The following is a 72,089-nucleotide window of genomic DNA, read 5'->3' on the forward strand; positions in this document are numbered from 1 at the left end:
GTAGGGACAAGGAGTAAATGAAGGGAGTAGTAAAATTGTCTCCTCGTCCCACGAGCCACCACGCGCGTGAGCAAGGGAGCGGGCGTAGGCATAGTAAGCAAGCTTCTCCTCGTCCTGCGACTCTATGAGCCACCGCGCCCGTGGGCAGGGGAGACGGCGTACTAAGCAAGCTTCTCCTTGTTCTGTGACTTGATGGGACACATCAAAATTAATACGTATAGAGAATGTCCAGTGTATAGATCCTTGCCTCTAAGGTAGGCCCCACATGGTTTGCCTCTTATCAAATGAAAAATCCACAATGTATAGAGACTCTAAGTAGCCTCTAAGATGGTTCCTAGGAGAAATTTAAAAAGTATGGATTAGCAATACATTTGTCCAATCAGTACTATTTCTCTGTACTCCTACTTTCTTATGCTTCCTAAGGCTGACAATTGGGACCATATGGATTGTTACATTGTTAGAGGTAGCCTCTAAGGTTAGACGCGATGCTAGCCAATTTTTTGTTAGAGGCAGTTCATGCAATATAGACCGTCCGATCTATATCTGACAGATAGAAAGTAAACTATGACAATTTTACAAAACATACCCGCACCTCTCTCCACATTTACAGATAAGGCCTTGCCTCGCTCATCCTTATCTCCCACAACCTCATTGCTGATCAATTAAAAAAGGAAGTCTCTGGAACAATCTGGCATGGTGGCTGTCGGTGTCAGAACCGGAGGATCTCGGGTAGGGGGTCCCGAACTGTGCGTCTAAGGCGGATGGTAACAGGAGGCAGGGGACACGATGTTTTACCCAGGTTCGGGCCCTCTTGATGGAGGTAAAACCCTACGTCCTGCTCGATTTATTCTTGATGATATGGGTATTACAAGAGTTGATCTACCACGAGATCGGAGAGGCTAAACCCTAGAAGCTAGCCTATGGTATGATTGTATGTTGTCCTACAGACTAAAACCCTCCGGTTTATATAGACACCGGAGGGGGCTAGGGTTACACAAGATCGCTTACAAATGAGGAGATATACATATCCGTATTGCCTAGCTTTCCTTCTACGCCAAGTAGAGTCCCATCCGGACACGGGACGAAGTCTTCAATCTTGTATCTTCATAGTCCAATAGTCTGGTCAAAGGATATAGTCCAACTGTCCGGAGACCCCCTAATCCAGGACTCCCTCAGTAGCCCCTGAACCAGGCTTCAATGCTGATGAGTCCAGCGTGTAGTGTTGTCTTCGGCATTGCAAGGCGGGTTCCTCCTCCGGATACACCATAGAAGAGTTCGAATAAAAGGATAGTGTCCGACCCTGCAAAATAAGTTCCACATACCACCATAGAGAGAATAATATTTCCAGAAATCTAATCTGCTGACACGTTTTGGCAACATGACATCATGCCATGGCGCGGTGATCATTCGAACCGTTTTTCTTTAACTAGCCCCGCACATAACGCGAGGCAGTTTCTTGACACGTCTTGTCAAAGCAAAGATCGTGTCCCCCTTATTACGGGATTCTCAACAATACGGGTGTGGGTAACCCAACCGTGCCATCAATTACGGCGCTTGGAGGATAAGCGAGTTTTACCAGGCTAGTGGGGGCGCATAGTTTCGACCGCCCTTATAAAGGGATAAGGTTTATCCTTTTTCTACCCACGCCTTCTTCCTCCTTGCTCATCCATTCTCGCGCACTTGAGCTCAACGCCCAAGTCCACATCCTTCTCAACCTTCTCCAAACATGTCTGGAGCGGGAGGCAAGTGGATGGCTTCCTCCATCACGGAGGCACACATCAAAAAGCTACGCGGAGCCGGAAACTTATCCGCGAATATCGTGCATCGGCTGCCCGCTGCGGGGCAGATCGTCCCCACCCCGGAACCTCACGAGAGGGTAGTCTTCCTCCACCACTTCCTCCGCGGACTGGGTTTTCCCCTCCATCCATTCGTCTGTGGTCTTATGTTCTACTACGGGCTGGACTTTCATAATCTAGCCCCGAACTTCATCCTCAACATTTCGGCATTCATCGTCGTGTGTGAGGCTTTCTTCCGCATCCGGCCCCACTTCGGCCTATGGCTGAAGACCTTCAATATTAAGCCGAAGGTGGTGGGAGGCCAACAAGCAGAATGCGGTGGAGCCATGGTGGGCAAGATGCCCAATGTTATATGGCTTGAAGGCTCCTTCGTGGAGACCATAAAGGGGTGACAATCGGCGTGGTTCTACATCACCGAGCCGTGCGACACCAACTGGGTGGTGGCCCTCGAGTTTCGATCCGGAATCCCCACGCGGCTCACCTCCTGGAAAGAGAAGGGCCTATCCTGGGGTTCATTGGTAGAGCTGGAAGGACTCTAGAAATGTATCCGTAATATGGCAAGCAAGAAGCTCAAGCTTGTCAACATAGTCCAGGTCATGCTCTTCCGCCGGATCCTCCTGTGTCAACAATGGGATTTCAACTTGTGGGAGTTCGACCCGGCCCAGCACCACACTCTGAGCGAGCTCTTCGACACGACGCACAAGGACGTCTGGACGGTGCTGTTCAAGGGCGCCGAGGTCCCTCCCTCTCTCACCGAGGACCACAGGCTAAGCGCGAAGCGCCCTGCAAATCCGGTAAGTTTTGTACATCTGGTAGGATTTTTTACTTCCCATAGCTTAACCACGCACGGGGTCTAAGCTCCCATGCCTTTGACAGGACTGGGTGGGGGCATCGGAGAAGATCAACTGTCCGGCCCCTCTGCCCGAAGACACTGTGGACGCTCTCCTGACGGAGATGCTGACTCCGGCTCCTTACAAGGTGCCGGAGAAGACCAATAAGAAGGCCAAGGGAACCCGAAAGAGTTCCCGGCGCCAGGTGATATCGGACTCATCGTCCGATAACTCCACGATGCACTCCTCCCCGAAGACGAGGAGGAAGATGAAGATGCTCCCCCTTCAGTTGGGGGAGACAAGAAAAGGAAGGCCGCCCCGGCCGGGGGGGCCGAAGGATCCAAGAAGGGGAGAACCCTCCTTCCGGACTACTCCACCACCGCGGCCGAAGGCGAAGACGAGTGGCTGCTCAGGGCCAAGCCCCTGGCGAAGTCATAAGTATTCGGATACCAGAGTAACTCATAGCATACCTTTGTCGCACTGCTTCTCCTAACGCCGAATATGATTATGCAGACTGCCCCAAGCCCGTATCGACGTATCTTCGTCGGGCGACTCCTTGGACTCGTCGGATATGGATAGCGATCCAGTTCTGACCGCCACCTCCCCTTGCCCTACGGACAATGCCGAGGTATTGTCTCAAGAGGCACCGGGTCGAGGGGACACAATCTCGGAGGCGCCTCAAGGCGACCTTCCGGACTCCGGGAGTAGAGGGAGTAAGGCTCCCGAGGGCTCCGAGTTCGGCCCTCAGCCGGACACCACGCCGGAACCTCCAGTGGTTCCGGACTCAGGCAGGCGGCCTCCTTCCAAAAGGGGTGTCGGTGTCAAAACCGGCGGATCTCGGGTAGGGGGTCCCGAACTGTGCGTCTAGGCCGGATGGTAACAGGAGGCAGGGGACACGATGTTTTACCCAGGTTCGGGCCCTCTTGATGGAGGTAAAACCCTACGTCCTTCTTGATTGATATTGATGATATGGGTAGTACAAGAGTAGATCTACCACGAGATCAGAGAGGCTAAACCCTAGATGCTAGCCTATGGTATGATTGTATGTTATGGTTGTTGTTCTACTGACTAAAACCCTTTGGTTTATATAGACACCGGAGAGGGTTAGGGTTACACAAGGTCGGTTATAAAGGAGGAGATATCCATATCTGTATTGCCTAGCTTGCCTTCCACGCCAAGTAGAGTCCCATCCGGACACGAGACAAAGTCTTCAATCTTGTATCTTCATAGTCTGACAGTCCGGCCAAAGGAGATAGTCCGGCTGTCCGGAGACCCCCTAATCCAGGACTCCCTCAGTAGCCCCTGAACCAGGCTTCAATGACGATGAGTCCGGCGCGCAGTATTGTCTTCGGCATTGCAAGGCGAGTTCCTTCTCCGAATACATCACAGAAGAATTTGAAAATGAGGATAGTGTCCGACCCTGCAAAATAAGTTCCACATTCCACCGTAGAGATAATAACATTTTCGCAGATCTAATTTGCTGGCTTGTTTTGATAGCACGACGTTATGTCATGGCCCGGTGATTATTCGAATCATTTCTTTTAACCAGCTCCACACATAACGTGAGGCGGTTTCTTGACACGTCTTGTCGAAGCGGAGATCGTGTTCCCCCAATTACGGGATTCTCATTAATGCGGTCGCGGGTAACCCAACCGTGTCTAGGACTCCTAGATTATAGGCAAGTCCTAAACGGCTACGGAGAGGATGCTTGATATTCACCCTCTTTATAAAGGGACAAGGTTTTCGCTTTTTCCCTCTCGTGCTCAATCGAACCCTTCCCCCGCCTCGAGTTCTAACACCCAAAGCCCAGGTTAGGTGCTCCGGATCTTTAGTCATGTCCGGATCCAGCCTTCAAGGCCGATGGATGCCCTCCTCCGTTATGGAAGAGGACATTAAGAAGTTGAGGGAGGCCAGATACCTGACCGCCGAGGTTTCGCATCGGCTGCCTGCTCGAGGGCAGATCGTCCCTACTCCTGAATCCAACGAGAACGTCATATTCGTATCCCACTTCCTCTGGGGTCTAGGCCTCACTCTGGATCCCTTCGTCGGGGGTTTGATGTTCTATTACGGGCTAGATTTCCATGATCTAGCTCCGGACTCCTTTCTCCGCATCTCGACATTTATTATCATGTGTGAGGCCTTCCTCCACGTTACCCTTCACTTCGGCCTCTGGCTCAAGACCTTTGAAGTAAAGCCGAAGATGATCGAGGGGAAACATGCAGCGTGCGGAGGTGCATCAATAGGCAAGATGGCAGGAGCTCCATGGCCGAAATGTTCCTTTCCAGAGGTGTTCGAATTATGGCAACAGGAGTGGTTTTACGTCACGGCTCCCAGAAGTGCCAAGTGGGCGGCTGCCCCCGCTTTCCGCTCGGGCCCCCCACCACAACTGATGTCATGGATTAGCAGAGGTCTGAGCTGGGGTCCAGCCAAGGACGTGCCTATACTGCAAAGCCGCATCCGAGATCTCTTCGAGGGAGATTTTAATTTGGTTGTGGTAATACAAGTTATGCTGGTTTGTCAAGTCCAGCCTTGCAAACGCCGGCCCCTTCGCTTGTGGGAGTTCAACCCAGAGGGACCGCGTGCCATTCAAAGTTTCCTCGGCCTGATGCACGAGGAGATGTACAAGTCATTCTTCGGACCTCAAGTAGAGTGTCCGGATATTACCGAGGACATGGGCCTGAGCAGTAACCGCGCCGCCGAACAAGTAAGAAATCCTCTGGCTGAACACACTGTCTTTTATTCGTCACGAAGTTATTTCTGAGAGTTCGCTTTTTGACCAGGACTGGCTAACAAAGGCGAAGATGATTCGGTGTTTGGCCCCCCTCCCCGAGGGTTTGGAAAATCCGGTATTGGAAAAGATGCTCGAGGTCGCACCTTGCCCGGAGCCCTCGAAGGAAGATACAAGGGGGATAATATGGGCGGACGCGGGCCCCCATCGCTGCCCGTTCCAACCCAGGGAATGAGCGTCTCCATGTAGGAGGATAACCGGGGGAGGAAAAGGACTGCTTCCGAGGATCCGGAAGCCGAAGCCTCCAAACGGGAGAAGTCTCCCACAAAGGGTCCTGCCTTGGGGGGTGCTTTTGCCGCACAAAGTCCGCGAGGGGATCAGCCCTCCAACGAGTCGTAGGTGATCCAAAATACTTCAATAGTAAAGGTATGCTATCTTTTTTCTGAGAAAATAACCACCGCATATATCTTGCAGTTCGGGCCTTAGCCCCTCTCAGTTGAGCTCGTCTTCGGGAGATCTTCTTCCAGAGATGATGGAGAGCGAAACGCCTCCCTCGGACTCCTCCGCTCAAGAAGTGGGCGACCCCGAAGTGTCGTCACGGAGGGCCTCTCCAGATCCGGTGAGGCCAGAAGATAATCCCATAGACCCCCGAAGTCCCCAGCGTCCGGCTCCCGAAGAGAGCAGACAAAAGAGTCTGACACCGTCTGGTGTGCGGTCGGACGTTCTGAGGGAGTTGGTGGGGAGAGCGGCCATCTCAGAAGAACACCGTACGCTGATGGGTACGGTGATGGAGAGAATTTCTTCCTCCGAAAGCGGATTACGTGAAGCCTTTATGAGTCTACTGACACGCTTTGAGGTACGCGAGACAATATGTGATAGTACTGCACATGTTAGGTGTGTCCTGTGTAGATAGTAGCCCCTGAGACTCTGGTTGTCGTCGAGAACGACGGTGAACAGAGGATCACATTCCTAGGCAATAACCAGACTGCCCCTATGTGCAGGTGGTGGAAGCTCTGGTGGCTAGCCAGACTAGTGAGTTTGCCAAATTAAAACGGCAACTGGATGCGGCAGACGCCGACATCGAGCTTGTTAACAAGAGGCTTGACGAGGCACAGGGTAAGTGTTATTATCTGGTGAATGCCACATAGTAAGAGAAGCATGATGCCAGTATCTTTAATATGTTGTGACTGCAGATGGAGCTGCCACCGTGGAAACCTTGCGGACAGAACTTGCCCAAGCCAAGGAACAAGCGAGGATTAGTAATGCAACTGCTTTGAAGGCGGCGGAAGAGTTGAAGGCCGAGAAGGCCGCACATTGCGAGAGCCAAGAGAAGATGGCCAAGATGGCCGTAGAATTAAAAGACGCTGCCGACCGTTGCCGGGTCCTTGAAAAGGAAAACCGAGCGAAGGCAGCGGACCTTGAGAAGGCCACGATGGCGGACAAAGACACCCGTTCTGCTATGAGAGCGAAGAAGGAGGAGCTGCGGGAAGCCGAGGATAGTGCGGCTGGGAAACCCTTCATGTTACGAAGGAAGTTCGGAGATCCACGGTATGCCCCTCTGGATCAGCTGCAGAGTTCGGCAGATGCATATATGGATTTGGCGGCGAGCACTGCCAATGCGGCCAAGTACTTCCAAGGTCAGACAGATCATGAAGTGGACAAGCTGTTCTGGTCGCAATTCAACGTTCCAGAGCGTCCGCTTTCATTGACTGACCAGCTAGCCGAGTGGGCCTAACTGAATAGGTTGTTCGGACTCGCCATGAGGTCTGTTGTGGATCAGCTATGGCCGGAAAAGCCAAAGCCGAACAGCTATTTCAGCTTAGTGTAGCAGTTCCTTGGTCCGGTGCCGCGCATTAATGCGATGAAAGAGGTCGGCGTGCATAGAAGGCTCGCGGATGGCCCTTGCCCGTGTTAAAGCATACTGGGCAGAGATGGACGCTACCACTATTGAGGCGCAAGGTTTGGCCATAGGCCGAGTGGCTGCCGAGCATTATTTCGAGGAGGTTCTCGAGGGTGCTCGTTTGATAGAGGCCCAGTGCTCGAAGAATATTATGTTTGAGTGATATGTATTCTCATTGTAAACACAATGCTTTTATGAAGTTTTATAAGGCTATGTTTATACTTTTGCCTGAAAGTAGTATGATGCCTCCTGTGCGGCCATTTATGTATACATGTGTATAACCTGAAAGATTGCAACCGTCGGCTTCAACCCCCACGCATATAATGCGGAGGTGCTCGTGAAAAACGCATGTTCACACTTAGCCCAACATCTTGGTCCTATTAAGGAGGCGATAGCGTAGCGAACGAGGCAACCGGACTATAATGCTTTAACACTTTCACTTAGCCATAGGAGTTTGACAGTGGGGCTACTAGATAGCCCCTGGTGGCTCCGCACTCTCCCGATCGCGCGGTGCGTACATGCCTGGCCGGAAAACGGCCCTTCGTTAAGGCGGAGGAATTCTAACATTTCGATAGGTCATCGAGTGGTTGACCAGTCTCACGCTATATCATGACAGTCAGTTTTTGGCTTTCTCTACTGAGGTGCTCGTCCGGATGAACCAGGGCACAATCGCAGTAGTTCTCCTGGTGCTACCTTAGCCGATAAAGCGGAACGTAAGGCACCAAAACACAGGAGCCGGGCAAACCCAACATTTGACCAAAGACAATGATTCAGAGCTGATGCATATAAGGCCAAACTCGCGACGCCGAACACTCCCTAAGCTATTCGGTCTTTATGGTATAAACCGGGCCTAAATAGTGCCCTTTGTAAGAAGCCCCTTGTGTCCAGGTACGTGCCTTATTCTGACGTGGCCACATGCCGAGACGTCAGCATCCTTCTCAACTATGCTGAGAATTCGGAGGATGTGTATCAACAAGAGACAGTAAAAAAAGGTTTACGCAGGGTCTTAATCTAAAAAGAATCCTTGGAGCGGGTCCCTGCTGCACGTCTACGCCTGTGTCTCCGTTGTGTCGTATCCTGGACGGGTGTAGCACGATGATCATCTGTAAAAGAGAGGAACTTAGGTGAAAAAGTTGTCGTGCAAAAAGATAGTTTTTAAAGAAACCATGTATAATTAAAGATGAGTAAAAATTGCCACTTGTCTGCGCGCGTTGAGCCCCTTGTATTTGTAATAGGGGTGTGACCATTGATCCGGTATGAATGACATATAGCTGCGCCGGACTCGTCTAACCGTGTCCGAGGTCTTGACGACCTGTTAAATGCTTTAGTTGGTGAGGCATTTTTTAGTGTGCGGCTGCCAAGGCAGCCACACTCTCTTCGGCGCGCAAAGATCGCTTAATACTTCCGTTCACTGTAATGATGCCACGTGGGCCGGGCATCTTGAGTGTGAGGGAAGCGTAGTGCGGTATTGCATTAAAGCGGGCGAAAGCTTCGCGTCCGAGTAGTGCTTGATAGCCACTTTGGAACGGAGCGATGTGGAAGGTTAAATGTTCGCTACGGAAGTTATCGAGGAAGCCGAATATAACCTTTAGTAGCAGGGAGCCCGTGCAATGAGCCCCTAGGCCTGGCGTTACTCCTTTAAAGGTAGTATTGCTATGGCAAATTTTTGTTGGGTCTATCCCCATTTCGTGGATTGTATCCTCGTATATCAGGTTTAGACTGCTGCCACCGTCCATCAGGACTCGTGTGAAGTGGTATCCGTCAATTATTGGGTCTAATACCAGGGCAGCCCATCCTGCACGCCGGATACTTGCTGAGTAATCACGATGGTCGAAAGTGATCGGTTGAGACGACCAGTGGCAGGACTGCGCGGTGATAGGCCCTTGGGCATATTTTTCTGGGAGTGCCATTTTTTTTCTTCCCTTGATCACATGTAACACGTTTACTGTTTTGACTTCTGGTGGAAATTTCTTCTGTTCCCCAGTGTCTTGCTTGAGAGGCTCATCCTCGTCTTCGCTTGGTGTATCCTCCCCCTTGTGTATGGCGTTGAGCTTGCCGGACTGCTTGAAGACCCAACATTCTCTGTGGGTATGATTAGCGGGTTTACCAGGGGTGCTATTGTTTAGGTGTCACTTGGGAGCCTCCGTCAAGATTGTGGAGTTGAACCAAGAAGTTTATACGAGCAAGGAGATCGCCTACTTCGTGAAGATCTACCCTAGTGAGGCAAGTCCTTCGTGGGTGATGGCCATGGTGGGATAGACAAGGTTGCTTCTTCGTGGACCCTTCATGGGTGGGGCCCTTCGTGGACTCGCGCAACCATTACCCTTCGTCGGTTGAAGTCTCCATCAACATGGACGTACGATAGCACCACCTATCGGAACCACGCCAAAAATCTCCGTGTCTACATTGCGTTTGCTCCCTCCAAACTCCTCCATTTACCTTCATGTGCAATGTTTTACATTCCGCTGCTATACTCTTAGACATGCATGTGTAGGTTGATTGCTTGACTAGTGCTAAGTTGCTAAAATCTGCCAAGACATAAAATTGGGAAAAGGCTAGATTTTTATTTGGTCAAGTAGTCTAATCACACCCCCCCCTCTAGGCATACTTTCGATCCCACACTGTCAGAATGTGTGCGACTATGGTTGGATGGCGTCATTTGCGGGTTGTCGGTTGGTCTGCGGCCGGCTCGGGCAGCATGGTGGGACAAAAAAAAGCACAACTCATGCGAGCTCGTCTCCAACGCGTGCGCTGGAGGATGCATGAGCACTCGAGCTCTTCGTCGTTTATTGGTGGCAAAGGCATGGGTGGACAAAAGGGTCGCCAATATTTTGGCTACCCTAGGCAAGATCTAAACAGCCCCTCCCAGCCCCACCCCTCCCAGCACATTCAAATCCCTCATTCGCCGTGAAATTTTGCCATGTGTTGTTTTCATGGACTAGCAAGATGCCCATGCATTGCATGGAACATCAAGATACATTTTTTTTACAAAGCACCTGTTGAGATTGAGCCATGCAGGAATAATCCCATGTGTAAAAACTAATGATATCTCAAGAATTTTATCGAAAAATGGTATCTCGAGAATTTCATCGAAAAAATGATATCTCGAGAAAGATGAGAGATAAGGTGAGGAGTGGGGCGTGGTGGTAACTGGTGGTCAGACTAGGCGGAGGCATGGGGATGGAAGGCGCAGACAGGCGGTAGCGGCCAGTGAGGGAGTCCTGGATTAGGGCGTCTCCGGACAGCCGGACTATATCCTTGGACCGGACTATTGGACTATGAAGATACAAGATTGAAGACTTCGTCCCGTCTCCGGATGGGACTCTACTTGGCGTGGAAGGCAAGCTAGGCAATACGGATGTGTATATCTCCTCCTTTGTAACCGACCTTGTGTAACCCTAGCCCCCTCCGATGTCTATATAAACCGGAGGGTTTTAGTCCGTAGGACAACATACAATCATACCATAGGCTAGCTTCTAGGGCTTAGCCTCTCCGATCTCGTGGTAGATCAACTCTTGTAATACCCATATCATCAAGAATAAATCGAGCAGGACGTAGGGTTTTACCTTCATCCAGAGGGCCCGAACCTGGGTAAAACATCGTGTCCCCTACCTCCTGTTACCATCCGCCTTAGACGCACAGTTTGGGACCCCCTACCCGAGATCCGCCGGTTTTGACACCGACATTGGTGCTTTCATTGAGAGTTCCTCTGTGTCGTTGCTGTTAGGCTTGATGGCTCCTACTATCATCGATAGCGATGCAGTCTAGGGTGGGACTTTTCTCCCCGGACAGATCTTTGTGTTCGGCGGCTTCGCACTGCGGGCCAATTTGCTTGGCCATCTGGAGCAGATCGAAAGTTACGCCCTTGGCCACCAAGTCAGGTTTGGAAGGTTAAACTACACGTCCGATATCCGCGGAGACTTGATCTTCGACAGATTCGAGCCCCTGCCTTGTGTGCCACGCGGTCACGATGAGTACGATTTAGCTCTACCATCGGACAGTGTTCAAGAAATCGCACCGGCAGCCGCTCTGACCCTTAATTCGGAGCCAGTTGTGCCATCCATGGACGGGTGGAAAGACTCCGCCACGGAGGACGTATCCTCAGCGGCGATCGAGCCCAATATCGACCTTACCCTTCATGAGAGCCGTGTTGCCAAACTGCCGGATCCTTCTCTGGCCATGGACTCCGAACCGCCTGCGCCCGTTCCTGTCGAATCCGATTGGGCGCCGATCATGGAGTTTACCTCTGCGGATATTTTTCAGCACTCGCCCTTCGGCGACATACTGAACTCATTAAGGTCTCTCTCCTTGTCAGGAGGGTCCTGGCCGAACTATGTCCGGTAGGATTGGGATGCGGATGACGAAGAAATTCGCCGCCCACCCACCACCCACTTAGTAGCCACTGTCAATGACTTAACCGACATGCTCGACTTCGACTTCGAAGACATCGACGGTATGGACGACGATGCGGGAGGCGAAGAGGAACCACTGCCCACAGGGCACTGGACAGCCACCTCATCATATGACATATACATGGTGGACACACCCAAAGAAGGCAATAGCGACGGGACAACGGAGGATGACCCCTCCAAGAAGCAACCCAAGCGCCGGCGTCAGCGGCGCCACTCTAAGTCTCGCCAAGTCAAAAGAGGTGATATCGGCACCGGAGATAATAGCACTCCGGACAACGCCGAAGACAACAACAATCCCCTCCAGCAAGATTTAGAGCAAGAGGTTGGAGAAGCCAGCCCTCCTGAGAGAGCGGCAGATGGAGAGGCAGAGGAAGATAATTACATGCCTGCCTCTGAAGATGAGGCAAGCCTCGACGATGACGAATTCGTCATGCCAGAGGATCCCGTCGAACAAGAGTGCTTCAAGCGCCGGCTTATAGCCACGGCAAATACCCTTAAGAAAAAGCAGCAGCAGATTCAAGTTGATCAAGATTTGCTAGCTGACAGATGGACTAAAGTCCTGGCGGCCGAGGAATATAAACTCGAGCGCCCCTCCAAGAGTTACCCAAAGTGCAGGTTGCTACCCCGACTGGAGGAGGAAGCACCGAAACCTACATCCCCGGCGTACGACGCGGCTGATCGGCCACCTCGTGGCCGAGACAGAGAGGCATTCCAGCCAAAAGCTCAACCCGCACCCCGAATCCATTCAAATAAAAAGGCATGGGGAAATATGCCAGACCTTCGAGACGTATTGGAGGACAAAGCAAAGCATGCAAGATCGATCTACGGATCACGAGGGCACGCCACTACGCGAGACGATAATCGTCACGCCAGATACAGTAAAAGTAAGTCCGGCCGGGCCGAACACAGCAGGAAAAACTCATTTGAGCTGCGTCGCGATATAGCCCAGTACAGAGGCGCCGTGCACCCATTATGCTTCATAGACGAAGTAATGGATCATCAAATCCCAGAGGGTTTCAAACCCGTAAATATAGAATCATACGACGGCACAACAGATCATGCAGTATGTATCGAGGATTTCCTCCTGCACATCCACATGGCCCGCGGTGATGACCAACACGCCATCAAATACCTCCCACTCAAACTCAAAGGACCAGCTCGGCATTGGCTCAACAGCTTGCCAGCAGAGTCCATGGGCTGTTGGGAAGATCTGGAAGCCGCATTCCTCGACAACTTTCAGGGTACTTATGTGCGACCACCAGATGCCGATAAATTGAGCCACATAATTCAGTAGCCAGAGGAATCGGCCAGGCAATTCGGGACACGGTTCCTAACAAAGAAAAATCAAATCGTCGACTGTCCGGATGCAGAGGCCCTAGCAGCTTTTAATCACAACATCCGCGACGAATGGCTCGCCCGGCACCTTGGCCAGGAAAAGCCGAAATCTATTGCATCCCTCACGACACTCATGACCCGCTTTTGTGCGGGAGATGATAGCTGGTTGGCTCGCAGCAATAACAAATCAAAGAACCATGGTACTTCGGATACCAAGGACGGCAACGGCAGGTCACGTCGCAACAAACATATGCGCCGCATTAACAGCGACAATACCGAGGATACGGCAGTCAATGCCGGATTCAAAGGCTCTAAACCTGGTCAGCGGAAAAAGCCATTCAAAAGAAGCACTCCGGGCCCGTCCAGTTTGGACCGTATACTCGATCACTCGTGCCAAATACACGGCACCCCCGACAAGCCAGCCAACCACACCAACAGGGATTGTTGGGTGTTCAAGCAGGCCGGCAAGTTAAATGCCGAAAACAAAGATAAGGGGTCACATAGCCATGGCGAGGAGGAGCCCCGGCAGCCGAACACCGGAGGACAGAAGAGGTCCCCCCCACAAGTGCGGACGGTGAACATGATATACGCAACCCACATCCCCAAGAGGGAGCGGAAGCGTGCGCTCAGGGACGTATATGCGTTGGAGCCAGTCGCCCCAAAGTTCTACCCATGGTCCTCCTGTGCGATCACCTTCGACCGCAGGGACCACCCCACTAGTATCCGTCATGGCGGATTCGCCGCATTAGTCCTAGACCCAATCATTGACGGATTTCACCTCACTTGAGTCCTTATGGATGGCAGCAGCAGCCTGGACCTGCTTTATCAGCACACAGTGCGCAAAATGGGTATAGACCCTCAAGGATCAAACCCACCAGAACGACCTTTAAAGGCGTCATACCAGGTGTAGAGGTCCATTGCATAACTTCTGAAGCGAAGAGTTAATCCTCGACATAGTCTCGTTCTGCAGTGGCTACCATGCAGTGCTCGGGCGAACCGCATTTGCGAGATTCAATGCGGTACCACATTATGCATATCTCAAGCTCAAGATGCCAGGACCTCGGGGGGTCATCACAGTCAATGGAAACACATAGCGCTCTCTCCATACGGAGAAGCACACTGCGGCCCTCGCAGCAGAAGCACAAAGCAGCCTCTTAAGGCAATCCACTAGTTCGGCGATTAAGGACCCGGACACCTTCAAACGCGCCCGGAGTAATCGGCAACAGGACCACCTGGCACGTTCCGAGCTCGCATAGCAATGTGGCCCCCACCCCGGTCCCAGCCAAACGGCGAAGTTCGTGCCACGCGTACATAATTATGCATTAAAAATACCATGGGCATAGGTGGGAAGGGGGAGACGACTACGGCATGCTCCAAGATGCGGCTTAAACCGCACTAGGGGCTTCCCGCTTTGTTATTTTTCTCTTTCAGGACGTTAATCTCTGGAAACCCTGTCCGGCAGCATGATTGCCGAACACATGATGCGGCAACCAAGGAGGCAGAAAGCTACGTCACACCATGGAACTCCCAGGTGGATTACGATAACGAGTGAAATACTTGCTTTAATACCATTCCTCATCTTGCCCTTGGAAGGGACATGTCAAATAGTCCTACCTTTTGCTTATCGCACTACTTGTATCATTCTGCTCTAACGCACCTTTTTGAATAAAACAATGCATAGCATTAAGACTATTATTGCATTCTTCCTTTTTATATATATGTTCATTCATGACATCTAGCACCCGTACACTCTGGTACGGCTAATACGCTAGGGGCTTAAGTATACCCCATAATACGGCGTGAGAAGTCCGAACACTTTCGGCAGTGCGACACCCCGAACTTATAGCATTATATGCATCAGCTCCGAATCATGTCTTGGGTCAATAGTTTGGTTTGCCCGGCTCCCATGTTTTGGTACCTAACGTTCCGCTATATCGGCTAAGGTAGCACTGGGAGAACTACTGCAATTGTGCCCCAGTTCTGCTGGGCTAAGCACCTCAGTAGAGAAACCTAAAACTGACTGTCATGATAAGGCGAGAGACTGGTCGCTGTTCGAGAGGTCTCAAGTCCCTAAAGACTTATGCCGCTTAGAGCGAGGAGTCGGCCCTGTCTGGCTTAAGGCGTGTTTAGTGCCCCGAATTCGGCCTTCCGAATACTAGGGGCTTCGCCGAAATTTAAAATTATAGAATTCTATGGCTAAGTGAGAGTGATAACGCATTATAGTCCGATTGCCTTGTTCGTTGTGCTGAGCACCTCCCTCGAAGGACCCAAAAATGGGAACTAGAGTGCTCAGGTTTTATCCCGAACACCCCAGCACTTGTGGCGTGGGGCAAAAGCTGACGACTAGCCATCTCGCAGATTCGATAAACAGCCGAACAGAAGGCAATATTTTAAATTCAAACAAGCGTTCCATAGCGCATATGAACAAGTTTTCATAATACAGGATTACACAAGAAAGTTTATTCAAATGTTACATCTTTCGCACACTCGTCCGCTACAAGACGGGCACCCTTCAGGACACCCTCATAGTACATCTTGGGGTGGCGATGCTCCTTGCCCTGCGGCGACCCTTCCTTCACCAGCTTCACGACGTCCATCTTGGCCCAGTGCACCTTCGCACGGGCGAAAGCCCGGCGTGCACCTTCGATGTAGATGGACCACTTAAGCCGTGGGCAGGCATCCACAAGCCGCCTCACCAGGCCGAAGTAGCTGTTGGGAAGGGCGTCGCAAGGCCACATCCGGACTATAAGGCCCTTCATGGCATGTTCGGCCGCCTTGTGCAGCTCGACCAGTTGCTTCAACTGGTCGCTCAGAGGCATCGGGTGTTCGGTCCCAGTATACTGAGACCAGAACAGCTTCTCTGTTGAGCTTCCCTCCTCGGCCTGGTAAAATTGTGCGGCATCCAACACGCTGCGGGGCAAATCTGCGAATGCTCCTGGAGAGCTCCGGACTCGGGTAAGTAACAAGTAATTTACTTTGACATGCTTGCTTTTCATATTGAATGCGTTACCCGCCGCTATCTTCTTCATCGCATCAATCTCCTGGAGGGCCTTTTGGGCTTCAGCCTTGGCACTCTTTGCACTCTCAAGGGCCGCGGCAAGCTCGGACTCTTGCGTCTTCAAGTCAAGCTCCAACGCCTCGTGCTTCGTCACGAGAGCATGGAGCTCTTGCTGCAGCTCGCCCACCCGTGCCTCTTGTTTTTCCCGCTCGGTGCGCTCCTGGGCCGTTTTGTTTTCGGCCTCGGATAGCGCTTGCTTCAGGGTTGCCACCTCGGTCGTGGCCCCTGGCAAATTAAAGATGATCCTGTCATTTTGCAATCACATCCTTTTGTATATATACACATCTATAGACTAGGTATTACTTACCTTTGTTCTCCTCGAGCTGCCTCTTGGCAAGGCCAAGCTCTTTCTTGGACCCTTCGAGGTCCTGCTTCAGTACGGCGACCTCCGCGGTCAGTGCGGCAGAGGTCAGCAGCGAAGCCTGCATACGCATATAGACATACTTATATTAGACTCCTGGAGATATTAGTTGATCCTCTATTCGGCTTTTCTTTTTGAACACCAAACAGAGCATCAGGGGATACTGTCTATGCAGTAATATTTTTCCTATATTTCAAATACTTACCTCAAAGCCTGTTAGAAGGCTGGCACAGGCTTCAGTCAGTCCGCTCTTGGCGGACTGAACCTTCTGGATCACTGCACTCATAATAGTGCGGTGCTCTTCATCAATGGAAGCGCTGCGAAGCGCTCCCAGCAGATTGTCCGGTGCCTCTGGATGGACAGAGGTCACCGGCACAGGCGCCTTGCCCCTTGAGGGAGTCCTAGATTAGGGGGTCTCCGGACAGCCGGACTATCTCCATTGGCCGGACTGTTAGACTATGAAGATACAAGATTGAAGACTTCGTCTCGTGTCCGGATGGGACTCTACTTGGCGTGGAAGGCAAGCTAGGCAATACGGATATGGATATCTCCTCCTTTGTAACCGACCTTGTGTAACCCTAACCCTCCCCGGTGTCTATATAAACCGAAGGGTTTTAGTCCGCAGAACAACAACCATAACATACAATCATACCATAGGCTAGCTTCTAGGGTTTAGTCTCTCTGATCTCGTGGTAGATCTACTCTTGTACTGCCCATATCATCAATATCAATCAAGCAGGATGTAGGGTTTTACCTCCATCAAGAGGGCCCGAACCTGGGTAAAACATCGTGTCCCCTGCCTCCTATTACCATCCGACCTAGACACACAGTTCGGGACCCCCTACCCGAGATCCGCCGGTTTTGACACTGACATTGGTGCTCTCGTTGAGAGTTCCTCTGTGTCATCGCCGTTAGGCTTGATGGATCCTACTATCATCGATAGCGATGCGGTCCAGGGTGAGACTTTTCTCCCCGGACAGATCTTCGTATTCGGCGGCTTTGCACTGCGGGCTAATTCGCTTGGCCATCTGGAGCAGATTGAAAGCTACGCCCCTGGCCATCAGGTCAGATTTGGAAGTTTGAACTACATGGCCGACATCCGCGGAGACTTGATCTTCGACAGATTCGAGCCACAGCCGGGCGCGCCGCACTGTCACGATGGGTATGACCTAGCTCTGTCGCCGAATAGTACCCCAGAGGCCGCGCCCGCATCAGCTCCGACCCTTAGCTCGGAGCCAACTGCGCTAATCGAGGACGGGTGGTTAGACACCGCCTTAGGGGTTGCAGTCTCAATGATGACCGAGCCGAACACTAGCCTAATCCTCTACGCAGCCCGTGACCCCAAGGTGTCGGACTCTTTTTCTGACTCCGGACCGCCCGCCCCGGCCAATCGAATCCGATTGGGCGCTGATCATGGAATTCACCGCCGCGGATATCTTTCAGCACTCGCCCTTCGACGACATTCTGAATTTACTAAGGTCTCTCTCTTTGTCAGGAGAGCCCTGGCCGGATTATGGCCAACAGGATTGGGATGCAGACGACGAAGAAATTCGATGCCCACCCACCACCCACTTAATAGCCACTGTCGATGACTCAACCAACATGCTCGACTTCGACTCCAAATACATCGACGGTATGGATGACGATGCGGGAGGCGAAGAGGAACCACCGCCCACAGGGCGCTGGACGTCCACCTCATCATATAACGTATACATGGTGGACACACCAAAATAAGACAACGAGGAGGAACAGAAGGACGCTTGTTCCCTCGAGATGCATTCAAAGCGGCGGCGCAAGCGCCGCCCCAAATCCCGCCTCGGCAGAAATAACGATCATACAGACCCTGCATTGGAGCAGGGCGAACCACCGCCAGACCACGGCAATGCGGAGAATCAAACCGGACAAACCAATTATGTCAAAGATGATAGTCCGACATAACACCGGACAAGCACCTGGAGCAGCAGAATGCCCGCCAAAGGCTTGTTGCCACCGTGAGGAGTCTGAAAAAGCAGAAGCAAAGGCTTAAGGCTGCGCAGGACACACTCCAAATCACATGGAGTAAAGTACTCAACACAACACCGAAGTACGGCGGCAATCGCCCCACCAAGAGCTACCCAAAGCAGAAATTGCTACCTGAATTCGATGAGGAGGCCTCAGACCCCCCACAACCAAGAATGAAAATAGCCATCTGGCCGGATAGACGACCTCACAGCCAACATAAAGCGGCAAGCAACGCCGCACATAAGCCAATACGCGGTCTACGCGAGGGCTCCCATCAAAAGGAGGGCGAAACCAGATCCATCTATGGACCACACAAGCGTGCTCCAGCATACGATGCAACACAACAAACATCCGAACAACGTGGTACACCCAGATATCGGGGTGCCGCACACCCCATATGTTTCACCGATGAGGTGCTGGACCATGAATTTCCAGAGGGATTCAAACCCGTAAACATAGAGGCATACGACGGAACAACAGACCCTGGGGTCTGGATTGAGGACTATATCATCCATATCCACATGGCTCGGGAAGATGATCTCCACGCCATTAAGTATTTACCCCTCAAACTCAAAGGGCCAGCTCGGCACTAGCTTAAGAGCCTTCCCGAAAGCTCCATTGGATGTTGGGAAGAACTCGAAGACGCCTTTCGGGAAAATTTTCAAGGGACTTATGTCCAACCTCCGGACGCGGATGATTTGAGTCATATAACTCAACAGCCCGGAGAGTCAGCCCGAAAGCTTTGGAACAGGTTTCTTACTAAAAAGAACCAAATTGTCGACTGTCCGGACACCGAAGCCTTGGCAGCGTTTAAGCATAGCGTCTGTGACGAATGGCTTGCCAGACACCTCGGCCAAGAAAAGCCGAGAACAATGGCAGCATTAACAAGCCTCATGACCCGCTTTTGCATGGGCGAGGATAGCTGGCTAGCCAGATGCAGCACCAGCGACCCCAGTACATCCGAAGTTAGAGATGGAAATAGGAAATCACGGCGCAACAGCAATAACAAACGCCGGAATAAAGAAGACAACACGAAGAGCACGAAAGTAAACACCGGATTCAAAAGCTCTCGGCCAGGTCAGCAAAAGCCGCCCTCTAAAGGCGCCAGAGACGAACTGTCCAGCCTAAACAAAATTCTGGACCAAATATGTCAGATCCATAGCACCCCTGGTAAACCCGCTAATCATACCCACAGAGATTGTTGGCGTGGTTCCGATAGGTGGTGCTATCATACATCCACGTTGATGGAGACTTCAACCCACGAAGGGTAACGGTTGCGCGAGTCCACGGAGGGCTCCACCCACGAAGGGTCCACGAAGAAGCAACCTTGTCTATCCCACCATGGCCATCGCCCACGAAGGACTTGCCTCACTAGCGGTAGATCTTCATGAAGTAGGCGATCTCCTTGCCCTTACAAACTCCTTGGTTCAACTCCACAATCTTGTCAGAGGCTCCCAAGTGACACCTAGCCAATCTAGGAGACACCACTCTCCAAGAAGTAACAAATGGTGTGTTGATGATGAACTCCTTGCTCTTGTGCTTCAAATGATAGTCTCCCCAACACTCAACTCTCTCTCTCACTGATTTGGATTTGGTGGAAAGATGATTTGAGTGGAAAGGAACTTGGAGAAGGCTAGAGATCAAGATTCATATGGTCGGAATGGAATATCTTGACCTCAACACATGAGTAGGTGGTTCTCTCTCAGAAAATGTATGATGGAAGTGTAGGCATGTTCTGATGGCTCTCTCCATGAATGAAGAGTAAGTGGAGGGGTATTTATAGCCTCTACACAAAATCTAACCGTTACACATGAATCACCCAACTCGATGGGACCGAATAATGAAACTCGGTTGGACCGATTTAGTTCAAAATGTGAACATTATGATTTTCGGTGGGACCGACATGTCAACTCGATGAGACCAATTTCATTAGGGTTAGGGCATAACATAATCTCGGTGAGACTGATTACACAAACTCGGTGGGACCGATTTTGGTAATAAGCTAACCATAGAGTTGGTCAGGCAAAGTCGGTGGGACCTATTCGTTCATCGGTGAGACCGAAACGTTACAAAGGGGAAACAGAGAGTTTGCATTGCAAACTCGGTGGGACCGATCGCTCATTTCAGTTGGACCAAAATGTTACGAAGGGAAACAAAGAGTTTGCAACCCCATCTCGGTGAGACCGACATCCCTATCGGTGAGACCGAGATCCCTATCGGTGAGACCGAAAAGATTAGGGTTTTGTGGCATTGGCTATGTCAAAGGAACTCGGTGGCACCGGATAGAATGATTCGGTGAGGCCGAGTTTGACTTTTGGTTTGGGAGATATGTGGATATGATAAAGTGGTTGAGGGTTTTGGAGCATATCACTAAGCTTTTTGAGAAAGTAACCCATTAAGCAACACCTCATCCCATTTTCCTATGGACTCAATGTGATCTTGGATCACTAAAAGTAAAATGTAGATTCTTGAGCTTTAGAGCTTGAGCCAATCTTTTGTCCTTAGCATTTTGAGGGGTCCACATTTCTAATCCATGCCATGCCAATCATTAAGCTTTCCTAAAATATTTATATTGAAATAGTATTAGCTCAATGAGCTATATGTTGTTAGGAATTACCAAAAGCACCCAGGGATAGTTGCACTTTTAGACAACAACTCAACCAACCATACGAAATTCATGCAAACACGGTGATATTTCAAATAAACAATGACGGAATTCATATAAAATATCAGATTTTGATACAAACATGACGGATTTCATTACATTCCAATCAACTAAGCAATGCTAGTCCTGAATAGCACATGTATAATAATACCTAGCATAAATGGTTGCCCACCGATCCATTTGTCTTCCTCATGTCCGGCAGAATGATCACCGGACTGCCGGGAGCCCCAGAGGTATATGCTTCGGCACAAAGGATGGCTCGCTTCCCCACTGCTCAACTGACATCGTTGGCTAATTCCCAAGATGGAGGTGGAAGGGGGCATCTCCGCTTCCATGGAGCCCATGCGGGGTCGACGAAGGTCCTCGCAACAAAAGGATCCAGCAAGACAACTACTGTGTACGCCGACGTTGCCTAGGTGGTGGCCTTCATGGGACCCAAGCAGCGGCGGCCTCCCATGTTCTACTTCTCGATGATGGGGGTGGACGTGGCGGCGCTGGCCACGGACTTGTCACTCTTCGTGCACCCGACTTCTGTCTTTGCTTGCATGGCACGGCCGCAGGCATGGGAGTCTCGGCCACAGAATAGGGAGACATGGTCGCAGACACGGAAGGCGCGGTACGAGGCGGCGGTGTGGACGACAGAGACGACGCCCGTGCTCCCTGCAGTGCCAGCGTGGAGCAGCTTGCCGCTCCTCGTCGAGCTGGCCTAGAGCGGTGAGTTGCTGAACCGCGCGCCAGCTTGGGGCGGCAACTGGCTCCGTTGGGCGAGGGAGGGAGGTGGATCAGCAAGCTACATAGCTCATATCTGGCGGGCTCGACGGGCCACCTAGCCGGCTTGGATGTCGGATAACTACTCTTCGTAATCCATCGTTATAGTGGACAAAAGTGTGAAGGAGGAGATAGGGGAGCGGCAGAGGTGTGCGATTCTTGGCCGGCGTTTGGCCTCATTTAAATAGGAGATTAATAGACAGTGGACGAGAGGAGCTCAGCCGGCGTTGCATTTAATGCCGGCCCGGTGATGAATGGACGTGTGTCCAGAGTGGGTTTCTCGTCTTCCACACAGGTTTCATGGATGCGTTTGAATGCGGCAAGGAGGCGTGTTCAGTCGGGCATGCATCGAGCAGCGCCCTCGACTCTGACATACGACACCGCGTCGTTCTTCCACTGACATGTGGGTTGGTTGGGTACCTGGCCTGCATATTAGTGACCCAACGCAGGCAGCGCACGATGGAGGAGCTTTTGGTGGGCCAGGGCGGTCAGAAGCAGGCATTTCATAAACCGATGATTGTTCATTGAGTGTGACGTCATCTATTTCATGTAGATAAGCCTACTATATAATGTAAGAGAATTTTAAAATTTTCATATATACGTTGATAGCCCGTTTGATACATTGTGATTCGTAAAGGCCGCTGCAAACATCAATGTTCTGCTTATCACAGATAAGATTGATTAATACCCATAACATTCCATGTCCTTAACAAAGGGTGCATGCACGTATAGGTTGAGCGTGTGTCTTGCGTCATGTGCTGTGTGCATGCAGGCGTGCGAGTGTTGCGTGCGTGCATGTGTACGTTTCAATGTTGCATCCATGTGTGCGTGCGTGCATGTGTTCATGAGTTCATGTGTACGGTTCAGTGTTCCATGCCTGCATGCGTGCGTGTGTCCATGAGTGCATGTGTACGTGTCAGTGTTGCATGCCTGCATGCGTGCGTGTATTCATGCGAGTGTTGCGTGCGTGCATGTGTACGTGCGGGGTGAGGCTACACGTCAGTCGACTGACTTTTTCATCTTTGGTCAGTCGATTTTCCAGTCGTTGGATACGAAATTAAGGGCCTGTAGTTCATCTTCAACCTCCACCCCCATGAGCCGCTAGCCACCACTGGACGAACCACCGGCACCTGCCGCCCGTGGCTGGCGGCGCTCCTGCGCCACCTCGCCGCCCCGAAACCACTCCCCACCGCCGCCCCGGCCATCCCTCTAGCCCCCCCCCCCACATCAAGCTTTTTCTCCAGCGATCCCCACACCACTGCCCCACCACCGTGCCCCCACCGTCGGCGATTGCCAACCAGAGGTATCATGACTTCAAATCCCCATTGGCCACTAATTTATTACCATTTATGTCTTTCATATACGCGCTGACGGGTGGGCCCTATGGTCATGTGCACTGTTGAATGTGGACCATTTGACTGGTCAATTGATCGTGTCATCAACAAATTACGGAGCTGTATGGTGAGCTAGTGACCGTATGATCACCATAAAATGTATTTTATTAACATAATACAGACTCAAACTACCATTTCTTTCTTTCATATACGCGCTGACAGGTGGGCCCCACGGTTACACGTGCTAATGGTGCAACACTAGTTGCGCCACATGGAACGTTTGACTTGTCAATTGATCGTGTCATCAACAAAATACAGAGTTGTATGGGTGATCCAGTGACCATATAATCACGACATGTATTTTTTAACACGGTACAGATGCAAGCGCTCATATATACGCGCAAACACTCAATGCTATACGCGCACACAAGCAGACCCTACCCCTATGAGCACCTTCGAGAGAGTGAGCCAGCATATGATCTTGAGATTTCACGAAGTCACCATAGGTGCCTCGTAGTCGAGGGGAATGTCTCCTCCCACTGAACACACATCGCCAGAAAATACTAAAATTAATCCAGGATAAATGAGAGCACCGGGACTTTAACCCTAGTGGGCTGGGGAAACCACTGTCCTCAACCACAAGTTGGTTAGCACCACAAAATGTATATGGTGACCATGATGTGCTTATTTTGAAGTCCAGGGACCATATCGTGCTTTCGCATCAAATACAATGACCATAAGTGTTGTAACAAAATACGGAGCACGCATCAAATACAATGTCCGTCAGTGTTGAAAGTGCTAGTGATCGACTAGAGGAGGGTGAATAGGCGATTTTTATGAAAGTCTTCAAAACATGGAAGTTTCGAAGACAAACGATAGAAATAAACCTATTATCATGCAGCGGAAGGTAGACTACACTAGGCAAACCATAGTCAAGTATTCAATGAAGTGAAAGCACAATGAATAATAGCAGCTAGGCAGTAAAGATCAGGTAGGAAGATATTGTGAAGCCAATCAAAACAAGCAGTCACTCAATGAAGACAAAAGATAATGCAATCAGGCAATGACTTCACCAGGGCCAACAGTAAGTAAAGGAGTGGGAAGGATGACACCAGTGACTCGTTGAAGACAATGATTTGTTGGACCAGTTCCAGTTGCTGTGACAACTGTACGTATGGTTAGGGAGGCTGAGATTCAACTTAGAAGGCCTCGTCTTCACCTTATTCCCCTTGAGCTAAGGACACCCAGTCCTCGCCCAATCCCTCTGGTAAGTCTTCAAGGGAGACTTCCAAACCTTCACAGACTTCGTTCACCGGCGATCCACAATGACTCTTGGATGCTCAGAACGCGATGCCTAACCGGCCGGAGGATTCACAGTCCTCAGGTGTAATAAGTCTTCAGATCACACAGACAAGAAGACTTAAGTGATGCCTAACACTCTTTGGCTCTAGGTGTTTAGGGCTTTATCCTCGCAAGGAATTCTCTCTCAAAGGCTTCGAGGTGTGTTGCGCTCAAACGACAAAAGCCGTGCACTAACTCTGAGCAGCCAACCGTTTATGGTTGTAGGGGTGGGCTATTTATAGCCACTAGGCAACCCGACCTGATTTGTTCGAAATGACCCTTGGTCACTAAGGAACTGACACGTGTTCCAACGGTCAGATTTAAAACACACACGGCAACTTTACTTGGGCTACAAGCAAAGTTGACTTATCCAACTCTGGACAAGATTTGCTCTCATAGTCTTCACTCGAAGACATAGGATTTTGGTTAAGCATCACTTCAGTCATTCTGACTGGTTCACTTGGACCCCACTTAATAGTACGGTGGTTCCTATGACTCAACAAAGAAGAAAAAGAACGACGAAACAACTAAGTCTTCGCGCTCCATAGTCTTCATGCGATGTCTTCTCTTGTCATAGTCTTCAATGTGAATGTCTTCACATACCACCTTTGACTTCAATGTCTTCATTCATTTTTAGGGGTCATCTCTGGTAGGAAAACCGAATCAATGAGGGACTTCTACCTGTGTTATCTTGCAATTCTCACAAACACATTAGTCCCTCAACCAGGTTTGTCGTCAACACTCCAAAACCAACTAGGGGTGGCACTAGATGCATTTACAATCTCCCCCTTTTTGGTGATTGATGACAAACTGGTTGAAGTTTTCAACAGGGAATAAAATATGTGAAATTGTAAAGGATAGGGTATTGTCTTCATAAGTTGCAAGGGCTCCCCCTCAAGATGTGCATATAAGTAATTTGCTTTTGGAATGCAAATGCAGATGGCAGGTTGTACTTGTGGAGATCCTCTTCAACTTATGATGACAAGTCATTATGCAAGGTATGATGTAACGAAGATAATGATATGCATAATGAAAAATGGACGTCTGCAAAATGATCTAAGTGTGGAATTTATCATTGCACATGCGGAATTTATCATCGCATCACAGAATAGCAAATAAGTAGTAGACCACCATCGAGTTTAAGTGTTACAACTCAAAGAACCAAATGTATCGAAAACGAGAGTTGTAAGAACTTGGCAAAAGTAGCAAAAAGTAAATTAACCACCCATATGGACCGGATTGAAGGCTATCAACTCATATGCTTCTCCCCCTTTTGTCAGTGAGGACCAAAAAGGTTTGAAGACATAGAGCGCCTACTCGTTCCCATGAGGTGCAGGCGAGGCAACAGGGTCGTCGTTGAGATCCGGTGGTGCAGAGGAACTTGGTGCAGTGTCGACACACGCTAAAGTTGGAGGAGGTGAAGTTGCATCATCTTGGTCATCGATGACTCTGGAATTTACGGTCGCGGCTGAGGACGAGTATTCAGAGTCTTCAAGTGAGGGAGTCCGACGCAAGTAAGCATTTCTGGGAGGATTTGAGTCAAACTTGAAGCGTTTGGTGAAGCCATCGTCATGCAGATCAGCTTCAGCACTGAGTAGGGTCAAACTCTTCCACGACCTCCGACAGGTTTCATGAGTGACAAAGGCATTCTTGGTGGCAAGATTGCGAATGCGGTTGACATCCACCAAGAGGCTTTGCATCTGACGCTTAAGCCAGTCGTGATGTTTGTCCTGTTTCTGGTGCAGCATTACTAGAAGCTCTCGGCCATTTAGGACACGAGATCGTCGTCGAGGCCTTTGTGCCATGGTGCTACCAGTGGCATCAGTTTGAGCATGAGGGGCACGTGTGTTTCCAGCAAGGGGATAAACATGAGACACTGCTGGAATTCCTTCAAAGGGCTGGGTGAAGCTTTGGTGATCAGCATTGTGAAGATAAATGGGATCCTTAGCAGGCTCTGGGTAAATGGCTTCAACTGACAGATCAACCTCGGGCAAGAATATAAGATGATTGCACGCAGACGGCTAATAGTTGAAGGCTGAGTGACGCTTGATCAGACGCATGACCCATGGAGCATAGAATTTCAACCCAAAAATGTCGGAGCCAGACACAGCCAACTACCTGATGAAGAAGTCTTGAGCATTGAAGCTGATGCCATTGAAGATATAGAAAACCAAAGTCTTCATTGCTCCTTCAAGCTTCGCTGCAGATGAGTGTCCTTTGATAGGCCATAGAGTCTTCCTGATATGGTAAATGGTGTGAGGCAGGTACTCTAGGTCTTCAACAAAGAACTCAGATGGGTATTCAGCGTCATGAGGCAGAGGCTTCATCATGCTCAGCATTTGACTCATGTTGGGTTCTGGCTTCTGAAAGATGCTTTCCAAGGCATTTTGATGTTGTTGACAACCTGGTTCATAGTATTCACCAGGAGTGTGCAGGCCTGTGAGCTCAATGATATCAAGAGCTTTAGCTTCATGATGGACATTGCCTGCCATCCACTCAAGGACCCAAGTCTTCGAATCCCTGTTGTAGCCTCGAATATGAAGAGTGGCATAGAATTGAAGCAGCAATTCTTCGTTCCAGTGCTCCTTGTCAGTGATGAACTGTAACAGACCAGCATATCTGAAACAGTCCAATGCTTCTTCAAGGCAGGGCAGTCCAGCTATAGCTTCAGAGTCGAGGCGCATATGTGGAAATATGCGCCCTTGATTGTATAGGACACAGGAATAGTAGCTGTGCTGCTGATAGCTCCAGAACCGATTTGAGGAAATGTGCGGTCTTGTATAGGGGTTCTTGGAGCTGTTGAAGAAGGTATTATGTGCCACGAAGCCATTTGCATTGAAGACCCCAGGTGAAGTGGCAGTGCCTGGGAATCGTGGAAGTCTTGGCTTGGGCTTTTGAACTTGAGGCATGTGCTCGACGTGGTACTCAAATTGTGGACTAGCAGTAGGCGGAGGAGTCAGAATGGGCCATCGAACCATAACTGGCTGACCACGATCAAATGCCAGCTCCATTGTGTGAGGTCTTGGAGGGGGAACCGGGGCATTGGCATTGTCTTCATGGGCTTCAGGGTCCACATGTGCTTCAGGTACTTGGACCTCAGGTGCTGCAGCCTTGACTTCAGGTGTTACAGCATTGACTTCTGGCGCCTCATTGGCTTTTGGCGCCTCATTGGCTTCCGGCGCCGTATTGACATCAACCATGACAATGTCATTGGCGTCAGCAGTGATGTTGGTGGCTACTTCAGGGTTGTTAACCTCCACTTCAAAAGCTGGAGGGTCGGTCACGTTCTCCTCGAGAACAACATCTTGGTGAGACGGGGGTGTAGCAACTCTTGTGTCTCTTGGGGCTTCTTCTTCATCTTCTTCTTCATCGGCTGATGCAGCCAGAATGTCTTCAGCCATTTTGGCTTTGGGTTCAGACACGTGCATTGTGGGAGTGACTTGGGGCCTTGGTCCTTTGCGAAGCCTGCGAATGCGGGCGACGCTTGTGGAGATGGAGTGTGCTAGGCCTCAAAGTCATCAACATCTTACACTAATGGGGTAGCTTGCGGTTGGGGAGAGCTTGGAGTGTCTTGTCTCTGTGGGTGATCAGCCCACAATGCATCCTGAGCAGTTGGCGTCAAAGGACGACCAATGCTGATGAGTTTGTTGTGCGTAAGCACAGGCGATGATACCGATTGGTGCTCGATCTAAGGAAGGACTTCATCATCTTCAACGTTGTCATGGTGACCAATGTCTTCAGCAGCGGTGGGGTCAACTGATGGAATGTCTTCAGCTTCAGGAGCCTCTCTGGAAGCAGGCTCATGAATTACCATCCGTCATTCTTGATGCGAAGAGGCAGGATGAGCAACCGAGATGGGCTCAACAATAAGGGGCTCTGTGGGAGCAGCTCGATCTTTCTTGGTTTTGCGCTTCTTCTTGGAGGCAGCGACATCAGAAGCTTCAGGATGTTTCCTCTTTCTGGCTTCAGCCTCGGCATCCCTTGTCTTCTTTAATTCTGAAGCCATTGTGGGGACCTTAGGCTTCGAGCCTGTCATACTGGCTGGGAAGACAATGGGATGTGCTTCCTGCCTTGTTGCTTCGGGTTCAGCCACAACTGGCTTCTTCTTCTTCTTTGCAGCCATCCTGGGATCGATGCCATGACACCCAAGAGCCTTGCGCTTTTCAGCTTCATTGTAGGCTTGCACGCACTTGTCAGCCAGACTCTTCATGCGCTCACGAGAACCTTTAGCTTCTTCGCGTTTCTTGAGAAAGGCTTCCTTGAGCTCGTGCAGCATAATCTTGAAGTTCTTGACATCTTGCACGCTGAGCTTTGCCATGTGCTTCTTGAACTGAGCTTTCTCATAGTCGATCTTTTGCTTAAGTTCAACGATGCGCTGAGCTAGAGCTAGCTCAGAAGCAATGGCGCCAGTGAAAGCGACGCTGAGGCCAATTGGAAGTTGCAGATCATCAAATCTGAGATTGGGGGTTTCAAACCACTCATCAATGAAGTTGTGAAGGATTGCTACGTCAAAGAGAGGCAAATCATTGAAGATTTCTGCTTCTTCTTTGCTCTTGATCAGTTGCTCAAGAGTGTCATCTGCAAGATCTTCATCGCTGGACAGATCAATGGCATCGTTGCGCAGAATAGCAGCAGCAATCAGTTCTTGGCTGGTGGGTTGCAAGGGCATCTTCACTCTCGAGGGCTTGGAGATGCATGACAAATCTTCAGACTGCACACTGTGTTCAGGAGGTGTAGTGGCCACAGGCTTTGCCTGTAAGACCTTTGGTGCAGGAGCAGGCTTTGAAGCTTTAGGCTTCTTCAGTTTCTTTGGCTTCGGCGGTGCAGGCGCTTCATCAGATTCAGCATCATCTGCAGGCTCATCCACGGCTGTCCCTTGAACCATGATATGAGTGATCAAACCTTCTAGGTTGTAGAAGGGCCCAACAAGATTGGGTTCAGCTTCGCGTGTGCCATCAGCACGAGGAGCAGGGGGCCTGGATTGAAGTCTAAGCCTCGTGACTTCTTGTTCTCTTTGGCAGAGTTCCTGGCAAACTGAAGGTTGCGCCTGAACAGATTATCATCGCGGCACCATAGTAATGAAGATGGGTCTGCATCCGCAGGCTGCGGTCCACGGACCATGCAAGGATAGAATCCTTGTTCAATGGCTTCAGCTCTGGACTTGGGTTGAAGATTTCTGTATAGAATGTCTCCCCATGGTCGTTTGATGGCATTCTTCTCAGCATACTCCTGGGTCACGAACCTATACTTGAACCAGTGTTCTGCCCAATATCTTCGAATCCATTGGATTTGAGTTTTCCGCTGATTGTAGTCCTCCTCTGGATCTGTCTTGTACAACTCATAGAGGTCAGGAGGCAAATCTCTTGAGGTGTTGCCACGACGTTGTCTTCCACCCTTTCTTGTAGGTTTCTCTGGTGCCATGAAGTTCAAACTGAATGGCTTCAACACGTTCAAAGGCTTCCGCTTGCTGGTCAAACAGGAACTGGCTTCGGGAGAATTTATATGATGCTGTAAGAATTTTGCAAATGAATGCAGACTATGAGAACCAAGGGATTCTCCCACGGACATGTACCTGTGACAGCATTAAGGTGCGAGGGAAGGGGAAGAGGTCATATGCATTCTCAGAAGATTTTGAAGATAAATCAGTTTAGAAGACATTGACCTCATAGTGCGAAGACATTCACTCATAGATAGAGAGTTGGTTCCAGATTTGTACGAATCCACAAATAAGTACAAGTGAGGAATCTAACTACTTTGTGAAGCATAAGTGAACATACTAGGCATATTATGAGATGCAATATGAAATAGATCCAACTTGTGTGAATAGAAACTTCTTGTGGTAGAAAGAGATGAATCTATAGGATCAAAGGGGCCATAAAAAGGAAGTTTTATTTACCACACGAAGAACTGCTAGACGGAGTGGGAGAGGGGGCGGAGCAGTTCGATTGTCCGTGCCCTAACTTGGAGACGAAGGACACCTACGGCAACGGCGGATAAGACGATGTCTGCGGCCGGCATGAAGACGGTGTCGGTGAGGTCGCGGCAGCTAAGCGCTTCGTCGCCGGCGTCGTCGAGGGCTAGCGGTGGTGCTAGGGTTTGTGCGAGAGTGGAAGAAGGGATAATGACTGTGGTGAGGCATGTATTTATAGGGATAGGGACGGCACCGTGTTATTACACAGGTGCCCCTGGCGATTCACATCTGAAGGACACGTGGCTATCATGCAACATATCGGAGGTTGTTCCACGTTCCCACGCACGCCTGGATTGTCGGGTGGTCGTTCCCACTTCTCTGGGTTTCAGGTGAAGGAATTAGCATTGAAAACGGACTTAATGTTTGTCTCTGTATCTTCTGCTGACAAGGACGCAGAGAAGACATTCGACAGTTTCAATAGAATGCATATGATTTGGACAGATAGAGCTTGAGATAGAAAGCATAGAGAGATTAGGGTTCGATCACATTCACTTAGTTCAAAAGATTCAACAAGGAAGACGTAGCTATAAGTGAATGCTGTAGAGGACAGAACACTAGTATGTATATATCAGAAGACAATCAAGTCAACATAGTGAAGATAATCATGAAGACAAGTTGAAATTGAAGACAAACCAAATGTGAAGACATAGCAAATGTAACGCCATGGGTAAAACACTTCAAACAGAAGAATTTGGTGGTGGCGTTACCCACCGTATAGGAAGTATTAGACCCAGACACGGCGCACAATTATTGTGGCGCTCCGAAGTCAAATTCCACGTTAATGTATTCACACTCAGAATGTAAGTCTTCATTGATTGAAGATATACTTTACTTCGTGTGTTGCACATCTAAGTCATCAACATGCATAAGTGTTAGGATGTGTGCCTGATCATAGGACATTTGAGGATTCCAAGATATTTAGCTCACACCGTAACTTGCAAAACCTCTTCTCATCCAAGGGCTTGGTGAAGATATCTGCCAATTGCTCTTTAGTGTTGACGTGTATGATATCAATATCTTCCTGCACAACATGATCTCTGAGAAAGTGATGACGAATTTCAATGTGCTTTGTCTTCAAGTGCTGAACTGGGTTGTTGGCAATCTTGATGGTGCTTTCATTGTCGCAGTAGAGTGGCACTTGCTTCAGGTGAATGCCATAGTCTTTGAGTGTTTGCTTCATCCATAGAAGCTGAGCGCAGCAAGATCCAGCAGCAATGTATTCAGATTCAGCAGTGGAGAGAGATACACAGTTCTGATTCTTTGAAGACCAACATACAAGTGATCGTCCCATAAAATGACATGTGCCTGATGTAGACTTGCGATCCACCTTGTCACCAGCATAATCAGCATCCGAGAATCCAACTAGGTCAAACTCTGAGCCCTTTGGATGCCATAATCCTAGTGTTGGGGTGTGAGCCAAATATCTGAGAATTCGCTTCACAGCTAAGTGATGCGATTCCTTTGGTGCTGCTTGGAATTGGGCACACATACAAACACTAAGCATGATATCTGGCCTAGATGCACATAAATAAAGCAAAGAACCAATCATGGAGCGATATACCTTTTGATCGAACTCTTTACCATTGTCGTCGGGACCCAGATGATGTTTGGCTGGCATTGGCGTTGTGTAGCCTTTGCAATCTTGCATTCCAAATTTCTTCAGGCAATCTTTGAGGTATTTCTCTTGAGATATAAACACGCCGTTGCGTTGCTGACGTATTTGAAGACCAAGGAAGAACTTCAGCTCTCCCATCATGGACATCTGATATTGCTCTTGCATCATATATCCAAACTCATCAGTGTATTTCTGATTGGTGCAGCCAAAGATAATGTCATCCACATATATTTGGCACACAAATAGTTCACCATCATATGTCTTCGTGAAGAGAGTGGGGTCAAGGGAACCAGGTTTGAAGCCTTTGCTCTTCAGGAAGTCTTTGAGTGTGTCATACCAAGCCCTAGGGGCTTGTTTGAGGCCATACAGTGCCTTATTGAGCTTGTACACCATATCAAGATGTTTTGGATCTTCAAAGCCAGGCGGTTGTGCAACATACACTTCTTCGTCAATCTTGCCATTGAGAAAAGCGCTCTTCACATCCATTTGATGCAGAAGAATGTTATGATGATTTGCATAGGCCAGCAGTATGCGTATGGCTTCAAGCCTAGCCACAGGAGCAAATGTCTCATCAAAGTCAATCCCTTCAACTTGAGTGTCCTTGAGCAACGAGACGAGCTTTGTTTCTGACAACTTGACCATGCTCATCTTGCTTGTTGCGATATATCCATTTGGTGCCTATTATATTGTGCTTGCGAGGATCAAGACGCTTAACCAGTTCCCATACATTATTCAGCTCAAACTGTTGAAGATCTTCTTGCATAGCTTGAATCCATTCAGGTTCCATGAAGGCTTCATCAACTTTCTTGGGTTCAGATATTGAGACAAATGCGAAGTGCCCATAGAAATTTTCTAGCTGTATTGCCCTTGAACGAGTGAGTGGACCGGGTGCATTGCTGCTATCAATTATTCTCTCAATCTGTACTTCATTTGCAACACGAGGATGTACAGGACGAAGATTTTGCTCTTGCTGATCATTGTCATCGTTGGAAGGATTGTCTTCAGGTTGATCAGGTGCGGAGATGATAAGTTCCTCTTCAAGCTGAGCTTCAGAAGGTATGATCTCTCCAGTTCCCATAAGTTTGATTGATTCACTGGATGGAACTTCATCTAGCACATTTGGCAGGTGCTCTCTTTGCGAGCCATTAGTCTCATTGAACCGCACATCCACAGTTTTCAACCACTTTATAGTGAAAGAGGTTGAAGACTCTGTAGGAGTGCGAATCCTTTCCATATCCAAGCATAAAACCTTCATGTGCTTTTGGTGCAAATTGTGAAGTGTGATGTGGATCCTTGATCCAGCACCTAGCACCAAATACTCTGAAGTAACTGACATTTGGCTTCTTGCCAGTAAGGAGCTCATAGGATGTCTTGTTCAGAAGCTTGTGAAGATAAACACGGTTGATGATATGGCATGCAGTATCAATGGCTTCAGGCCAGAATTTTCTTGGAGTCTTGTATTCATCAAGCATCGTCCGGGCCATCTCAATAAGTGTTCTGTTCTTGCGTTCGACGATGCCATTCTGCTGTGGCGTGTACGGAGCTGAGAATTCATGTGTGATGCCCAAAGTATCAAGATATGTATCTAGTCCAGTTTTCTTGAATTCAGTGCCATTGTCACTTCTAATGTGCTTTATCTTGACGCCATAGTTGTTCATGGCTCGATTGGCGAAGCGTCTGAAGACATCCTGCACTTCAGTCTTGTAGAGGATTATATGCACCCAAGTATATCTTGAATAATCATCAACAATGACAAAGCCATAGAGACAAGCAGTAGTAGTAAGAGTTGAGTAATGAGTGGGACCGAAAAGGTCCATGTGGAGCAGTTCGAAGGGTTGAGTCGTTGTCATGATTGTCTTCGAGGGATGCTTGGCCCTCGTCATCTTTCCTGATTCACAGGCACCGCATAAGTGATCCTTCTTGAACTTGACGCCCTCGATGCCTATGACATGCTTCTTTCTTGCAAGAGTGTGCAAGTTCCTCATGCCAGCATGCCCTAGCCTCCGATGCCAGAGCCAGCATTCTGAAGCTTTTGCTAGAAGACATACAGCAAGCTGTGGCCCTGCTGAGAAATCTACCACATGCAAATCATCTTTCCGATACCCTTCAAACACTAGAGACTTGTCAGATTCCATTAGAACAAGGCAACGATATTTTCCAAACATCACAATCATGTTTAAATCGCAAAGCATTGAGACAGACATTAAGTTGAAACCAAGGGATTCAACAAGCATGACTTTATCTATGTGTTGATCCTTTGAGATTGCAACTCTACCTAGACCCAATACCTTACTTTTACCAGTGTCAGCAAATGTGATGTGACTTTTGTCAGATGGACGTAAGGTGGAGTCCATAAGAAGGCTTCACGAAGGCCATTCATGTGATTGGTACACCCACTATCAATAATCCATTCTGAAGCAGCTAGTGTCGTACCCTATAGTGCAGTTAGGGGGATAGGCTTCACGAAGAGAATTGTGAAGCAAAAACATTTGACGAGCCAGTGGATTATGAAAGCTTAGATCGAGATTAGGACTGATAGGGCAAGTAGCAAGTGACTCAGGAACAAAATACATAATAAGACCATTTGGGTATTTGATCTTGCACCCTACAATATGTTTAAGGTCCCCAGCAATAGCTTCAGACGATTTTGGTTTTCGGCTGGAGACCTTTCCCTACAAAAGAGAGTTAAGCTTTCTTAGCCACCCACATCTTCAAGGGTGGCTTCGAAGCAATGAGTCTAAGTGCAGCATCTGAGAACTTTGGTTTTGGAGCCCTAGCAAAAAGTCTTGCAGGTGGACAATAGTACTTATAAGAATAAGCAGAATAGTTCTTGGTCTTATGAACATGGCGGTTTGATGAAACGCGCTCATATTCATACTCCTGAGTATGGCTTCCCTGCAAAACATTTGCATTAGTGCGACTCAGGTGAGTCCTTTGTCTGTATGAAGCCTTTGGACCATATGAAGCCTGTGGTCTGGGGTTTGTCTTCTTCACTTGTGGTGTCATGACGACATTCACAGGAAGATTTTCCAAACACCTTTTTGGCACCCAGACCTTCTTCATAGGCGGCCCATTCCTGCAGTTAGTACCAATATACCTGGCAAACACTTCACCATTCTGATTCTTAAACAGTTTATAGTTTTCATCAAAGGATTCATCAATAACAATGGGATTAGCACAAGTGGAGCCAGATAGGGTGGATGGATCCACTAAAGGTCCCTTTGCAGCAACCCATGTGGTTTTGGGGTACTGCTCAGGTTTCCAGTAAGAGCCATCAGCATTCATTTTCCTTTTGAACCCAACACCCTCTTTCCGAGGGTTTCGGTTCAGGATCTGCCTTTTGAGGACATCACATAGTGTCTGATGCCCTTTGAGGCTTTTGAACATCCCTGTTTCAAGCAATGTCTTCAACCTAGAATTCTCATCAGCAATAGCAGTGGCATCCTCAGCAGAGGGGTTAGTTGGCACATCAGCAGTTGAAGATATTGCAATAGTAGCAGCAGTAGAACAACCAGCAACAGAAGTAGCGTTGTCACGCTCAATACATTTAAGACATGGTGGTTCAAATCCTTCCAGAGCGGAACTGATCTGTTCGGCGTGAAGTGACTCGTTTTCCTTTTGAAGATCTTCATGAGCCGCTCTCAATTTCTCAAGATCTTGATTCCTTTGAAGATAATCATAGGAAAGCTTTTCATGAGTTGTTGAGAGCGTTTCATGACGACTTTCAAGTTCCTCATACTTAACGTGAATATTTTTTATGTCTTCAATTAAGGACTGAGATCGAGTCATTTCAGCGTCTAACAGGTCATCGCTTTTGTCTAACAGTTTTTGAATATGTTCCATAGCTTTCTGTTGCTCAGTTGCAATTTTAGCAAGTGTTTTGTAGCTGGGTTTGGAATCACAATCAGAGTCATCTTCACTGGAAGTTTGATAGTGAGTGGTGCGTGAGTTTACCTTGGCACCGCGTGCCATGAAGCAGTAGGTAGGAGCGGAGTAGTCCTTTTCATTTGCATTGGTGTTGGTGACGAAGTCATTCTCTTCAGTGTTGAAGATGGACTTGGCAACGTATGCCGTAGCCAGACTCGCAACGCCAGAATCAGACTCCTCCGCAGACTCCACCTCCGCCTCCTCAGAAGCGGATTCCTCCTCTGAATCCATTTCCTTGACAACAAACACATGGGCCTTGCCAGATGAGCTCTTCTTGTGTGATGAAGACCTTGAGGAGGACTTGGAAGAAGACTTTGAGTATTTCTCCTTCTTCTTGTCGTCAGAATCATACTCCTTGCTCTTCTTTTTCTTCTTGTTCTCATTGTCCCACTGCGGACACTCAGAGATGTAGTGGCCAGGTTTCTTGCACTTGTGGCATGTTCTCTTCTTGTAGTCATGAGCGGAAGCTTCATCATTCCTTGAGCTTGATCATGAGGATTTTCTGAAGCCTTTCTTCTTGGTGAATTTTTGGAACTTCTTCACAAGCATAACAAGCTCCTTTCCAATGTCTTCAGGATCATCAGAACTGCTGTCAGACTCTTCTTTAGATGAGGAGACAGATTTTGCCTTCAAGGCACGAGTTCGCCCATAGTTGGGACCGTAGATGTCTCTTTTCTCAGAAAGCTGAAACCCCGTGTGTGTTGAGCCTCTCAAGTATGTCAGACGGATCGAGTGTTTTGAAGTCAGGACGTTCTTGAATCATCAGGGCTAGGGTGTCAAACGGGCTGTCAAGTGATCTCAGGAGTGTCTTGACAACTTCATGCTTGGTGATCTCAGTGGCGCCGAGGGCTTGAAGCTCATTTGTGATGCCAGTGAGTCGATCAAACGTGAGCTGAACATTCTCATTGTCATTTCTCTTGAAGCGGTTGAAGAGGTTGCGAAGGACACTGATTCTCTAATCTCTCTGGGTTGAGACGCCTTCGTTGACCTTGGAGAGCCAGTCCCAGACTAGCTTAGATGTTTCCAAAGCACTCACACGGCCATACTGTCCTTTGGTCAGATGACCACAGATGATGTTCTTGGTAGTGGAGTCCAGTTGAACGAACTTCTTGACATCAGCAGCGGTGACACCTTCACCAGCCTCGGGAACGCCATTCTTGACGACATGCCATAGGTCGACATCAATGGCCTCAAGATGCATGCGCATCTTATTCTTCCAGTAGGGATATTCATTTCCATCAAAGACTGGGCACACAACGGAGACTTTGATTATCCCTGCAGTCGACATAGCTAAAACTCCAGGTGGTTAAACCGAATCACACAGAACAAGGGAGTACCTTGCTCTGATACCAATTGAAAGTGCTAGTGGTCGACTAGAGGGGGGGTGAATAGGAGATTTTTATGAAAGCCTTCAAAACATGGAAGTTTCGAAGACAAACGATAGAAATAAACCTATTATCATGCAGCGGAAGGTAGACTACACTAGGCAAACCATAGTCAAGTATTCAATGAAGTGAAAGTACAATGACTAATAGCAGCTAGGCAGTAAAGATCAGCTAGGAAGATATTGTGAAGCCAATCAGAACAAGCAGTCACTCAATGAAGACAAAACATAATGCAATCAGGCAATGACTTCACCAGGGCCAATAGTAAGTAAAGGAGTGGGAAGGATGAAACCAGTGACTCGTTGAAGACAATGATTTGTTGGACCAGTTCCAGTTGCTATGACAACTGTACGTCTGGTTAGGGAGGCTGAGATTCAACTTAGAAGACCTCGTCTTCACCTTATTCCCCTTGAGCTAAGGACACCTAGTCCTCGCCCAATCACTCTGGTAAGTCTTCAAGGGAGACTTCCAAACCTTCACAGACTTTGTTCACCGGCAATCCACAATGACTCTTGGATGCTCAGAACGCGATGTCTAACCGGCTGGAGGATTCACAGTCCTCAAGTGTAATAAGTCTTCAGATCACACAGACAGGAAGACTTAAGTGATGCCTAACACTCTTTGGCTCTGGGTGTTTAGGGCTTTATCCTCGCAAGGAATTCTCTCTCAAAGGCTTCGAGGTGGGTTGCTCTCAAACGACAAAAGCCGTGCACTAACTCTGAGCAGCCAACCGTTTATGGTTGTAGGGGGTGGGCTATTTATAGCCACCAGGCAACCCGACCTGATTTGTCCGAAATGACCCTTGGTCACTAAGGAACTGACACGTGTTCCAACGGTCAGATTTCAAACACACACGACAACTTTACTTGGGCTACAAGCAAAGCTGACTTATGCAACTCTGGACAAGATTTGCTCTCATAGTCTTCACTCAAAGACATAGGATTTTGGTTAAGCATAACTTCAGTCATTCTGACTGGTTCACTTGGACCCCACTTAACAGTACGGTGGTTCCTATGACTCAACAAAGAAGAAAAAGAACGACGAAACAACTAAGTCTTCGCGCTCCATAGTCTTCATGCGATGTCTTCTCTTGTCATAGTCTTCAATGTGAATGTCTTCACATACCACCTTTGACTTCAATGTCTTCATTCATTTTTAGGGGTCATCTCTGGTAGGAAAACCGAATCAATGATGGACTTCTACCTGTGTTATCCTGCAATTCTCACAAACACATTAGTCCCTCAACCAGGTTTGTCATCATTACTCCAAGACCAACTAGGGGTGGCACTAGATGCACTTACAAGTGTCATCATCAAAATACAGAGACATATCGTGAGCTAGATACCCTATGATCACCACGAGAATGTATACAGCAACCGTAATGAGCATATTCTGAATTCCAATGACCGTATAGTGCCTTCGCCTGAAATATAGTGATCGTTACGCGTGAATGTGTTAGGGGCATGCATACTTTTAGAGGGCCGAGAGATAGTTTGTGTGCGTACGTGAAAGTGGTGTAGAAAGAGGGGGTGTCCGGTGGAGACAAGGAGAGATATGCCCTTCGTTTCTCTTTCCCGTGACTAATATTTTAGGAGAAAATATACGCATTCACAATGCAGAACAAATATTATTGGATGCACCATGCAATTAACTTTCATGTATAACATTGTACTATTGTATATGCTTATTTTCATAGTGGCTGATTGCGTGTGGGGTGTGGTGGGCACATCATTTCTAGTTGTGGTGGGTCAATGTGAGGACTCATGGGTCGGTTCCATCCTGCGCCACATAGGTTGGACTGAGACGCATTATACGAAGACCCATGTGGAGGACTGGGCGCACAGGACGAAGCTACCAGAGTCGTGGAGGACTCTATCCCCACTGATGATAAGTCGACTATATATGATTTGTAACCCTAGGCCCCGAGTATGTTATAGAAGCTCGGGGGCTAGTTCGTCGATAGTATACACACACGCACAATGCCTGGTATTCACGTGTACTTTGTACACACCCCTATCACAAATATACAGTACCAGGAGTAGGCTTTTTCCTCAACTGCAAGTGCCCAGACTTGGGTAAAACTTTGCCTCGTATTACCATCCAGCCTAACAGCCAGGGATATCCTACCGAATGATCTGATGGAATCATATCTGCCAACTACTAAGAGAGGTGTGGGGGGGGGGGCAATGTGTGTGAGAGAGGCCTAAAGATAATGCGCGTGCGGGAGACACATAGGCACATATATGTGCCTATAGAGGGCTAGTAGAGACCATGCTTGTGTATACATGCATGTGAGAGAAACAGTGTTTTCCAACTGAGATTAGTGAAAAGAGTGACACATAGTAGTCAGAAAGACTGGCATCGTGTACAATGTATATGTAACATCCCAAATTTTCAATTTGGAATGTTATACATAGGTCATTCATGCATATCATATTTTATCGCATTTCGTTTTGCGAATCCTCAAAATTCTAAGGAACTCAAGGACCCACAGAGAGAGTTGGGAATTTCGTTATTTTCATATTTGAGTTTTCTCAAATTTTGAAAAAGAGGATCATTTGGTTTTAATTATTTTTCCTCTCCAAAAATATTTCTAATTAAAATATATGAGAGGAGATAATATGACTTCTCCAAAATAAATGAAACATTAGAGGAAAAATACTAAAATCAAATAAGTTATTTAATTTGGATTTTATTGCAATTTTATTTGAATTAGGAAAAATATGCATTTCTAAAATTGCATTAGAGGCCCAAATAAATGTTCACTTTGTCCGCAATATTATTAGTGGACTGTGAAAATTTATTTCATGATTTTTGGATTCCGTTTAGTATTTCTTTTATTTGTTTTTCAGCGTCAGGATTTATTTTTAAAGAAAATCACCGACCTACCGGGCCGTGCCCGAGCCGGAGACCTCTGGCCAGGGGCTTTATAAGTCGCAGCCTGCGACCCCCGAGGCCCAGCTCGCGCCGCCGCCCGCCAAACCCTAGCCGCCCGCGCCGCTGTCGATGTCAAAACCGGCAGATATCGGGTAGGGAGTCCCAAACTACGTATCATGGATCGATGGGTAACAGGAGACAGGGGACACGATGTTTACCTAGGTTCGGGCCCTCTTGATGGAGGTAAAACCCTACGTCCTGCTCTTGTTTATATTGATGGAGTATCAAGTACGGAGTTGATCTACCTCGAGATCATATGTTGTGGTCTAAAACCTAAGGGTATGATGAATAATATCATAACCAGAGGCCTAGGATAACAAGAGTCCTAGTTGAATGCGTCGGTGGAGAGGATTCCTTGTCTTGATCACCAAGTCTTGTGGAATCTTCCTCGTATATGTCTTCGGCCGTCCAAGCTGGCCCATGAGTAAACGGCCATGGGGGTCCTCGGCCCAATCCAACTGATTGGGAGACGATGTGGTGAGTACCCCCTAGTCCAGGACACCGTCAGTAGCCCCCTGAACCGGTCTTCAAGTTGAGGACGCTCCTCGGTTCTTCCGAATTGTTCTTCGTCTTCGGTCATCGGTCTTGAAAACTGGTTCAACAAATCTTCCCATCTTCTATCTTGAGGATTGCCGAGCTAAATCTGAAGATCTCACACGTCGGGTATCCGAGGAGCCCTTTAAGTCTTCGACCTTTATCAATGCCTCGTTTATTTTATGCCACGCCTCGGGTTTGAAGTTGTTTCCGGGCGACAGTGTCCTCTTGCATCCGAGCTCCAATGCCGGACTATATTTGAGGTATCTTTTGTAGACGAGCACCAACATCGGGCCCCTTCCGAGCTCCAACGTCGGAATGTATCCGAGCTCCAACGCCAGACTATGTCCAAGCTCCAACGCCGGACTATATCCGAGGTGTCATAGATCACCTTGGTTCAAAAAAGTTGAAGGAGTTTAGCCGAGCTTAATGCCGGAAATGCCCTCTATGGAGCCAGCCACTGGCGCCCGAGCTTTATGCCGGACTGCTTCCGAGGTGGTGCACCACCTCGGCTGTGGGCCTATTTTTTGTCAATATTTTTGATTGGTGCAATTTATTCTCTGCCGAGATATATAGCCAGTAGCCCTCAAGGTGTGTATCGGTCTAAAACCCGAGATGCACCTGAAGGATGACATAAGACTACTGATCCCAGTAGGCGCTGAGACTCAGGTTGATTTGCAAAATCGGCCTGAGGATCAACTCCTAGCTCGGCAGAATACTTCGGGACACAAAAAGCGGTGTGCAAAGTCCTTGAGACTCAGGTTGGGTGCGGCTGACGAACCTGAGGATCATAATCTCCTCGAAAACTATATTGCACTTAAATTTTCTGCATTGGATTGCCAATGCAGTAGCCCCCGAGACACTGGTCGGGTGGCAACACCAGATCAGGGGTTCGATGTGCCCCTTTAATATTAGTAAATGATAAGCCCGAAGCCCAGTAGCCCCTGAGCCTCAATGCGGGCATGGGTGGCCGAATTAAGGATGGATATCCAGAGTAAAATCACAAATTATGTGTAATGATTCTATGTATCCAAGTACTTTACATCATTAATGCTCGGATCTGCATTGTACAAAACTTTGTTGACCGACCATCGGCTTCAACCTCCTCGGCCAGAAGCCGGGGAGTGTTTGTCCTATTTTATAAAGCCCTTATAAGGGAAAAGATTTATGGAAAACAAGGCAATCCGGCCATACGGTTTTATAAACAAAGGTACGCGGAGAGATATGTTATATTACTTAATGTAAGAAACATCTTCCAAGGAAAATAGTCCTGCTATCGGTTCCTTTCTTTGGGTCGTCATGCTTATCATGATCATGAAACCTCACCTCCGATCAATGTGGGAGGAAAATATTGAGGATTTAGTTCGGGGAAAGTTCCCGAACTCTGTGGTATTAATGAACCAAAAAATTTACTTCCGTCGTTGCCGACCAATGTGTTCCTTTAAGATCGCTAGCTTTCGGCCTCACCCAGTCTGAGGTACTAACTCGGATGACCCAGTAGTAACAATCACAGAGGTTCTCCCTTTACCGCCTAGCCAAACAATCGGGAACGTAGGGGTAAGCACAGGAGCCAGGCAACTCAGCTTAGCAAAAATCTTAAGTCAAATTGATGCATATATATGGCTTTATAACGATGATTACGGAAGGCAGCCCTTGTATATTAAATACAAATGATGATGATATGTTTATTTTGACTTTGTTGTGACCTTTTATCAGTTGAAAGTGGCCCATTGCCGGCTTCTACCCCTTTGTAGATACTATGCAGGGTGTCTCCGCAATAACAAGACAACCCTTAGCCGACATCTCGGTGCCTGAAGGCGGTTGTGTTAGAGGAAATGAGGCAATCAGATATGCGGGGTTTATAACTTTCACTTAGTCATAGGAGCTTTAAATGGGGGAAGCTAGCTACGAGCCCCCGGTTAGTGTTCGGCGACATCCGAGGTCAAGCCGTAAACACTTCGGGCAATGTTATGAACGGCCCGTCATTTAACAAAGTCATCGGATTGCTGACCAGTTCACGCTTATTGTGACAGTCAGTTTTTGGCTTTCTCCACTGAGCTGCTTAACCATGCGAGCTGGAAGTACAATCACAGTGGTTCTCCCTTTGTACACCTAGCCGAACAAAGCAGAACGTAGGAGGCAAGCGCAGGAGCCGGGCAACCCAACTATTGACCGAAGACACAATTCGAAACCGAAGCATATTTAGCAATATCCAAGAATGTTTTTGCCGAATCTCTAAAGGTGTCCGGTGTTGCACTGCGAGACTTGTGCTGAAAACACACAAATAGTTTAAAAGTGTCATAAGCTTGGAAAACCAAAAAACGTCAGTAAAAACTTGACGTACGAACAAGATCAAGTGTTCGGTGCCAATCCAAAAATTGGAAAAAAGAAAAATTGTGCTTCAACCGTGCTTTAACATGACACACCCGATCTCAACACTTCAAGCAGGCCAGCCTACGGCTTCGAGCTCCCTATCCTAGAGGCAAAGTACTTCTTCGAGGCCAGTTTAGCGAACTAAACTCTAGCGGCTTTTTAGAGAGAAGATAGGCTATCCGGCTATTGACCATACACTCGAGTCGAAAAAGGAGCGGTAGAAAAAGACTTTGCGATGACCAAAAAGAAAACACATTTACTATAAAACAGCTCATATAAATTTTAAGAGCCCCCAAGTGACTTGGGTAAAAGAATTTTATGTATAATGATTGTATGTACCGATGTACTTATATCATATCTGTGTTCACCCGAACTTTAAACACGTCTTAACCGACCATCGGCTTCTCCCTCTTTGGCAAGGACCGAAAAGTGTCATGTACTTCACCTGTCGAAAGCATCTACGGTGTTTCCGATAACCAGGCAATCAGGCCATAAGGCTGTAACAGACAAAGCGCGCTTAGAGAACTTATGCTATATTACTGACGAAGTGTAAGAAGCATCTTCGAAGAAATTAGTACCTCCACCGATACCTTTCTTCGGTTGCTCATTGTTACTATGAGACTTGTGCAATAATTTTTTTGTACTCATGAGTTCCGTCGTGTGCCGACCATTATTGAAAACAATAAGAGCGCTAGCTTTCGACTTCACCCAGTCTGAGGTACTAAATCGGATGACCCAGTAGTAACAATCGCAGAGGTGCTCCCTTTAGCGCCTAGCCAAACAATCGGGAACGTAGGGGTAAGCACAGGAGCCAGGCAACCCAGCTTGCGAAACACTTAAGTCAACATGGTGCATATTGTGGCGTAATACACGAACAAGGAACGAAGCCGTACAAGTATAATCATATGCAAGAGGAAAGGCTTCATAAAGGAAGCCCCCAAGTAAACGGGGTATTTGAATTTTCTTGCAACAAATAAGGTTTTGACAAAGAAAGTTTTTCGCAAATGACTTTTTGTCAAAAAAGCATAATGCTTGGTCGAACCGAACGAAATTTAAAACTAAAGGTTTTTAAGTATGGAAGCGATTTAGCTGGTTAATGTGCTCAGTGTCGATGCACGATCCGAGCTTACGGTGGGACAAGGTCCCAGCCCCCAAGCCTGTCCCGAGGTGGCGGAGCGAAGAGCTTGACACTCCAAAGTGGTGACATAGCACGGCCAATGCAGGCCAGCAGTGTGACGCCGAAGTCCCCGGCATGGCTTAATGAAGTAATGACGAAGCCCTCGGTCCAGCCGAGGTGACGTGGTACGTTGGTACGCCGAGGTGATAGCGCTGCCCGACCCGGATCCTTTACCTGTGCACAGAAAATAGTGCAAGCTGGAGATAATAGGAATAAAAAATTGTTGCATAATTAATAATTTACGCAAAGTGAGTAATAAAAGAAAGATGGCCCGTGTGCCGAACACTCGACGAGGTAGAGCTCTCTCAGCGATGCCGAAGTCCCCGAGGCAACCGAACATGTCGGTGTGGCGATTCGGCCAACAAGGTGATCACGCGAGTCGATTGGGACAATGACGTCGGCTTGCCAAAGTGACCGCGTGACGCAGTCGAAGTCGATCACCTACACACATAAAATAGTGCGGTCCAAAAAGGATAATTGCTTTTCACAAAAATAATTTATTGAAAGAGATGTGGCATGGTGCTGAAGTCATGTCGATGCAGTGCGTCGGCGTGACGCGGTGAAGGCATGGCCAAGCCAGAATTCACAAGCCGGTCTGAGTTCTGGATGCGGCATTCGCCGAACTGTATACGAAAACTGACCGAACCACCACGCGACCGTTGTTAATGCGGCCACCATTTGATAGACATGTGTACAGATGATGAAACAAACCAGAGTAATAATTCTTTGGGAAAAATAAACCCAAGCAAGAAAAAAATACTAGGATTAATAGCACCTGGTTTATCTGTTGTAGCAATGTGAAGAAATGTTACTTCCAAAATTGGGAATCAATTTGCACACCCATTGCCTGATGGGAGATAAAGCGACAGCATGGCGATGCTGGCAAAGGTGGGCTCGCCGAGGCAAAGCCCCCGATCGAGTTAACGTGACGAAGCTGGTCAGCTGGTGACGCCGAAGTCACCGGAGTATGTTGATGAAGAAATAACAAAGTTATTGGTCTAGCCGAGATGATGGAGTGGGTCAGTAAGGAGACGTTGCAGCTACCATGTCAGCCGAGGTGTTGAAGCAGTTCGGCGTGATGGACATCGGCTTGAAAAAGCAACAGTGCGGCCATGCCGACGCTGGTCATAACTTATGACGCGGTCAATGCCGGATTGATGAAGTGACCGAGCTGCGATGTCAGTGCGCCTGACCCGTGCAATCCATGGGGCGATGGTGTTGGTAATGGTTTATCCTTCGTGATGCCGATCTCTTGTTCGGCTTGCCGAGCTGATGATCTGATAAGGTTAGGCTCGGCTTGATGAAGCGACGATCTGTCTAGCGCAGGTCGATAGACGTGTAGCAATGTTACCGGACTGGTGTGACACCAGCGCGATGGTGAAGAGTGCCTCAAAGAAGGCTTAAACTTTCATGGGCACGTGTTAAAAACAACGCACAATACCATAAAAGAAAATTCCTTTAAAAAGGTTGTCCAATATCACGTTCATAAACAAACATGAATTCTGGTCGGATCCGTATTCGCGCAGAAAACATGTCCGAAAAGTGATGCGCTAATCGGAAGGTTTCTGGAGTTTGGACGGTCAGATCGAGCTGAAATTTTGAGGGGTATTAGACATAGGAATTCCGCAGTCGATCAGCGGTTGGATCTTTCAAAGGACGTTCGAGCTAGCTGCTGGAGACCAGGCCCTAAACTCGCCAAGATTCCCGTCCAGATTTGACACGGCTCCGGTATATCGTAGATTGACGGAGATTCCTCCATCGGAACTCGACGAAATTTTGCATGGTTGTTGTAGACTCAATTCCGCACAATTACACTAAAGCAATCATTAAAACGACACGCGATAATGCGGTGGTGGTGGATACAAGGTCGCTGTCCAGAAAAACAGCACGGTCGCCCGAGGTCAATGTTGACGTTGAGCCCCTGAGCTCCATGGATTATTCCTCCATGATCTTGATAGAGATTGGAGTTGATGTTGATGAAGGCCCCCGTCGGAACAAGACAATCAGTGATGGAGCACGGTCCTCGGTCGAGCCAAGGTGACCATTCGAGCCGGCAATGAAGATGTCAGCATCGCAGTTGATCTGCGGGCGAGCCATTGATCCTTTGCCAATCACACAGCGGAACTCTCAATGAAAGCACTATTGTCGGTGTAAAAACTGGCAGATCTTGGGTAGGGGGTCCCAAGTTGTGTATCATGGATCGATGGGTTAGAGGAGACAGGGGACACGATGTTTACCCAGGTTCGGGCCTCTTGATGAAGGTAAAACCCTACGTCCTGCTCTTGTTTATATTGATGGAGTATCAAGTACGGAGTTGATCTACCTCGAGATCATATGTTGTGGTCTAAACCCTGAGGGTATGATGAACAATATCATAATCATCTATTGACTAGCCTGGCCTCGGCTTATATAACATACCAGAGGCCTAGGATAACAAGAGTCCTAGTCGAATACGTCGGTGGAGAGGAGTCCTTATCTTGATCACCAAGTCTTGTAGAATCTTCCTCGTATATGTCTTCGGCCGTCCGAACTGGCCCATGAGTAAACGGCCATGGGGGTCCTCGGCCCAATCCAACTGACTGGGAGACGATGTGGCGAGTACCCCCTAGTCTAGGACACCATCAGCCGCCGCCCGCGCCACCGCCGCCTCGCGCCGCCGCCCCGCCGCCGCGCCGCTACTCGCCGTCGCCGGATCCGTCGGCGCCATGTCGGAACTTGCCGAGCCACCGCCGTTGACCGTTGACCGGTCGGTTCTCTTTGGTTGACCCCGGTTTTCTTTTTTCCGAAAAACCCTTGATCGGTTTTTTTGTTCTAGATCGGTATTTTTCGGTTTAGTTAAATAGCGGACATTCGTCCGTACGTTCATTTTAATGAACGCTACTCATAAGTTAGCCGCAGACAGCAAATGTCCGTTCGTTAGCCTGTTCGTCTCGTTTTATTTTCCAGGGTTTTTCCGCGATTATTTTCGATCGTGATTTCTACCCTAATCTTCGTTTTAGTTTATCTTTTCGCTTGTTTATCTAAATCAGGTGAAACAAGCACCTAGATCTTCGTCTCGAGGCCCTCTTTCTGTTTAACCAACTTGAACAAGATTTTGGTACTGTAAAATTTGACTTTAGTCCAGATTAGTAAATCGGATCTTATTTCTTTCGTAGTTTGAGTTTCGTTGCTCCGTTTGATTTGATCTTTTTGCAAACCAGAGTTCTTTCGTTGAACTTTCTGGTTAGATCTTCTTATTTGAGTTTTACCCGTGCATCTTTGCTTGATTGCTTATCTATGCTATTGTTTTTTTGCGATAGAATACCCGGAGTGCGAAGCATGCTACTATGAGTCCTTAGCATTTGCAGATTGTCAGCAAGGCAAGTAAAACATTGATCATACCCCTTTATTTACCCAGTTTTATGTATTAGTTTCAACCCTCACACATTGCATGAGTAGGATCTCTTAACATGTTGGTTTGGGAAGTAGATGATGAGGTAGAACCTATTGCCCAGTTTATTATCAAACCCTTGGGAGTTACTACTACGTTATGCTTAATGCCATGCTATGCTCGTAGATGTGGATTGTGTTTGAGAGTATCCATGATAGATGTGAGGTTGTTAATTAATGGTTCAACTTAAGGTGGCAACTTTAATACACATCTGGGCAGATTGCTTGTGGGCACCTGGGGTTATACCAGTGTTGTCCTTGGAGATCCCGGGGTTATACCGTGCAATCCTCCAATGGTCCGCCACCCAGGCTCAAAGGGATCATAAGATTATTCATGCTAGAAACTTCCGTGTGCAGCCACAAGCTATTATGGGCTCTAGCATAGTGGAGTAAGTTGCATGACCTCTTCCAGTGGTAGACTAGCAGATGTAGGGGATGTAGGTTGGTACGGTCTACCCGGGGTTAGGGTTAATGTTTCTGAAAGACTGTGTCTCGGTCATCCATTTCTCAAACACCATGTAGTGTGAGAAAATCCAACGGTGGAGATCGTGTCTTGTGGGGAAAAGTGCGCAAACCTCTGCAGAGTGTACAAACTAATCATGGTCAGCCGTGTCCCTGGTTATGGACCTCTTGGGTATCTGGTTCTTGGATTATCATATGGATCTCATCACTTTAAATTAATTTGTTGGGTTGATAATTACCTTTAATTGGGATTGAGATGGGGGTACCATTCTCAATGTTGTTTCAACTACCATGATAGTTAAATAAAATATATTCCTTTGTTGTAGGGAAAAATTGGCTTTTCGCAAAAACATTGTAACCATAGAGCCTCCACCAGCCATATATGCATGTAGTGATAGCATTTATTTGTTCATTGCTCTACCGTTTTACATTGCCAGCATATTCCATGTGCTGGCCCGTTTTCGGGCTACAACGTATCATGTTGCAGACTTTTCAGACAACGAGTAAGGTGCCATAGGTTGGTTGTCATGCACTCAGCTATGATGTTGGAGTTGATGGACTCGCTTTATCTTCCATGTCTTCCGCTGTTATCGTATTTAGATGGCCTTAAGCCATATTTATTGTAATAAGTTCTCTTTTGAGACATTCGATGTAATAAGTGTGTGATTGCTACTCTGTTATAAATCCTTCGAGTACTGTGTGTATCAGCATTACCGATCCAGGGATGACACTGAAGCACGGAGACTTTACCATCTGAGGTCGGGTCGCTACAAGATGGTATCAGAGCACACGCTGAATGTAGGACACGACCACTAAGATGAGCCATAGATCACTCTTCTCTACTCATTTCTGACTCCTCTCCATTTTCTACTCTTTAGGATGGCGGACTCAAGGAACAAGTTTACACAGCCGGATGAAGACACCCCGTTTGGACGACACTTGAAGGAAGTCACTAGGTACCTGAACATCGGAATACCAAGCTTCATCGGGACCTACACCGCCACACTACCAGAAGAGGAACGTTGGATGATCCGAGTTCAAGTTCCAGGAAAGACATTCACGCCAGTCACTGAGGCCATAGAGTTTTCTTTTGATGCACCAACCTAGAGTCTAGGAAAGAGCATGGAAGCCCACATCACCATGGGACGCATCGGCGAAGTCTACCACAAGGAACTTAAGGACACTATCTATCAGATATGTGGGCGCCGAGATGAGCAGTGGGAGATGATCAGCACCAGGAAGGACAGGTCCATTGCAGCATTCATCTAGGAGTTAAACCATCACATACGTCGCCAAGAGAACCAGATGTGCGCAAGCATGATAGATTTGAAGAAGGCGATGACCGGGATCACAGAGCTAGAAGAGGAACTCTAGTCTACACGCGATGGTTATGAGGAGGAAATGACGATACTTGTGGAGATGAATGACGACCTGACGAGGAAGCTAGGAGTTTTTATGGGAGACCCCACACCAGGAGGAGAAGACGACGAACCCAAGGAGATTCGTTCTAAAGACTACATCATCATCGACGACACCGACTCCGACCCCGATGATAGTGATGATGACTATGAAGACGAAGCTGGAGCGGATATCATGGAGTCTTCCACCGATCAAAATTTCTAGTAGACCACCATATGATCAGTAGTGTTCCCCCATGTATATAAAATAGTCCGAGCACTGTAACGATAGTTAGATCGATTTTATGCCCTTGCTTGATTGATTGAGTGATATGATATGATTGTGTTTGTCTCATGTGCATATGGGTAGTGTTTTCTCCTTAGACCTCATTCTATTCTAATCTCTTCCCTCTAATCCCATCAGATGTCTCCGAGACGTGATCCTAGATTTGTCTTCCCACCGGAGCTCACTCAGTTGATCCAGCAGCAGAATGCCTTGATGCAGTTGTTAGTTCAAAACAAAGGCAACAACAATAACAACAACCCACCGCCACCACCTCCAGTTGACAACTTAGCCCATTTTCTGAGGTTATAGCCACCGGTGTTTTCCAGTAGCACTGAGCCCATAGTTGTAGATGATTGGCTACGCATGATTGGAAGGGAATTAACCACTGTCGGTTGCACAGATGCTGAGAAGGTGCGCTTTACCGCACACTAACTGGATGGACCCGCAACCGCATGGTGGGAAAATTACACAGCCACTTTTCCCATAGCCAATGTCACTTGGGAGTAGTTTCATTAAGCTTTCCGCACAACCCATGTCTCAACTGGAGCTATGAGCATGAAGAAGCGTGAGTTTCGCAACTTACGCCAGGGGAATCATACTGTAGCCCAGTACATGGAGGAGTTTAGTAAGTTATCTCGTTATGCCCCAGATGATGTGGCCACGGATGCCGCGAAGCAGGAGAAGTTTATGGAAGGGCTGAATGATGAGATGAGCATGCAGTTAATGGTGGGAACATTCAACAACTACTAGGAGTTCGTAGATAAGGCTCTTATGATCAAAGGGAAGCATCAGCAGATTGAGAGCCGCAATAGGAAGTATGGACAAGGAAAGTACAATACAGGAGCATCGCAGAAGCCTCGTTTTACCCCGAACTCGGGAGGATACACCCATAATCATGGAGGCCACACTCACAATGGAGGAAGTTCTCATAACCACAATGTCCCAAAGAATGGGAATGGGAATGGAGCAAGCAGCAATCAGAACCACTCTAACCCAACCACACCCGCGAAGAACGACCAGAATCATGTTACCTATTTCAAGTGCGAGAAGACTGGGCACTACGCCAATGATTGTCCAGAGTTGAAGAATGGCAATGGTAATGGAAGCTCGGGGAAGAATCCCAACCCTTTCAACAGGGGACAAGTGAACCACGTGAACGTGGAGGAGGTTGAAGAGCAGCTAGATGCGGTTATCGGTAAGTTTTTGGTTAAGTCATTTACCGCTCTCGTGCTTTTTGATACTGATGCATCACATTCATACATTTCAAGGGGATTTGTGGACAATTTTAAGTTACCCACCTTAGCTCTTAGGACACCCTTGCTAGTGAGCTCACCAGGTGCAGAGTATATGGCTAGCCGATGGTGCGACCGGATACCCTTAACCATTGCCAGCCATGTTTTCCCGTTAGACCTAATAATTTTGGAATCCCAAGGATTGGATGTGGTACTGGGGATGGATTGGTTATTGAAGTATGGAGGAAACATTGATTGCACTAGTAGGTCAATTCTACTCACCACTTCGGAGGGAAAAAGGATTAAGTATATATCCAGGCATACTCCTAATAGTACTCACTTAAATTCACTCACGGGAGTTGTTCAGGAAGAAGTGTCAGTAGTGAAAGATTACCCGGATGTATTTACAGAAGAGTTACCAGGCATGCCGCCAGATCGTGATATTGAGTTTTGATAGAGTTGTTGCCAGGCACTAGACCGATATCGAAGAGGCCATATCGGATGCCCGTGAATGATCTAGAGGAGATTAGGAAGCAGATCAGGGAGTTATTGGAGAAAGGTTACATTCGACGAAGTTCATCACCATGGGGAGCCCCAATGCTCTTGGTTGAGAAGAAAGATAAATCTCTGAGGATGTTTGTTGATTATCACGCATTGAATTAAGTGATGATCAAGAACAAGTACCCACTGCCGATGATCAATGATTTGTTTGATCAATTGCAAGGAATTAAAGTGTTTTCAAAGATCGATCTTCGATCAGGATACCACCAGCTGAAGATTAGAGAAAACGATATACCTAAGATAGCTTTCACCACAAGGTATGGGCTATATGAGTATACGGTTATGTCATTTGGATTGACTAACGCCCCTGCCTATTTCATGAGTATGATGAACAAGGTGTTCATGGAATTCTTGGATAAGTTTGTTGTGGTGTTTATTAACGATATTACAGTATACTCGAAGAATGAAGAGGAGCACAAGGAGCATTTGTGTTTAGTTCTCGAGAAGCTCAGGGAACATCAGTTGTATGCCAAGTTCAGCAAGTGTGAATTTTGGTTGAAAGAAGTTGGATTCCTTGGACATGTTATATCAGGAGAAGGTATAGCAGTAGACCCCTCCAAGGTTAAATCAGTCACTGATTGGTTATCACCCACCTCAGTTGGAGAGATCCGTAGTTTTCTAGGACTCGCGGGATACTATCGGAGATTCATTGAGAATTTCTCTAAGATTGCGAAGCCCATGACGGAGTTGTTGAAGAAGGACACTAAGTTCAAATGGATGGACGAATGTGAGGCAATTTTTCAGGAGTTGAAGAAACGTTTGACTATAACCCCAGTGTTGATTCTGCCAGATATACGCAAGGATTTCCAAGTGTATTGCGCCGCATCTCGCCTAGGACTTGGAGGGGTACTTATTCAAGACGAAAGAGTTGTTTCATATGCCTCACGTCAACTTCGACCGCATGAGTTAAATTATGCCACACATGTTTGGAGTTAGCAGCTATAGTGCATGCACTCAAAACCTGTAGACATTTTCTTATTGGGAACCATTGTGATGTGTACATAGATCACAAGAGTTTGAAGTACATTTTCACACAGAATGAGTTGAATCTCGGGCAAAGGAGATGGTTGGAGCTTATAAAGGATTATGATATGAAGTTGCACTATCATCCAGGCAAGGCCAATGTCGTAGCAGACGCTTTGAGCCAGAAGAGTTATGCCAATACCTTGGTAACATGAGGATTGCCAAAGGAGTTAGCAGAAGATCTCATGGAGCTTCATTTGGAGATTGTTCCTAGAGGTGTTGTTGCCGCAATGGAAGTTCAGTCCACATTGTTGGGAAAGATTTGTGAAGCTCAGAAGGATGATAAGGAAATTGCTAAGATAAAGGAGAGAATGAGCAAAGGAAAAGCCAAAGGTTTTCGTGATGATGAGCACGACACCTTGTGGTTTGAGGACCGAGTTTATGTGCCCAATAATGCAGAGATCAGGAAGTTGATACTTCAGGAAGCTCATGACTCACCATAATCGATACACTCCGGAAACACCAAGATGTATTTGGATTTGAAGGAACGCTTCTGGTGGACTGGTATGAAGAAGGATATTGCCGAGTATGTAGCCGTATGCGATGTATGTCAAAGAGTGAAGGCAGAACATCAGAAGCCAGCAGGATTACTACAGCCTATGCCGATACCCAAATGGAAGTGGGACAAGCTTGGCATGGATTTTATCATCGGATTACCCAGGACCCGATCGGGATATGATTCTATCTGGGTAGTAGTGGACCGCTTGACCAAAGTAGGTCACTTTATCCCAGTGAAAACCACCTATACAAGTGCGAAGTTGGCCAAGATATATATGACCAGGATCGTATGTCTGCATGGAGTTCCGAGGACCATTGTACCAGATAGAGGAACATAGTTCACTTCAAAGTTTTGGCATCAGCTGCACCAGACTTTGGGTACCAGGCTAGAGTTCAGTACCGCTTTTTATCCGCAGACAGATGGACAGACCGAGGGAGTCAATCAGATTCTGGAGGACATGTTGAGAGCTTGTGCGCTAGATTATGGATCTAGTTGGGATGACAACTTGCCCTACGCGGATTTCTCATACAACAATAGTTACCAGGCCAGTTTGAAGATGGCACCATTCGAAGCCCTATATGGATGAAGGTGCAGGAAACCGTTAATGTGGGATGAAGTTGGAGACCGTCAGTTGTTTGGACTAGATTTGATTAAGGAGTCCGAAGAGAAGAGTTGATTCGAGATAGACTAAAGGTAGCTCAGTCCAGACAGAAGAGCTATGTAGACTCAAAATGCCAGGTGGTAGTCTATGAAGTCGGAGACAGAGCATATCTTCATGTGTGACTGCTCCGAGGATTTAAGCAATTTGGAGTCAAGGGAAAGTTAGCCCCGAGATTTGTAGGACCATACTGAGTTTTGGAACGTATGGGAGAGGTAGCCTACAAGTTGGAGTTACCCGAAGGACTGCCAGGAGTTCATGATGTGTTTCATGTTTTCCAGTTGAAGAAGTGCCATGCAGAGATGGCTGATGTCCCTTTGAGAGATACAGTGCCCCTAGAAGCAATTCAGCTAGATAGTGATCTAACCTATGAGGAAAAACCAGTCAAGATTCTCGAGTTTGCCAGCCGAGTTACTCGCAGCAAGGTTATAAAGTTTTGCAAAGTTCAGTGGAGCCACCATACCGAGGATGAAGCCACCTGGGAACGAGAGGATGATCTACGCAAAGACCACCCACACCTATTTTCTAGCCAACCCGAATCTCGAGGGCGAGATTCATTTTAAGGGGGATAGGTTTGTAACATCCCAGATTTTCAATTTGGAATGTTATACATAGGTCATTCATGCATATCATATTTTATCGCATTTCGTTTCGCGAGTCCTCGAAATTCTAAGCAACTCAAGGACCCACAGAGAGAGTTGGAAATTTTGTTAATTTCATATTTGAGTTTTCTCAAAATTTGAAAAACAGGATCATATGGTTTTAATTATTTTCCCTCTCCGAAAATATTTCTAATTAAAATATATGAGAGGAGCTAATACGACTTCTCCAAAATAAATGAAATATTAGGGGAAAATATTAAAATCAAATAATTTATTTTATTTGGATTTTATTGTAATTTTATTTGAATTAGGAAAAATATGCGGTTTTCAAAATTGCATTAGTGGCCCAAATAAATGTTCACTTTGTCTGCAATATTATTAAAGGCCCATGAAAATTTATTTCAGGATATTTGGACTCCATTTAGTATTTCTTTTATATGTTTTTTCGCGTCAGGATTTATATAAAAAAAGTCACCAACCTACCGGGTCGTGCCCAAGCCGAAGACCTCCGGCCAGGGGCTTTATAAGCCGCAGCCCGCGACCCCTGAGGCCCAGCTCGCGCCGCCGCCCGCACCGCCGCCGCCTCGCGCCACCGCCGCCGCGCCACCGCCTCGCACCGCCATCCCGCCGCCGCCCGCCGTCACCGGATCAGCCGCCGCCGCGTCGGAAGTTGTCGAGCCGCCGCCGTTGATCGTTGACCGGTCGGTTTTCTTCGGTTGACCCGGTTTCCTTTTTTCCGAAAAACCCTAGATCGGTTTTTTTGTTCTAGATCGGTTTTGTTTGGTTTTTCTTCGGTTTAGTTAAATAGCGGATGTTCGTCCGTATGTTTGTTTTAACGAACGATGTTCGTCAGTTTGCCGCAGACAGCGAACGTTCATTTGTTCGTCTGTTCGTCTCCTTTTATTTTCCAGGGTTTTTTCGCGATTATTATCAATTGCGATTCCTGCCCTAATCTTCGTTTTAGTTTATCTTTTTGCTCGTTTATCCAAATTGGGTGAAGAAAGCGCTTAGATCTTCATCTCGAATCCCTCTTTCTATTTAATCAACTTGAACAAGATTTTGCTACTGTAAAATTTGACTTTAGTACAGATTAGTAAATCGGATCTTGTTTCTTTCGTAGTTTGAGTTTCGTTGCTCCGTTTGATTTGATTATTTTTGCAAACCGGAGTTCTTCAGTTGAACTTTTTGGTTAGATCTTCTTATTTGAGTTTTACCCATGCATCTTTGCTTGATTTCTTATGTATGCTATTGTTTGTTTGCGATAGAATACCCGGAGTGCGAAGCGTGCTACTATGAGTCCTTAGGATTTTCAGATCGTCAGCAAGGCAAGTAAAACATTGATCATACCCCTTTATTTACCCAGTTTTATGCATTAGTTTCAACCCTCACACATTGCATGAGTAGGATCTCTTAACATGTGGGTTTGGGAAGTAGTTAATGAGGTAGAACCTATTGCCCTGTTTATTATCAAACCCTTGGGAGTTACTAATATGTTATGCTTAATGCCATGCTATGCTCGTAGACGTGGATTTGGTTTGAGAGTATCCATGACATATGTGAGATTGTTAATTAATGGTTCAACTTAAGGTGGCAACTTTAATACACATATGGGTGGATTGCTTGTGGGCACCTGGGGTCATACGAGTGTTGTCCTAGGAGATCCTGGGGTTATACCGTGCAATCCTCCTATGGTCCGCCACCCAGGCTCAAAGGGATCATAAGATTATTCATGCTAGAAACTTCCGTGTGCAGCCACAAGCTATTATGGGCTCTAGCATAGTGGAGTAAGTTGCATGACCTCTTCCAGTGGTAGACTAGCAGATGTAGGGGATGTAGGTTGGTACGGTCTACCCGGGGTTAGGGTTAATGTTTCTGAAAGACTGTGTCTCGGTCATCCATTTCTCAAACACCATGTAGTGTGAGAAAATCCAATGGAGGAGATCGTGTCTTGTGGGGAAAAGTGCGCAAACCTCTGCAGAGTGTACAAACTAATCATGGTTAGCCGTGTCCCTGGTTATGGACCTCTTGGGTATCTGGTTCTTGGATTATCATATGGATCTCATCACTTTAAATTAATTTGTTGGGTTGATAATTACCTTTAGTTGGGATTGATATGGGGGTACCATTCTCAATGTTGTTTCAACTACCATGATAGTTAAATAAAACATATTCCTTTGTTGTAGGGAAAAATTGGCTTTTCGCAAAAACATTGTAACCGTAGAGCCTCCACCAGCCATATATGCATGTAGTGATAGCATTTATTTGTTCATTGCTCTACCGTTTTACATTGCCAGCATATTCCATGTGTTGACCCGTTTTCGGGCTGCAACGTATCATGTTGCAGACTTTTCAGACGACGAGTAAGGTGCCATAGGTCGGTTGTCGTGCACTTAGCTATGTTGTTGGAGTTGATGGACTCGCTTTATCTTCCAAGTCTTCCGCTGTTATCGTATTTAGATGGCCTTAAGCCATATTTATTGTAATAAGTTCTCTTTTGAGACATTCGATGTAATAAGTGTGTGCTTGCTACTCTGTTATAAATCCTTCGAGTACTGTGTGTGTCAGCATTACCGATCCAGGGATGACACTGAAGGACAGAGACTTGACCGTCTGAGGTCGGGTCTCTACAGTACATTCAAATGTACCCCCTCCATTCCAAAATAATCGTAGTTTTAGGATTTTTCAAGAGCCAAGATTTGTGAAGTTTGACAAATCCTGAAAGTGCAATTCAAGATAACCGAAAACGTTAATGCTTTGATACGTCTCCAACGTATCTATAATTTTTGATTGCTCCATGCTATATTATCTACTATTTTGGACATTATTGGGCTTTATTATCCACTTTTATATTATTTTTGGGACTAACCTATTAACCGGAGGCCCAGCCCAGAATTGTTGTTTTTTGCCTGTTTTAGGGTTTCGAAGAAAAGGAATATAAAACGGAGTCCAAACGGAATGAAACCTTTAGGAACGTGATTTTCTCAACGAATAAGACCAGAGAGACTTGGACCCTACGTCAAGAAAAGAAACAGGAGGCCACGAGGTAGGGGGCGCGCCTGCCTACCCTAGGCGCGCCCTCCACCCTCGTGGGCCCCCTGTTGCTCCACCGACGTACTCCTTCCTCCTATATATATCCACGTACCCCCAAACGATCATATACAGAGCCAAAACCCTAATTCCACCGCCGTAACTTTCTGTATCCACGAGATCCCATCTTGGGCCTGTTCCGGAGCTCCGCCGGAGTGGGCATCGATCACGAAGGGCTTTTACATCAACACCATAGCCCCTCCGATGAAGTGTGAGTAGTTTGCCTCAGACCTACGGGTCCATAGTTAGTAGCTAGATGGCTTCTTCTCTCTTTTTGGATCTCAATACAACGTTCTCCCCCTCTCTTGTGGAGAACTATTCGATGTAATCTTCTTTTTGCGGTGTGTTTGTTGAGTCCGATGAATTGTGGGTTTATGATCAAGTCTATCTATGAATAATATTTGAATCTTCTCTGAATTCTTTTATGTATGATTGGTTATCTTTGCAAGTCTCTTTGAATTATCAGTTTGGTTTGGCCTACTAGATTGATCTTTCTTTGCAATGGGAGAAGTGCTTAGCTTTGGGTTCAATCTTGCGGTGTCCTTTCCTAGTGACAGTAAGGGCAGCAAGGCACGTATTGTATTGTTACCATCGAGGATAACAAGATGGGGTTTTCTACATATTGCATGAGTCTATCCCTCTACATCATGTCATCTTGCTTAAGGCATTACTCTGTTTTTAACTTAATACTCTAGATGCATGCTGGATAGCGGTCGATGAGTGGAGTAATAGTAGTAGATGCAGGCAGGAGTCGGTCTACTTGTCTCGGACGTGATGCCTATATACATGATCATACCTAGATATTTTCATAACTATGCTCAATTCTGTCAATTGCTCAACAGTAATTTGTTCACCCACCGTAGAATACTTATGCTCTCGAGAGAAGCCACTAGTGAAACCTATGGCCCCCGGGTCTATCTTTATCATATTGATCTCCTACTACTTAGTTATTTCCTTTGCTATTTACTTTGCCTTTATTTTACTTTGCATCTTTTATCATAAAAATACAAAAATATATTATCTTATCATATCTAGCAGATCTCACTCTCGTAAGTGGCCTTATAGGGATTGACAACCCCTATTTGCGTTGGTTGCGAGGATTTATTTGTTTTGTGCAGGTACGAGGGACTCGCGCATAGCCTCCTACTGGATTGATACCTTGGTTCTCAAAAACTGAGGGAAATACTTACGCTACTTTTCTGCGTCATCCCTTCCTCTTCGGGGAAAACCAACACAGTGCTCAAGAGGTAGCAAGAAGGATTTCTGGCGCCGTTGTTGGGGAGCTCTACGCAAAAGTCAACATACCAAGTACCCATCACATACCCTTATCTCTCGCATTACATTATTTGCCATTTTCCTCTCGTTTTACTCTCCCCCACTTCACCCTTACTGTTTTATTCACCCTCTCTCTTTATCCTCCCTCTCTATTTGCCTCTTTTTGCCCGCTTGCTTTCTGTTTGCTTGTGTGTTAGTTTGCTTGCTTGTCACGATGGCTCAAGATAATACTAAATTGTGTGACTTCACCAATACCAACAATAATGATTTTATTAGCACTCCGATTGCTCCTCTTACCGATGCTGAATCTTGTGAAATTAATACTGCTTTGCTAAATCTTGTCATGAAAGATCCGTTTTCCGGCCTTCCTTGTGAAGATGCCGCTGCCCATCTAAATAGCTTCTTTGATTTGTGTGACATGCAAAATAAGAAAGACGTGGATAATGATATTGTTAAATTGAAGCCATTTCCTTTTTCGCTTAGAGATCGTGCTAAATCTTGGTTTTCGTCTTTGCCTAAAAATAGTATTGATTCATGGAACAAGTGCAAAGATGCTTTTATCTCTAAGTATTTTCCTCCCGCTAAGATCATCTCTCTTAGAAACGATATTATGAATTTTAAGCAACTTGATCATGAACATGTTGCACAAGCTTGGGAGAGAATGAAATTAATGATACATAATTGCCCTACTCATGGTTTAAATTTGTGGATGATTATACAATTTTTTATGCCGGATTGAATTTTGCTTCTAGAAATCTTTTAGATTCGGCCGCAGGAGGCACTTTTATGGAAATCACTTTAAGAGAAGCTACTAAACTCCTAGATAATATTATGGTTAATTATTCTCAATGGCATACTGAAAGATCTACTAATAAAAAGGTGCGTGCGATAGAAGAAATTAATGTTTTGAGTGGAAAGATGGATGAACTTATGAAATTATTTGCTAATAAGAGTGTTTCTTCTGATCCTAATGATATGCCCTTGTCTACTTTGATTGAGAATAATAATGAATCTATGGATGTGAATTTTGTTGGTAGGAACAATTTTGGTAACAACGCGTATAGAGGAAATTTTAATCCTAGGCCTTATCCTAGTAATCCCTCTAATAATTATGGTAATCCCAACAACAATTCTTATGGAAATTATAATAAGATGCCCTTTGATTTTGAATCTAATATTAAAGAATTTATTACTTCGCAAAAGAATTTTAATGCTATGATTGAAGAAAAATTGGTTAAGATTGATGATTTGGCTAGGAACGTTGATAGAATTGCTCTCGATGTTGATTCTTTGAAACTTAGATCTATTCCACCTAAGCATGATATCAATGAGTCTCTCAAAGCCATGAGAATTTCCATTGATGAGTGAAAAGAAAGAACCGCTAGGATGCGTGCTAAGAAAGATGCATTTATAAGAGCGTGTTCTTCTAGTTCCTATGAAAATAAAGATGAAGATCTAAAAGTTATTGATGTGTCCCCTATTAAATCTTTGTTTTGGAATATGAATCTTGATAATGATGGGACTGAATATGATCCACCTTTACCTAGAAGGCGTTCCAAGAATTCGGAATTTGTTGATCTTGATGCTAAATTTGATAAAAGTGGGATTGAAGAAATTAAAACCCTAGATGTTGCTAAACCCACTATTATGGATTTCAAGGAATTTAACTATGAAAATTGCTCTTTTATTGATTGTATTTCCTTGTTGCAATCTGTGCTAAATTCTCCTCATGCTTATAGTCAAAATAAAGCGTTTACTAAACATATCATTGATGACTTGATGCAATCTTATGAATAAAAACTTGAATTGCAAGTTTCTATCCCTAGAAAACTTTATGATGAGTGGGAACCAACTATTAAAATTAAAATTAAAGATCATTAATGCTATGCTTTATGTGATTTGGGTGCTAGTGTTTCCACGATTCCAAAGACTTTGTGTGATTTGTTAGGTTTCCGGTATTTTGATGATTGCTCTCTAAACTTGCACCTTGCGGATTCCACTATTAAGAAACCTATGAGAAGAATTAATGATGTTCTTATTTTTGCAAATAGAAATTATGTGCCCATAGATTTTATTTTTCTTTACATAGATTGCAATCCTTCATGTCCTATTATTCTTGGTAGACCTTTCCTTAGAACGATTGGTGCAATTATTGATATGAAGGAAGGAAATATTAGATTCCAATTTCCATTAAGGAAAGGCATGGAACACATTCCTAGAAAGAAAATAAAATTACCTTATGAATCTATTATGAGAGCCACTTATGGATTGCCTACCAAATATGGCAATACCTAGATCTATTCTTGCTTGTTATGCCTAGCTAGGGGCGTTAAACGATAGCGCTTGTTGGGAGGCAACCCAATTTTATTTTTATTACTTCATTTTTGGTACTTTTTAGTAATAAATAATTTATCTAGCCTCTGTTTTGGTTGTATTTTTTGTGTTTAATTAGTGTTTGTGCCAAGTAGAACTGTTGGGAAGACTTGGGGAAAGTCTTGTTGAACTTGCTGTAAAAAACAGAAACTTTAGCGCTCACGAGAACTACTGCCATTTTTATTTGTAAAGTGATATTTAGTTAATTATTTTTGAATATGATTAATAGATAAATTACTCAAGTCCAGAAATTTATTTTAGAATTTTTGGGGTTCCAGATCTTGCGCTAGCTACAGATTACTACAGACTGTTCTGTTTTTGACAGATTCTGTTTTTCGTGTGTTGTTTGCTTATTTTGATGAATCTATGACTAGTAAAATAGTTTATAAGCCATAGAGAAATTGGAATAAAGTAGGTATAACACCAATATAAATAAATAATGAGTTCATTACAGTACCTTGAAGTGGTCTTTTGTTTTCTTTCGCTAATGGAGCTCACGAGATTTTCTACTTTAAGTTTTGTGTTGTGAAGTTTTCAAGTTTTGGGTAAAGATTTGATGGATTATGGAACAAGGAGTGGCAAGAGCCTAAGCTTGGGGATGCCCATGGCACCCCCAAGATAATCTAAGGACACCTAAAAGCCAAAGCTTGGGGATGCCCCGGAAGGCATCCCCTCTTTCGTCTACTTCTATCAGTAACTTTACTTGGAGCTATATTTTTATTCGCCACATGATATGTGTTTTGCTTGGAGCGTCTTGTATTATTTGAGTCTTTGCTTATTAGTTTACCACAATCATCCTTGCTGTACACACCTTTTGAGAGAGCCATACATGATTTAGAATTTTTTAGAAAACTCTATGTGATTCGCTTATATCTTTTGACTTATATAGTTTTGCTCTAGTACTTCACTTATATCTTTTAGAGCACGTTGGTGGATTTGTTTTATAGAAACTATTGATCTATCATGCTTCACTTAGATTATTTTGAGAGTCTTAAATAGCATGGTAATTTGCTTAAAATCCTAATATGCTTGGTATACAAGATTAATAATAAAAACTTTCTTATGAGTGTGTTGAATACTATGATAAGTTTGATACTTGATAATTGTTTTGAGATATAAAGATGGTGATATTAAAGTTGTGCTAGTTGAGTAGTTGTGAATTTGAGAAATACTTGTGTTGAAGTTTGTGATTTCCGTAGCATGCACGTATGGTGAACCGTTATGTGATGAAGTCGGAGCATGATTTATTTTTTGATTGCCTTCCTTATGAGTGGCGGTCGGGGATGAGCGATGGTCTTTTCCTACCAATCTATCCCCCTAGGAGCATGCGCGTAATACTTTTCTTTGATAACTTGTAGATTTTTTCAATAAGTATATGAGTTCTTTATGACTAATGTTGAGTCCATGGATTATATGCACTCTCACCCTTCCACCTTTGCTAGCCTCTCTAATACCGCGCACCTTTCGCCGGTATCATACACCCACCATATACCTTCCTCAAAACAGCCACCATACCTACCTATTATGGCATTTTCATAGCCATTCCGAGATATATTGCCATGCAACTTTCCACCGTTCCGTTTATTATGACACACTCCATCATTTTCATATTGCTTAGCATGATCATGTAGTTGACACCGTATTTGTGGCAAAGCCACCATTCATAATTCTTTCATACGTGTCTCTCATGCATCATTGCATATCCCGGTACACCGGCGGAGGCATTCATATACAGTCATATTTTGTTATAAGTATCGAGTTGTAATTGTTGAGTTGTAAGAAACATAAAAGTGTGATGATCATCATTATTAAAGCATTGTCCCAGTGAGGAAAGGATGATGGAGAATATGATTCTCCCACAAGTCGGGATGAGACTCCGGACGAAAATAAAAAAAAGAGAAAGAAAAGAGGCCATAAAAAAAGAGAGGAGAAAAGGCCCAAATAAAAAAAAGAAAAAAATGAGAGAAAAAGAGAGAAGGGACAATGTTACTATCCTTTTACCACACTTGTGCTTCAAAATAGCACCATGATCTTCATAGTAGAGAGTCTCTCATGTTATCACTTTCATATACTAGTGGGAATCTTTCATTATAGAACTTGGCTTGTATATTCCAATGAAGGGCTTCCTCAAATTGCCCTACGTCTTCATGAGCAAGCAAGTTGGATGCACACCCACTTAGTTTCTTTTTGAGCTTTCATATACTTATAGCTCTAGTGCATCCGTTGCATGGCAATCCCTACTCACTCACATTGATATCTATTGATGGGCATCTCCATAGCCCGTTGATACGCCTAGTTGATGTGAGACTATATTCTCCTTTTTCGTCTTTTCCATAACCACCACTCTATTCCACCTATAGTGCTATATCCATGGCTCACACTCATGTATTGCGTGAAAATTGAAAAAGTTTTGAGAATATCAAAAGTATGAAACAATTTCTTGGCTTGTCATTGGGGTAGTGCATGATTTAAATATTTTGTGTGGTGAAGATATAGCATAGCCAGACTATATGATTTTGTAGGGATAACTTTCTTTAGCCATGTTATTTTGAGAAGACATAATTGTTTTGTTAGTATGCTTGAAGTATTATTATTTTTATGTCAATATGAACTTTTGTCTTGAATCTTTCGGATCTGAATATTCATACCACAATTAAGAAGAATTACATTAAAATTATGCCAAGTAGCACTCCGCATCAAAATTTCTATTTTTATCATTTACCTACTCGAGGACGAGCAGGAATTAAGCTTGGGGATGCTTGATATGTCTCCAACGTATCTATAATTTTTGATTGCTCCATGCTATATTATCTACTGTTTTGGACATTATTGGGCTTTATTATCCACTTTTATATTATTTTTGGGACTAACCTATTAACCGGAGGCCTAGCCCAGAATTGCTGTTTTTGCCTGTTTTAGGGTTTCAAAGGAAAGGAATATCAAACGGAGTCCAAACGGAATGAAACCTTCGGGAACATGATTTTGTCAACGAATAAGACCAGAGAGACTTGGACCCTACGTCAAGAAAAGAAACAGGAGACCACGAGGTAGGGGGCGCGCCTGCCAACCCTAGGCGCGCCCTCCACCCTTGTGGGCCCCCTATTGCTCCACCGACGTACTCCTTACTCCTATATATATCCACGTACCCCCAAACGATCATATACGGAGCCAAAACCCTAATTCCACCGCCGTAACTTGCTGTATCCATGAGATCCCATCTTGGGGCCTATTCCGGAGCTCCGCCGGAGGGGGCATAAATCACGGAGGGCTTCTACATCAACACCATAGCCCCTCCGATGAAGTGTGAGTAGTTTACCTCACACCTACGGGTCCATAGTTAGTAGCTATATGGCTTATTCTCTCTTTTTGGATCTCAATACAATGTTCTCCCCCTCTCTTGTGGAGAACTATTCGATGTAATCTTCTTTTTGCGGTGTGTTTGTTGAGACCGATGAATTGTGGGTTTATGATCAAGTTTATCTATGAATAATATTTGAATCTTCTCTGAATTCTTTTATGTATGATTGCACTACTAGGGAAAACCCTAGCAGTAGCGCTAGTTTTGTGCTCACTAGTAGCGCGGGGGGTGCGCTACTAATAAGGCGCTACAGCTATTGTTTAGCAGTAATGCGTGCCCGCATGCGCTACTGCTAGGACAAATAGCTGCAGCGTTCGTTCGCTCCCACGCTACTGCTAATGTAACTAGGGGCAGCGTGTTTTCTCTCCATCGCTACTAGTATTCTTTTTTTAGTGTATTTATGCGCCATCGTACAAATATCGGTACAATACCAGTTATGAGGTTTACATCATTATGTCCATAACAATGTGTCAAAAGAAGGTGGATTAGGTTCAAGTGGAGGCAATATGTGGTGCATGTCAAAAGTATACTATTAATCCAAACTTGATCTAGTTTGGACTAGTAGTACTTTCGATGTGCACCACATGTTGCCTCCGCTTGAATCTAATCCGCCAGCACAAGCTATTTAATCATCATCATAGTCATTACCATCAACTGTATTTATTTAATCACCACTAACAGTAGCTAATAATAATCATCATAGCCATTACCACCAACACTAGCTATTTTATCATCATAGTAATAGTGTAGCACATCATCATCCTCAAAAACTCATTTCTAGCTAGCTAATCACTCCTGGTGCTCTCTCTTAGGTAAAATAACATAAAAACATGTGTAGCTCTCCTCCTTGATCAAGTTGGAGCATGCAGATGAACATGTCTCCTAATCGTGGGTAGCGCATCTGTTTGCTGCCACACCCGCCGGTGGTCGTTACTCCTGGCGGGATCTAGACTGGCCCCATAGATCAATACTAGTCTTTTCTGTGCACTTTGTCCTCACTCGTGCACACCTGGGAGCAACTTCCCGGTTGGTCACCCATCCTGACACTACTCCAAGCTGAGCACGCTTAACTTTGGAGTTCTGTCTGAATGGGCTCCCAGAAAAGAAGGAATTCCTTATTGATATAAGTAGTCTATCATCCCTAATAAGCCAGGCCATCACATACACCCCCACTCAGAGGAACTGACGTCCCCGTCGGGCCACAGGAACGTTCTCTCTTGGCACATACGTCTGTGCTTCCAGTCCAGTACATGTGCCATGTCGTGTGCCACGACGGGTCACAAACGTCATGAACAACATGACCACGCACCTGTCCGCAACCATCCGTGTAACCGGGAGGGTCGGCTCTGATACCAACTTGTAACGCCCCGGACACACCCGCCGGTGGTCGTTACTCCTGGCGGGATCTAGACTGGCCCCATAGATCAATACTAGTCTTTTCTGTGCACTTTGTCCTCACTCGTGCGCACCCGGGAGCAACTTCTCGGTCGGTCACCCATCCTAACACTACTCCAGGCTGAGCACGCTTAACTTTGGGGTTCTGTCTGAATGGGCTCCCGGAAAAGAAGGAATTCCTTATTGATATGAGTAGTCTATCATCCCTAATAAGCCAGGCCATCACACCCTAGTACTTCTCTGCGCTTCCCCATCACATATTTGGTCCAGTCTTGCACTATTAAGCATCCGTTGCTAATCTTGAATGCACTAAAGTAATCTGTAGGATATCTTGGCCGTAAGCTAATAATACTCATGGTAGCTTTAGTCTCGATCCCATATGGCACAACATTCATCGGGAGTCCCTGTTGAAGAACATCGTATGGTAACATACTTAGCAATGAAGTTTAGCTTCAAAAATAATGTATGGAAAAGATGCACGGAGGAAAAATAGTAAAAATCTTACCATCCTTCATAAATAGATGTGACCATAGTTCATTACGAACACTATTGGTCGCACGTTTTCAGTACTAACATTTCTAAATGCAGAAAGAAATTTGTCTTGATAGTATCAAGATCCGCAAGCCATGAAACATAATGACAGAGCTCCTCGCAGTTTAGTTCAGCCCCGGGATAGTAGTAGGTCCTGTCTACCTAGCGCTGGACATGTTTGCTTGCACCGAAATAAGCTGACAATACAAATTAGTTGTCAACTATTTTTGAATAAACAATATCAAAGACATAAATATGGTTGAGAAACTTACATAATGGTATAACTGGAGGCGTCTGCACATCGACCCAGATGCCGGTATTACCTTCTATATCATCTTCCGGACGAATATCAAAGGTGATAACCATATCAGGCTCAAATGCATAAGTCTTGCATAGTGCTTGCCATGTTTTGCATCCAAAATAGGTGTAGTCATCTGAATTGTATAATTTTGCATGGAAAATATAACCATGCTCGGTCTTCAAGTAAACTTTCTTTACCTCCATAGTATGACTGAAACCTATCTTATCCAATACAAAAACTCTTGCATGGCAGGGGATACGCTAGTAGAATAGTAAAAAAATATTATAAGTTGAAGCAAATGAAGCAGATGTCATGCTTAATTACGAAAAAAGACATGTCGTTGTGACTTACTGTATCCACTTCGAAGTTCTTGTCCAGCTTGATGTTGAAGCGTCTATCATCATCTAGGAAGATTCCGTCGCACAGGCCGCGCTCGTCTTCGCAGTATTTGCAAATACCGAAATCCTTTTCGTCGTCAAACATTTCCTATGTTCATAGTTAAAACATTAATTGAAAATTGATCGAAGACAACTACCAGGATACTCAACACACAAATCCGGGGCACTCGATATTTCCTACATATTCTGTCACAAGTCATGCCAAAATGCACGAAAAAATCCGGCATGAACTACAAAAAATACACTTCCGTGATGATACGTGTTTGTCACAGTAGGTCGCTTTTTTGTCATGCATGTACATCCATGACAAATTTATGACAGAATCAAGATAGTCATACCTGTGTTGTCGTAGAAGTGTTCCATGACATTACCAAAATTATCATCACGGAAGTGTCCACTTCCATGACAATAAATCGCGCGTCACAGAAGTGCTTTCGTCAAGGGTGACCGACACGTGGCATCCACCGTAACGGAACGTCGTTAAGCTATCGGGTTGGGTTTTGGATCCGATAACCCGTTAACAGCCCCGACCAATGGGGATTTTCCACGTGGAAAATCATCGTTGGCTAGAGGAAACACATGTCGGCTCATCGTTGGGACAGATGTCATCCACTCACTGGACAGAAGGCGCCTATGATACGTCGACACGTGGCACCACCCAACAGTGGCCCATTCCTGTGAAAAGGCCGGCCCGTTTGACTTGGTCAAAAGCTGGTGGGCCGGTCCATGGAAAGCGTGTTAACGGCTTGTTCGCATATAGCCCATTTACAGCCCGCTAACCCAAGGCCCGTTACGCCCTATCCGAATTAGGCCCAGTAGCGTCATATGGGCCGTCCAATATGATTCCAGCCTGTTTTCACTTCTGGCCCATGTATAGCCCATGACGTCTTTCGGCCCATATGAGGCCCTTTGTAACTCTTGGCCCATTAGCAGCCCGTGCTGAAACTGGCCCGTAATGAACAGTGTATCACTTTACACCCATTAACGGCCTGTGGTGAAACTGGCCCGTAATGAACAGTGTATCACTTTATACCCATTAACGGCCCGTTATTCCATTGGGCCGTCTCCAGCCCAAATTATCTTTCGGCCTTCTCAAAGCCCATTTATTCTTGGGTCATTTCCCGCATTCGTTTACTTACGGCCCGTTACTGTCATTTTCTGCTTGTGGGCCAAATTTAGCCCGTGGTTACAATCGGCCCGTTTGTGGTCCGTTAATACGTTGGGCCGTTTTCATAGCGTCATCAAATATGGCCTATTAACGATGGCCCGTTATGGTCGGCCCATGAACGGACGATTCCAACTCTAGCCCGTTTACGGCCAGAATGCGGTCTGTTTGGCCCATGTTTGGCCAATCGATCATATAGCCCGTATAAGGCCCATTGATGATACGGCCCGTAGAAGGCCCATTGATAATACTGCCCGTAGAAGGCCCATTGTTTCTATAGACTGTAGAAGGCCCACTATTTCTACGGCCCGTAGAAGGCCCACTCTTTCTACGGCCCGTAGAAGGCCCACTGTTTCTACGACACGTAGAAGGCCCACTGTTTCTACGGCCCGTAGGAGGCCAGTGTCACTACAGTAAATATTAGCCCACGGTTATTGTGGCCTAGTTTTAAAAAATAGGTTATTGCAGCCACTAGCAAACCGCAAAAAAAGAACTGCACTGACTACAAGCAAACAAATAAACAAGACAACAAGGAAATAAATAAGCAAGCAACTTACACTAGGCTATCACGGCTATTACACATATTACATCCACTGGGCATCAAAGTTCGCCACCAGTGCAAATATAGGGAACACAGCAGCATATAAATGCCGCAGTAAAACAAGTCCGAACTGAAACCACTTAAGAAGAGCTCAAGAAACAATATCCTAGGTACCCATAATGCTGGCAAGATGCTTAGCAAGCTTATTAAGTTTCTCTTGTTTGGCGCTTAAGTCCTCCAGCGCTTGCTGTTGCACCAGAAAGTATGCATCTGAATTCTGCAGGGACTTCCTCAGTCCTTCGGCTTCCTGTCGCATAACATCTGATCGATGTCTTTCAACTTGAAGTTGAGACTCAAGAAGTCGAACTGATTCAGGCAATGAGTTCGAAGAGCTGGTGCCAGCAGTTGTAGCCAGTAACTCGAACACTACATCAAGACAAGACTTTGGGGTTGTCTCAGTGTCTTCAATATAGTTTTTATCAGCTTTCTTGGAGACCAACAGGGATTTCTCACTATCTTGAACCTTATCTGCATTTCTTCCTTTACCATTGCATAATAGGGTACTCTTCTCCAATATTTTATCCGCGTTCTAAAAGAGAAACAAGCAAACACATCTCAGGTTTACAATGTAGTATATGAAACTCATTTTGGTAAACCAGTTCAGTAGTAAGGTGGACAAGATAACAGCATGAAACAAACATATATCTATGTAGTATGGTCACTGTATGGTCTATATCATTCTAGTTTATGTTGCCAAATCAAGATAGATACAGTTCGAATCATATCTATTTACGACAAAGCAGCATAGACAGAATATAAGTGTGGGAAACTACACAACAATAACAACACTTGTAATGTGCATGGCATGAGAACATAACTGTTTATTCAATTGAAACTAAAATCAACATAGAGCAAGTTACAACAGCAAACAGCCAAACACGTTGAATAAATAGGTTTAAAACATACCTGTTGCGCCATTGGAGTTTCAATTGCATCCTTCAAATTTGAAATTAGTTGGTATTAGTAAATACAGTGATGCAAGAGCAAAGTATTATGAACCATAGGTATGGAACCTGACCTGAGAACAATTCTTCTTCTACTTTAAGCGTTGACTTCGGGTTCGGAGTGGTGGTCCTCATGATTTGGGCACTATAGTTGCCTTACTAACTGCTCGTGTTTGGGTGCTCTATGGTGGAGACGGTGCTGTGTCAATGGGAACTGGGTGTCTATCTGCTGGGGTTGGGGTTAGAAGGGGTGTAGCTGGTTCTCTGCCCAACTGGGTAGGGGTACAATCTACATGAGTGTGGGTTATGTATGGTGGGGCTGGTTCTTGGGCAAGTACAACCGTGGTTCTATCTGCATCGATAGGTAGCACGATCTTTTCTGAAGACCGTGTTTTTACTCCCACAGATACTGCCATCACTCCCTCCAATTGAAATGGCTGATAAACAAGAAAAGTAGTTGAATGTACAGACATTGTAAGATAGACAGGTGTAATGGATAGTAGGGAAGAAAACAGGGCATGAAATAATTCACATTTATGTTGTCTAAGCAAACAGAATAGCAGGACATAATTTCACATATATGATGGCTAATTAAACAGGATAGCATGACACAATTTCACATGTATGATGGCTAACTAAACAGGATAGAATGACATACTTCAAAATATGATGACTGCGTAAACATGATGGCATGATATAACTATATGATGTGTCTATTAAAGTGGTTGGCATGCCATAAATCATAAACATGTCGTCGATGGAAACATGATGGCATGATATAATTCACGGATAGAATGACATAATTTAAATATGATGACTATGTAAACAGGATGAGATGATATAACTATATTATTTCTTTAGAAAATGGGTTGGCATGCCATAATTCAGATACATGCTGTCTATGTAAACATCATGGCATGACATAATTCAAATATATGATTTATATACTAAGGAAGTGAGCAGAGGGCAATCGCATATATGATGTGTCAACTAGAGGAGATGGCATTCAATATTGTGTATATGATGTAAAAACTAAGCATTACAATACAACATATGCATTATATGAGTAATATAACCCTGCCAAGTTTGAGCATACACCTCAGGGGGATAATAGGACTGGTCATCTGCCTCTAAATCCTCCTCTGAAGAGCTATCTGTAACCAGCAAGATATCTACTTCAGCAGGTAGCATTGTCTGCTCTGAAGACCTTGTTTTCACTCCAGATTTCTCCATCACCAATTCAAATGGCTGATGCACAAGAAGAGCAGTTGAATATATAAACATTGTCGACAAAAGCAATGAGAAATACAAAAAAAAGACGGCATGATATAATTCACATATATGACGCTTGCCTAAACAGCATGGCATTGCATAATTCACATACATAATGCCTTGCAACAAGATAACATTGCATAATTCACATATATAATGTCTTACAACAAGATGGCATTGCATAATTCACATATATGGTAATTAGACACTAAACAGGTGGCATTCACACAAAGCATGTCTAAACTAAGAAAGTGACATAGCAATGCAAGATACCATACGCACGATATGAGCAACATAACCCCGCCAAGTTAGGGCATGCACCTCGGGGGGGGGGGGGGAATATGACTGGTCATCTGTCTCTGAATCCTCCTCTGAAGAGCTATCGGTAACCAGCAAGACATGCGCTTCGTCAGATAGCATTGTCTGCTCTGAAGACCTTGTTTCCACTCCAGATTTTTTCATGACTGTGCCAAATGGCTGATGCACAGAAGAGTAATTGAATATACTAAAATTGTTGACAAATTTAACACGTAATAAAAAAATGATGGCATGATATAATTCACATATAAGATGACTGGCTAACCAGGGTGGCAACACATATATGATGCCTGGCTAGAAAAGATGGCATTGCATGATTCACATATATGATAAAGAAACTAAACAGATGGCATTGGCACAAAGCATGTCTAAACTAAGCAGATGACATCTTTAATGTATACAGTAAGCAATGCAAGGCACCATATGCATGATATTACCAACATCAGCATGCCAAGTTAGAGCGAAGACCTCATG

This window comes from Triticum dicoccoides, chromosome 2A (assembly GCF_002162155.2).
Source record: "Triticum dicoccoides isolate Atlit2015 ecotype Zavitan chromosome 2A, WEW_v2.0, whole genome shotgun sequence".
Lineage (NCBI taxonomy): Eukaryota > Viridiplantae > Streptophyta > Magnoliopsida > Poales > Poaceae > Triticum > Triticum dicoccoides.